At 32.0% G+C, this 72,089-nt stretch overlaps 1 protein-coding gene across 1 annotated transcript; it reads right to left on the reverse strand.

Annotated features, from left to right (window-relative positions):
• Positions 1–3,068: 3,068 nt before the first annotated feature.
• On the reverse strand, positions 3,069–51,372 carry LOC129804803 (uncharacterized). Its single transcript, XM_055852412.1, has 4 exons — positions 49,590–51,372; positions 14,298–14,303; positions 5,096–5,205; positions 3,069–4,056 (listed from the first exon to the last, which is right to left on the reverse strand). The coding sequence occupies exons 1-4, from the start codon at positions 50,665–50,667 to the stop codon at positions 3,808–3,810; spliced, it is 1,443 nt and encodes a 480-aa protein (XP_055708387.1). The 5' UTR covers positions 50,668–51,372; the 3' UTR covers positions 3,069–3,807.
• Positions 51,373–72,089: the final 20,717 nt, after the last annotated feature.

The following is a 72,089-nucleotide window of genomic DNA, read 5'->3' on the forward strand; positions in this document are numbered from 1 at the left end:
AGAAAGATGGTGAAAGAGAGAACTTTGAATCAGCAAAGAGATGAATTTGTATGCATTTACTCAAGAACTTTATGCTCTTCGCTTTTCTTTAACCACCCAAGATTCTCGATCATCTTCCTTGGGGCAAACTTCTCCGGTATAAAATATATGTTCTTTTGCACATTAACAAACACACTCGACGTAAAATCAAGCGAAAGACGACAAGTTGCCAATAAAAATTTAGTTTAATTGAAAATTATTCCCATGGACTTTACGAAGCTTTAAAGCTCCTCCGCATGTCCGAGAAATACGAGTAATTATGGACAAAAAGTCATTCATCGAGGCTCAAATTGATCGTCATCGCAGTAAAATGCATGAGAAATTTTAGATAAAATCCCCACATAGAGAGAATTTAATGCTAAAATAATTGCAAAGACAACACTTTGTTTAGTTTTAAAAGCATTCTACATCAGAGTTGATAACAAATCTAAATGAAGGATTAAGATACATAAATATTTTTTTTGATAAATAAAGTTGGATCGTAATTTTCATTCGATTTAACCAAGTTTTTAGTTAGGTGCTTGGAAATTAAACATTGAGAACAGTTGCCTTAAATTTTTAGGCAATTTTTGTCCCTATTGTCCATAGAGGTAAAAGTTACACCGAATTAGGTTCTATTGGATTTTCCCAGGTTAGCTGTAAGGGCAGAATCACATTGACAATAAAATGCTCGCCGTAGCCTCACCGTATTTCGTTAATTTACGCATTTTTATTGCAATTCTTACGCAAATTTTCCATTACCGTATTACCTTATCTCATACTCGGTGACTCTAGGTGAAAATAATATAAAAAAATGAAGAAATAAAACGAAAATTCGATAAACGGTGAGGAAAAAACTAAGAGAAATTAATCGTACAGTTTTTTTTGCTCAACGTTTATCGAATTTTCGTTTTATTTCTTCAATTTTCTTATATTATTTTCACCTAGTGCTACCGAGTATGACATAAGATAATACGGTAATCGAGAATTTACGTAAGAATTGCAATGAAAATGTGTAAATTAACGAAATACGGTGAGCATTTTACTGTCAATGTGGTTCTGCCCTAATACGTTTCATTGATTTTGTTAATCTGTTTCATTTTTATTGTTGATTTTCGGTCAGAAAAAACGTCTGGTCCTTATACGGTTAAAATTTAGCGTGAAGCAATTGGATTAAAAAAACATATATTTTTTTGAATAGTCATTTAACATTAGATAAATGGATATTCAAAATTTAACGAAGTGCTCCGTTACATAAAAAAATATTGCACATTCCTCTTAAAGAACGTTTTTGTATAAATTGTAAATGATCCAATTATCACAGTTTATTATGGTGACATCAAGAAAGTCTGAACTTGTTCAATATGGCCATAATGGGTGAAAAGATGGCCATATGTGAGATTTTGAACTAGAAGAAGGTTTTCATGCTTCGTACAGACTTTGGCTTCGAGCACTTCATATTTTTCCCATATTCTTTTAACCCTTTAACGACGAGACAGTTTTCGCGGACCGGAAATCAGCAATAAAAATGAAACCGACAAGCAAAATCAGTAAAAGGTCTTACATCTAGCCTTAGAAAGTCCAAAAGAGTCTGATTCGGTGTAATTTTTTTATCTCTATGAGCGATAGGGACAAAAATAGCCTAAAAATTTAAGTAATTTTTCTGCCAATACAAATGAACGATAATTTTTACTCTAATGAAAATTATTATCTTTGAGTATTGTAGTTTCTTTTTCCAAAACGGTTTTGCTTAAAAAAAATTGGAAATATAAAAAATAATTAAAATTAATTTCCATTATGAGAATTTAAAAATTCGTCATTTTTAGCTAAAAAATTTACTATATAACAAATAGCTGGAGACTTGCAAAAAATATCCTAGATTCCTTCAACCTTCTACTTTGCAAAAACGTACAAACATAAGGAAAAAATAATTTTAGGTAGTCAGGAAAAAATATTTTCTTTATGGGACACCGGTGTTCCAATTGTCCTTAAAGGGTTAATGAATCTCACCATTTTTTCAGGAAATGTATGACTCTAGACTATTCTGAAAGTTTAATTCTATTTCTGAGAGTTTTGTCGAATTAACAAGACAAGTTTGTAAAAAGGATGTTCTTCCATACAGAATATGGTAAAGTTTTGTCAAATCGGCGGCCAACTGGATCTTGTTAAAAGTTTGTCAAAAGGGTGTTTGTCCATGTAAAATGCAAGAATAAGATTTGTCAAATTGGTAAATAACATCCTTTTGACAAAATTTCATCAAAATCCATTTGTTCGTTTAACAAGACATTTTTTTCCAAAATAACTATTAAAATATATTGCCATAAGGCCAGATCCATTAAATTATGTGCGAAGTTTGAAAGCTTTCCCCTACGGTGATTAACATTTGAGAGCCATTTTTCAATAGGGAAGAGTTTTCCGTCGACAGACTTTAGCATTAAATGCTAATAAACCAGAATTTTAAATATTTTTTGCAAAGTTAATTTCAAGAACTTTATGTCTTCAACGAAAGACATTTAATATTTATTTCTTTATTACTTATGCAATGATCTTTGGAAAGTCAAGTACTGTAGCGACAGAGAGCAAAAAGCTATAAAACAATATGAAATTAAATATTGAATGAATGTGTAGCTAGTTAATTTTGCATTTTGCAATGTTTATCTTGCAAAATTATTTATTTAAAAAAATGCTGTTGAAAGAAGAAGTTGAGAAAATTAATTTATCTTAATCTTTGATCTACTATTTTATATCTCTAGTATGATCTCAACTCTTATGCATAAACATTGTCTGTGAAAATAATATTGTTTACTGTATTTAAAGTTTCTTTTAATGGATTATCTTGTGAGATAATCACAGAGGATTAATGTCTAATTCCGCCTTTAATAACAATTAAGAGTTTTCAAATGTAAATATTTACCTTTTGAGTCAATTTTCCTCCATTTGATGATTTTCACTGGGTTGGCTGTCAAGATGTCAATTCGAAGGATTTTTCCTCAGCTTTTGCAGAAGAGAATGGCTTTTGCACGAAGGAAATGAGTGAAAAACGCACATGATTCTTGGAATTCATTAATAAAATTAAATGTATTTTTTCTCTTTTTTCTCCTGGTTTTCTCTCTCACTATTGGAATTTTTTTCTTTATAATTTTGTTTTCTTTTAATTTTTTTTATACACATTATTTTTAAGAGATAATTTACTCTGAATTTCGACGATTTACAGAATTTCACGTTTAAATTTTGTTGTTTTAATTTAAAAGAAAAAAAAAATTAAATGATAATTTTGAAGAAATGAAGGGAAATTTTTTCTATTTTGTAAAATAATTTTTAAATATCAACATTTAGCATCTTGCGGGAAGAAATAAAATAAAATTTCTACTGCAAAGGAGTCATTTAAGTACAATTTCTAATATGCTTTTCTTTTTTTTCTTTAATATAAAATGTAATTATTTACAGAAGGAATATTTAACACTTATTCACAAATTGCTATCATTTTCATTCTTGCTTCAATAAATCTAAAATCTCACATTCGCTACATTAATCGTCGTTTTTGTTTTACTTTGAAATTTACTCTTTTAAACCGATATAGTTTAGCAATGGCACTGTTCAATATAATCTTTCTTTTTTCTTATTTTTTGTTTGTTTTTTTTTTAATTTAAGAATTTCACTCTATAGCTTTTATGGTAAAATAGTAAAATTTATTTATTTCTCATCAATTGCTATCTTCCGATTTTATTTCAATTCAATTGACACTCTCTGGTTTTTCTCCAGGTGTCCTGGACATTAGCCGGGAGTGCCTCAGACTTTTGCTTGTGCGTGCATCTCCTGCAGCTCCTCCTCTTCACGCGTGAGCGCCACTGTGGAGTGATTGTAGAGTCCTTGGGCCATCAGCTGCAGTGCTAGAGGATTCTTCTGACCAGACGCTTTCTTGATCTTGGCCCTTTTGTTCTGGAACCAGATCTTTATTTGCGCCTCATTCAGACCCAATTCTGCACTCAGCTGTTGCCGCCGTTTTTCCGTGAGGTAGCGATTTTCGCTGAATTCATGCTGCAAAGCAATTATCACAATTAGATATGGGTTATTCTCTGTGGAGAGACTCTTTAGGGGAAAGAAGGGGTAAGGCAGGGGCCTCTCGACATCTCATTTTTCCATACGTTTTTGCATAGAGGCACTGAAAACTCTTGGCAAGTTTTTTCCTAAAGAGAATTGATTTATCAGTCTGATATATTTCGAAATCGTGCATTAAAAGCTATTTAAAAATACATATTTCATAATGTTCGCCGAAATAATCCAAGAATTACGAGCAAATTTGTTGAAGTCACGGTGCAATATATGCAAAATTTTTACATGGAAAAGTGAAAATTAGCTTCACTTTTTATTAGGCTTGATAGGCCCCTGGGTATGGTAAAGGCTTGGTACTCTGCAAAAAAGTTTTGTTAAGGGCACAAATATTTTGTTAAAATTTTGTCAAAAGGATGTTACTTACCAATTTAACAAACTGAAAGGCATCCTTTTGACAAACTTTTAACAAGTTCCAGTTGGCCGTGTAATTTGAAATAACTTTGCCATACTCTGTATGCTCAGAAAAAAATATTTCGTAAAAGTGTTCGTAAATGTTCGTGAATACCTACTGGGAACTTACGAAGTACTCCTAAATCGTATAATCCACTAAGAAGTTCGTAATAATTTGTACTTTTTCCACCAACATTGTTCGTAACATGATCACTTAACGAGCAGTTTTTGTTTATTTACAAACATTTGCTCGTAAAGGTTCGTAATGACACAGAAGTGTGTTGGTAAAATCTTGTCATTTGTTCGTAAAATGCTTCCGGACAAACAAAAATGTAGGAACAAATGTTTGCAAAAGAACAAGAAATGCTCGTTAATTGATCATGTTACGAACAATGTTTGTAAAAAAATACAAACTTTTCCGAAATTTTTAAGTAGGAATTCACAAACATTTACAAATAATTTTTCGAAATATTTTTCCGTTTGGAAAAACATCCTTTTGACAAACTTTTTTTTAATTTGACAAAACTTTTTTCTTCAGAGTAGGAAGGGAAAAGTATCTAAGAAATGAAAGTACCTTCAGCCTAGCCAATTGAGAGCCACTAAATGCAGTTCGGGGTCGCTTCTCCTCGGCCACAGGACTTCCTTTCTCAGCTGCTGGCTTCTTCTGACGACGCGTCCGAGGACCTGTGCGGGTAAAGTCTGGTGAGTTTCTATCTCTGCGTTTTTGCGAATTTTTAGTAATCGATGATGAACCAAAAGCCCAATTTAGAATATAATTCTGGGACCATAATCTTAAGAGTTTTAGAATTTTGTTTTGTAATTTTAATATACTACGTATTTCTTACACTCAGAAAAATAATCGCGTAAAATGTACTCGAATCTATGTTGAATTAACTCTTTTTCATTGTGATTTTCGATTAACTATATTTTAAAGTTGATTTTACTTCTATTTAGTTATAATATTCGGAAGAGTTGTTTTAAATTTTTATTTCTAAAATTTACATGACAAAAGAATGTAAATAATTCTTTTTAATAATTTGTTTATTTTCATTGAAATATTTATCAGTCTGATTCAAACATATTTTTTACAAATTATAGGCAAAGAAAATTTTTATTTCCTGGTAAATTCTGCCCGGTTCCCCTATCCCTTTTGAGTGCAAAGTTGAAATAATTATAGTCAAGTGTGCTAATCCGGGCGCTTCGCTATCTGGATCGTTTATAACTAATCTACTTAAAATAATATTTTTATTTTTATTTCCGTAATATAGTCACTTCCGTAACATAATATAACTATTCAAGTTTGAGAAAAAGCAAAAATAATATTTTTATTCATAAAATAAGTGAGTGTAATCAATTCATTTCAAACTTGTGCCAGTTGGGTTTTTCACGAAAAATTTTCTAGCAGTGATATTTTCGCTAATGACAGCTGGTTAATTGAAAACATTTATTGTTTTTTTCCTTGTGAAAAAAGTATTTTAAATCCAAAGGTTTAATTAAAAGTGAATTAGCGAAAAGGCGACCCAGTTAGTGCATGCTGACTTATTTCAGTATTATCATTATTTTATAAATTTTCTTTTTGATTTGATGATTTTTTTTATATTAAGTTTCCGTATGAAACAATGAATAATTCTATGGATTTAGAAGAAGTAAAAAAGAATTTCATCAGTACAAAAACAAGCGTTTAAGTAGTACTATTCTGAAAACGATCCAATTACCCCACCTTACTATATGTACCAATTTGACTAGTATTTTTCTATCTACTGACTAGTCATCAGTGGAATCTTCCTTATTCCTAATCAGTCTTTAAAGATTGCCCAAAACAGCTGAGAAGCAAGAAAATTAACTACAGGTTCATTACCTATCCATAACCGATTGAAATTGGATCAGTCTTGTTAGAAATTTCAAGGGTTTCATAATGTGTCCAAAGAAGACCTCAGTTGGTTGATAAATATACTCTTTAGAGCCTCGTTAACCTTTGACCTTGAAAAATCGTCATCACACCACACCCTTACGATCGTATTAATGATGCGAAGGCTGACTTATGGAGGGTCCTCGAAGGTCCGAAGTCACTATCTCTAACCGTTTGGCATGTAGAGGTGGTATCGTACGAACGGAAACACTGATAGATCTGAATTGTTACATTACCAGACTTTTTGAAGTCATGCATGTCTAAAGCTACCCTGTTCTCCCCTCCCTGTGATACGAAATATCTTAGTGATGAAAGGTTTTCATTGAATGTTTCTTTCTTTTTTGCAGAGTTGAAATCGTTATCAAACAATTTTTTACTTATTATTTTGAGTCTTAATTATAAGTTAACTATTTATAAGTTAATCCTCAAGTTAGTAAATACAATAAAGAGCATAAGGGCATAAGATAAGAGCAAAATGTTTTACCAGCAATTTTTCTAACAGTTGTTAATATTTACTATTTGTGAACAATAAACCACATTTAAATACTTCCTCTCCACAAATGTAATTTTCAAAATTATTTTAATATATCCACATCCAGTGATAAAGCAAAAAATATCTTTCCAAAAAAAACTGTTAAATGCCATACGATTTGAGCTTCTAGTTATTGTCATTTAAATGTTAATAACTCTATCAACGATTGCGTCAAAAGTTAGTTTGACTATTTATAAAATTTTTTGGCCTCTTTTTCATCTCTTTATGGTTTTTCCTACATTTCTAACACCCAATAGTATTTCACACTGTATAAATTCCTCTCCATATGAATCACTTAAAGAGCTCAAATGAAGGAAAAACTGTATCGATTTATTAATCAAAGTTGCAGAAAAGGAAAAATTATGGTTTCAAAAATAAAAGCACGAAGGAATGCCATAACAAATCATTATTGGTGATGCAATTCACACGAGCTCATTCATATTTTCTTGGGTGACAATTGCTGGAAATATTCACATCATCAATTACTGATGTTTATCATGTGCGATCGACACCTTTTCAACAAGCCACTATAAAGGTCTCTCGTTGGTTGGGGAGAAAAGCCATGAATATGCGGGAAAAATCTCAATGATTTCCAAATCGGATTTGGAGTGATTCCAAGAGTGGTTTAGAGTGTCGGAAATCGCATTACAATTGGACCACTTTTCTGCTGGTCGTCTCAAAATGCTTTCTTATAGCTCTGAGGCATTAAGTTGTGAACACAATTGACTATATAATGAGGCCAAGAACTATCGTGTCTCTCCTAACACTTGAAACTTTAAGAGACAATCAATCAAATTCACGGACACGATTCTGATCAAATCTCCTCCAACAATTTGATGATCTGTTGAAAAGTCCAAGTTCTACTGTAAAATGTATAATTCAATTTGTACGACAATCACTCAGAAGTGGGATGGGATTAGGAGATCCAATGCGCAACATAATTCAAATTCTTCTTTGTGCGGGAAAATCATCATTAAGTGGATTTTTTGGACTATTATTATTGGTACACAAGCTATAACAAATTGTTTGTTGTGCAGAAAATTTCCCGCCTTCACACAGCACCAACACGTTCATAGCAGAAAATACACTTAATAGAAGATGGTGGTTGATTTTGAATAGATTGAATCAGAAGCAACCCCCTGCTGTTCCCTTATTTGCCCTCCAAAATAGGAATAGGGAGAGGATATTGAAATGTTTTTGCCATTGTCGTGGCCACAAGAAAAGCGCTTCTTTAGCGCACTTTGGGCGGCGATATTGAGTTGAACAGGCGGAGCTCAATGTATATAGCTAAATAGACAAAATTAACAATATCATGTTCCAAAGGGGGTTTGAGGGCGAGGTGGCAAAGATGAATTGCAACAAGAGGCCTTTTATGCAATAACAAATACACCAAATTCAATTTCTCCTCCATGATTTTTTTTTTCGAAAGGAGATTCTCTTTTCTATTTATCCTGGCGTGAGAATGAGCAGATGTTCCTGTCACATTTCTACCATTTGCTCTTTGGGCTGCCTTTTCTTCAGCCAAGCTTCCGAATACAAGAAAATTGCCCATGTTATCTTGACTTTTCTCCACCGGTGGGCAATTCTTTCGATTCATCCACACGACGATGCTTTCTTGGAGTGGAACACAAAAAAAAACAAATGGCTTTACATCAAGAAATGCCATTTTGTGATCATCCTCCAGAACAGGAAGCACTTTTTCTTACACGCTAATATTTGCACCGGTTGACAATGGATTAGGGGCTCAAAACTTGTAGCTATATTATACTGAGAGAAGTTCCCAAGAAGCATTTTTTTCTTAATATAGTCTTATAGAATCCCTTAAGTGACGCACTATAGAACCAGAAATCTTTTTATTTGCTTATAACGCTCTGGGTTCCATCTATGAGATTACTATAAGTAAAGTGGCGCACTCATAAGGATCTTAAGAGCTTCTGTAAGAATTTCAACAAAAAATTCTCACTTTAAGTCTCTTAAAAGTGCACTAAAAGACTTATTTAATACTTGGTTCTATAAGGCAGCTATTTTGCTTCTTGGGTTGTTAAAGTAAACAGTAAAAAAAGAACTTCACACAAATGCACATTTTTTGTATAAACTTTTTTAGTTCTTTTAATGTTTAAAATGTATGCGAATAAAATGTATCAAAGACAACACTGACTGAGAGAACCGAAAATGTTAAAATAACATTCCGGAAATGTTAATCAGAATTGATCCGAAATCGGTGTAAATATTATGCTTTTTAGGTGTATTAGGGGTTAAAGTTACCCTTTTTCGTGTTATTTTTACCCTTAAAAAGGTGTAAAATTAACATTAGAAAATGTTGATATATTTTTACACCTAAAAAGTGTTAAAGTTATGAGGAAAAAAAGTTAATTGCACCCTCGTTTTTTTCTCACACTGAAAAAAAAGAGGGCGCGATTAACATTTTTTCCTAAGAAATTTAACACTTTTTAGTTGTAAAAATATATGAACATTTTTTAATGTTAATTTTACACCTTATTGAGGATAAAATTAACATGAAAAAGGGTACCTTTAACCCGTAATACACCTAAAAAGGGTAATATTTACACCGATTTTGGATCAATACTGCAGGGTAAAATTATCATTTCTGGAATGTTATTTTTACTTTTTCGGATTTTTATCAGTGCAGTGAAGATAATATGGTTAAGACCTTGCATTCTACTTCCAGTACTTCCACAATTTATATAAAGATTGCTACACAAGGTAAAGTGCCCTCAAGTCGACAGGTTCCTCAAATCGACCGGTAGAGTTATTCAATTTATTTATTTTTGCACTAATATTTGGCGTGTATGATTAATAGGTCAATTATTCCATAAATAAATACGAATCAGTGACAATTTTATAGGAATTCACCATCAAACATTAAAATATTGACCACCGGTCGACTCGAGGAACCGATCGACTCGGAGGCACTTTACCTTATTTCCATCACTTCGGAAATGTTTTACAAATACACGCTTGGAGCACTTTTTCGACTTTTTCTATTGCGTAAACCTTTTTATATAAAAAAAAGGAAAATCTAGTTCGATTGAAATGATTAGTGATAATTATATATTGATCAATTGTGATTATTATTATTTTTATTATTATTTTACTGCGCGAACTCAAAGATGGAGCAGCATATTTATAATTCGCTAGTTTTTCAACATGTCACTGTTCTGGAGCTTAAGCGGTACCAGATATCAACTTCCTGTTTTCGGTGACCCCTATAAAAAAACATTATCTTGACATTGTTTTTATTTGAAAACCATGTTTTTTGGTTTTCTCAAAATTGGCCCAAGCTCTTTAATGATTTATGAAGTTGCTCAAATCTATTTTATTTAAAAATGTAAGTGGTAAATTGATTTCCATTCCTTTTTTTACAATATTATAAATTTATATCTAGAAATTTCTCAATATATTTTCAGTTAGCAAAAGCTCTAACCAGTGAAATTGCCTCACTCTCCCCTATTACTGTTCTTTGTAATATTTTTCTCATAACAGAAATATCATTTTAAAAATCAAAATCTCATCTATGGTCTTTTATGTCTAGAAACTTTTTTTTTAATTGCATAAAATTATTCCTAATTTTAAAATTGAAATATAAAAAATATATTTTCTTTCAAAAGTTAAATATTGCGCTCAATAATTCTATTTGATTAAGAAAAACAAATATTTTTACATATTTTTGCTAAAATTTGCATGATAATTATATTGATTCTAAAGTTATAAATTAAACTTGTTACTAAACAAGCTGAGATAGACCTATGTAGAGGAGGGTGCCATATTTTCAGACGACTCAAGCTTCGAATAACTCAATTTTGCAATATGTTTTTAAAGGATAATGCCCATAATAATTTTTAATTTTAATAGCTCTGAGTCATCGGTCAAATCCATTAAGAATATAGAAAAGAGTTCGAATTGTCAAAAGGTAACGCGCTTTTCCCTACGTGTCCGAATTAATCAACTTTCACCTCAATCATATAGGGCGAAGTGGGGCACTTTAAATTGCGGTACTTTTGAAATATGGCTTTTTTCCATTTTTAAATTAAACTGAGCTTTATCATAATGTTTCAAAGTTGATTTGAGGAGCTGAATTATATCAGAGGAAGGTTCAGATCCATTTACAAGCGAGAAAAAAACGTTTTCAAAAGTATATCAATTCAAAGGTGCCCCACTGCTCCCTAACAAATTTTGAGGCACTTTAAATATTTTTTTTCTTCTCTATTGTCTTCAAAGTAGGGGAGACAGGGGTACAATTAGCCAGGGGCAGAATTAGACAATGGATTTTTCTCCTTTCCCTTAAAATATATTGAGCAAAGTATTTTTTAATGAAAATGGGCACACATCCCTATATTCTCTGAAATATTTATAAGTTTGACACTATCATCCCACAATTTAGAAGTACTTTTATAAAATGAGTATAAAATTGTAATTTTCATATTTCAGTTTTTGGCCCAGCATTTGGTTTTCTGAGTTTCTAGTCAAGTTATCATAGTTTTACCTCCTTTCTGGTTTAATAATGTTAATAAAAAGATATTTTTCACTTGGATAATCATTATTTCTTTTTTAAGATGAGAATCACTGAAACAGCCCTTGGGGCAGTTGTAGACACTCTTCCATGGCAGGCTAAAACTACCAATGATTTTTCACTAATGCATGGATAACTGTTAGATGAAAAAGTACTATTGATATTCCTAGCAATATGGCTATTTGGATGTGCTAAGAAATAATTTTTTTCAGGATGTTTGCATCAATTTTGCCGCATTTAAAAGAATAGCTTGAAAAAGTCGCCTAAAGCCTTTTCATTTAGGTTTAAGTGACATACAGTGGCGGCCAAAAAAATAGAATCAGCTCCGCAAAGACCACTATTTTACCTTTAGCATTTTTGTTTATTCCAATTAGTTGAAACAATTTTAATATAGAAATGTTCAAATAATTATCTTACGTCAAATAAGTATTATTTTGGCCGCTAAAGATCTCTATTTTGCACAGAATACATCAATAGTGTAATTTGGTTTAAACAATACGATAGAACCATTTTCATTTAAATTAAAGAATGTGGTCTATAAATCGAATAAGTTTAAATAAAGCCATATTTAGAAACCATAAATGACAGTTTTACAATTTTTTTGGCTGAACTAAATTTCACTATTGACGTATTCTGTGTAAAATAGAGACCTCTGGCGGCCAAAACAACCCTTATTCTACGATTCTAGTAAGATTTGAAGATTTCTATTTCAGAATTATATCAACAAATTGTGGAAAAAATACAATAGTTAAAAAATATAAGCTTTGCAAAGTGATTCTATTATTTTGGCCGCCACTGTATTTAACATTAGTGGGATTCAGTCGATTCAGTGTATCAAATTAAACAATATTTGTTATCTCCCATTTGAAATTTCGTCTGGAAAACTGGTGGCTATTAATACCCCAAAAATGGCTATATTTACCTAGGCCGGGGTACTTGTAGCCAATATGTCATACTTTTTTCATTATCCTCTCTAGAAAAAGTCAAGGATTTTAGAGCTTTGAATTACACGATTTTATACAGCCAATATCCTAATCCTAATGCTACTTATGACATATAAAAACATTAGACAAACGTTATCATTTTCTCACAAATTATGCGCGAAGAAAAACCTTCTTTTGCTGGCTAAATCTGCCCCGCTCTCCCCTATATATTTTAAAGTGATTTTATAAAAGGATATTTAACTTGATATTTTAGGTAGGGCGAAGGTAGGGGTATTGGACTTTTTTCTTCTATTTTTAAATGAAACTAAATTACAAAAGAACTCAATTCAAAACTGCCCCAAGTCAAAGGTGCCCCACTGCTCCCTAGCTTGAAGAGGAAAGAGCTTAAAATTGAATTATTTTTAGCATAAATTAACATGTTAAAGAATATATTACTCTGTCTCATGGTTCCTTAGCATCTCGTAATATCACCCTTCTTAAACATCCCAAAACGTCTGATTTCCCTGGAGTCTTCTATTTTGTGTCTAAAATTCATTTTGCGATAAGATCACAAAATTCCTCGAGACACTCCATTTAATAGTGCATTTTTCTATTTCAAAAACGCCCCATTTCAGATGCATTTTTGTCGTTGTCTTTGGGCCAATTTAACCCAAAGCAAAGAGAAATTTAATGTATCACATTAATATTGAGTGAAAACAATAGGCAATCATGTGGCTGTCTCAATGGATGGATCGTCTCATTCACAATCGAGAAGATACAAATAGTTTTACTTAATTCTACTCTTGTCTTTTCCTGCTGGAGTGGCTCTTTTTTTGCTTATTTTGCTCTATACGTCTCTGTGGCGCAGATCAACTTGATATGATGATGAGTCTCATGATGATTTCACCCATGTTTTGAAATTTTAATTGAATTATTTGACTCAACAAACAGGAAAAAAATTTATGGGCATGTTGTGTCTATTATAATTTTTTTTCTGTCAAACATTTATCCAATTATTATGCAAAGTAGATCGATTTGAAATCATAGAACAACACTGAGAATTAGTAAAATGTCTCTTTTATGTCACAACAGATTCTGGGTTGTTGACAGAAAACTTTATCTCTCGGAGCATTTTAATTATTTAATCAATTAGAGCGGGAAAGAAAAAAGAGCCAAAAAAAAACATCAAATTAGACAGGATGATGGTTAATCTGATTTTTATTTGGGGACAAAATATGTGAGCTATTTTCCACTCGTGTAATTTTTGAGCTTCCGGTGAGATTTTCTTTGGATGATCAAATAGAGAAGCAAAAATGTAATTTTTTTTTAAAAGTTTAATTGTGTGCAAAAGAGAGAGATAAATCCAATTTAAAATTAATCAAAAAGATAATTATTCATCAAAATGTCTGTCATTGCTTAATTGATTTCCTTCAATATTTGATAAAGAGAGAAATAAAACACATTTCATGTTGTGTCTCATGTTAAAGCTCTTAAGGTGATTTCCCGTCGGAGATTGGAGCTTTCTGGTATATCATAAAAGTCCCCCATAATAAAACATGTGAAAGTCATTTAAGTCCACTCTTCACTCCATTTGATGCTTCTTCCATCAATAGGTTCTTTTTTGCAAAATAAATTAAAGATCTTATACGGGGTGTTTTCACTTGCTTGAAGAACATTTCAGGCCAAATAAAAAAAAGTTAATGTGTCGAAAAGCTGCAGCAAAAGTCTCGTTAAATTGTCCAAGTTAATTTTGTCCAAAAAAAAAGGTTTAAACTCTCGATAAAATGGGTGGTTCTTACTTAAAAAGTTGCATGAGGGATGGTTCATCATGTTGATTATTACTAAGGCATTGAGTAATAATTTTCAGTGTAGATTACTTACTTCGTCCTGCAATAGAAAAGAGAAAAAAAAACGTGAAATTAAGAAATTTCCATTTAAAGTTTCAAGATTTATTTATCTTGAGCACATAAATAATTTTATATCTTAATTAATTATCTCTCTTTGCGGCATTTGAGACAAGAGTGAGTGAGAGAGAAGCGAGAAAGTGAGATGGAGAGAAATCAATTTAAATTAATTTTAAAATTATACCCATTGAGCAAAGTAAAATGATAATAAAGTTTCAATGGACATGTGAATGGGAAAAGACTTGGTGGATTGATTTGATATGTAGACACAATAATGCAAACTCTATTAGCAGTGGTCATCAATCTGATGCCCACGGGCACATTTTCTGGCCTCAAAGAAATACTATGGCTGTAAGTTAAGTATTTTATTATTAATTGCTATTATTGTCTGGGCAATTTTCAATTTTTACTCTCCCTGCAGATCGTCAAATCAATTTTTTTTCTCACCCATCACGACGTTCTACCCCAATCATATTGCATATGTTGTTAATTGCAAAATTACAAGTTATGAATATCGAACAATTTATTTCGTTTGAACTTTTAGCACAAGATGAAAAACAATAATTTGGCCTAAAGCTGTGTCGAAAATTCTTGTGTGAAATTCCACACAACTCTGTGGAGATCTTTTTATTCAATATTTTATCCTCGCCAGGTGAAAAGTTAAAAAAAAAACTAAAAGTTAACTGAACAATTTGTCTTTTGTGAAGAATCATTTAAATTAATCATTCACGCAATTGTTGTAAAAAGGTGTCTCATTGAGTGGTTCTTCACGTTTTGTAGAATAATCAATCATTCAATTTGTCAGTTTATTTTAAATTTAAATGGCGCTCAAGCTTTAAGTAGCAAAGCCCAGTGAACACCAAATGCTAAGAGATGTTCAGTTAAAAAAGCTGAAATGTTTGCTTATTTCTGCTGAATATAAAGCTACACTTGCGATCAGGGGCATGCCATTTCCTATGTTTCCCATATGTTTCTAGCGAGCCGAAAAAACTTTTGTGTTTATTAGCTGTTTTCTGTCATTGTAGAACGAATTAGCAAAAAATACTAATACAAAATAAAAGACAATTTAATAACGAGGAGGCAACCGAAAACCCTAAATTGGCAACCTACGTAGTTTTGAAGATATCTCGTGAAATGTGTACGAAAACAGGGAAGAAAATACACTAAAATCGGTCGCATTTTTCAGAGCTAATGTCACTCCCCTGCTTACGATCGTAGCGGCGATTAATCGAAGCCTGTGCAATGTTTTCTTTTAGTTCTCAACGTGTCAGTTGATCCTTCTTAAAACAGTTTTAGCAAAACTTAAGGGGTTACGTGGGTCAAGCAGACTAAAAAACAACATATTTCCTTGACATCTTTTTTCAACACAATAAAAAATACTATTATTTAATTCGAACTTTCAAGCATATAAAGATACAACATTTTAAATATATAGGGTAAAGTGGTACAAGTTGGACCATGGGACAAGTTGAATAATGGTACAAGTTGGACAGGGCTTTTTTTCTTGATATTTAATTCTTTCATGAGCTCTGAGAAAACTTAAAGGTTTATAATGAGCATAATCTTATAGGAAATTTACTGCTCTACAACATTGCAGAAGACTAGTTTCCTCTATCTCGAAAGAATTGTGATTTCCGAATCATTTTCTAAAAGTCGATTTTGTGGAGATTCTCAAAATTTCTGGGGCAAATTATGTCAGTCTTCGGATAATTTGTGACGTTTTACTCTCACAAACGTTAAAAATATCAAATAAACATATTTTTATAGGAAATTTATTCCTCTACAACTTTGTCAAAGATATTTTTTCTCTATCTTAACGAGAAATGTGCTTAAATTGAGCTAATCAGTATTGATATTTTCTGTAAGCCAAATATTCCAAAAATAGGGCTCAAAATTTCATTATTTTTACTTTACATAATCCTTCCCAGAATCCCTTGAAACTTTGTAAGTTTAAGAAAGTTCATGAAGGCTAATCTATAATAAAAATTTCAAGCCTCAGTCTTTTTTTTATTTTAGAAAAAAAAAATGAATATTGAAATTTTCGTTTTGACAAATTTTGCCCCAGTCTCCCGTACTTCATTTTCATTTCGTCAGTTAAATCAGCATTTGTCGTAACTTCCTTTTGACAACTTTTCACGAGACGAAATTTTCAGTTCAGCATTATTTTTCTTAAAAATGAGCCCCGAATGCGATACTTTTGAGTCAAAATAATAAAAGTGGCACTAATAAACTGTAAATTAACTCGAGAAAATCTTTATAAAATGATATAAAATCTGAGATATTGAGATATATGTTAAAAAAAGTTTATAAAGCCGTAACTTCTAATGTATGGAGATCTTGGAAGTTACGACAATTTTCAAAAATACATTATATCAAGTTTAATTACTCTAGTGATAATGAGTGCCCTTATTTCACTAAATTAGTCAATTAAACTGTGGTCCTTGTCACTAAAAGCTATTATTTCATAAATTTTATTTAATAAATTTTGTGTGCCGCATCACTTGTTTTGTTTTGAAATAATGACAGATGGGCAGGGATTTTTCCTCACTTTTTTCTCACAAATATCGAATAAAAATGATTTAATGTTGCATTATTCGCACTGTCTTTGGATGTATATTTTTAATGCTTTAGTTTTATAATTTGGTTCCTTGTGCTTAAAAAAATTTAGTACTGTATTTATCAAAATAAAGTCCCTGTCCAACTTGTACCGGCGAATTGTCCAACTTGTAATACTATGTCCAAATTGTATCACTTTACCCTATACAAAAATTTTCATTTCAAAATTTTAAAAATTCAGTCGTTGGGACGTGACTTTTGAACACAGTTTTTGAAATAAAAAAACATACTTTGTGTTAGATAAGATTTCTTAGAGTATGTTCATTTGTTGTTAAAAGTGGAGAGAAAACTACTTTTTTCAAAAAGTTTTATCTTCAAGAACTACTTAACACGTGTCAGATGCATTTAAAAAAAAAATACTGTATTTTTTCTAGTAACGGTTTTGAAACTGTGTTTGGTCCCTGTCACGACAGTTAGTGCTTTTGGAATACGACGAACATAGACTCCAATTTGAGACAACTTTAAAACTATAAGCAGAAAAATAAATCGAATGCTACAACACTAACAAAAAAATACCGTTGAAAAATTCCTAATAAGAGTTTTCAAGGTCAAAATTTAAAAGGCTCTAGAATGCGTATTTCTCAATCGATTTAGTAAAGTTTAACGTCGTTTTAGAGGTCTTGGAATTCTTCATAAGCTTGAATCGGTTCCAACCGATTTCGAACAATGATTATGTGAAAAATGAAAAGAATAATTTTTTTTACAAAAGCCTTTTTAGAACATGACTGTAGTCAAGTGTTTTTACGTAATCGATTCTTTTTGTATTGGTTACTTTCACGACTGTTTGGTGGTTTTATAACAGAACGAGGACTGGGAATAACAGTCGAGACAGAAATCTAAGAATAGTCATAGTCAATAGTAGCCAATAATTTTTAAAAATTCATTTGAATTGGTGCAATAATATGGTAATAACCTGACGATCCGAGGAACACTGCCGATCGCTGGTGCTCTTCCCTTAGTTTCTTTATGAAGTTATTACACAGTTAATATTTAAAATTCTAAAATATTTAGAACATGTACTAAATAAGTTAGAAAAGAACTTTACAATTTTATAGCGAGTACAGTCAAGGAGAAACTAAATTAATGTCTTGACACAGACACAGATATTGAGCCTAGTAGTAGATATTTTTCAGGGACGCACAAAATCGCAATTATATGAGTACTAAATGGATCTTATAGATCCTTATTCACTTATGAAATGGTCTAGGGGAAACTGGGGCACCACCAAACACGGGGTAGCATCAAACACTGCAATTTTTTAATAGAATATTCGACTTAAGAGGACAAGACTTATAAAAACTTTTAGGAATTATAGGGATGCTTGTCCACTGAAGAAATGGTCGAGATAGTCCAAGTAGTTTCGATATAAAAATTAGTGTTTGGTGCTACCCCGTGTTTGGTAGTGCCCCAGTTTCCCCTACATGAGTCCGAGTTGTGTTGCTATAAATACCAGTGTTTATGCTACTCTATATTTACTACTGCCCCAGTCTCCCCTATAGTAATTTTCTCCAGCGATAATCAAGGCTAATTTTGAACCTTTCAAGACCCTTTTGGTTTGACCAAGTATGATCAACCATTACAAAAATTCACAGATGAACCATTTATTTTTACTAGTGCATTGCTCCTACAATATGTTGACCAACATGTCTTTTTAAACGACCTTCGAAAATTTGTCTGCTCTTTCCGTTCTGACATCGTAAAAAATTTACATTTGCTTGTAAACAGAGGCTCTAAGTCTAATTACAGTACTCTATTAAACATTATAATTACTAAAAGTCAATAGATTTCTTGCTGTCATAAGATACTTTTTTTTCAATCTATGTATCGTCTCAAGAAACAGCTGTGAAGTATTTTTGATAAAATAAAATGCAAATTTTGCCATAAATTGAAATCACTTGAAGGCCCAGATGTTGTCGCATCTATTTGATGTTGAAGTAAAAAAAAGGCCAGATAAAAAGTTTCTGCGATGGACATAAAATGTGCAATCCCTGCCCTTATTAGAATGATGATTGAGACTAATTTTCATGTTACAACATTTAACATTTTGGGTGGGGAGGAGGTGTGGTGAACATATGCTTGAGACGACGATGCATTTTTCAACGAGACAGTTAAAAAAAAAGGAGAAAATTACGCACTTTACCCACAATTAGTGGTTTTAAGACAAATTTGTAGCTGATATTTTTGGAAAATGAAAGAAAAAGACAAAGTTTGGCATCGGTACGGCCAAGAACTTCCACCAACTTGCAACATAGCCGAAATAGAGCATGTCTATCTTTTACCCCAAAACTTCTCAGCAAGATGTTCTCGAAATGCACGAAAATAATACACTCTCATAAGACAAGATAAATTATCTACTAGGACATTTAGACAGTTTCTAATTATTTCAGAGTGATTTGATTTTCGACAATATAATTAATTAATTTATTGCAACATAAATTACCACTTCAATCAATTCACTCTCCATTCACATTCATTATCATCCCACACACGCTTCTCGGAAAAAAAAGAAAAGAAATTGTTTATGTCACTTTTGGACTTAAATTGGGGAAAAATGCTGATGCAGTGAATGGTTCATTTTAATCTCAAAAAAAAAAAACATTTTTTTCATTCACATTATGGAGAGAAATTCTATTCGAGGGGAATAGCCATCCAATGAACATCCAAAAAAGAGCCATTTATTATTGAGATAGAGGACAAAGCATAACAACAAAAAACACAATGAAATATCTAATAAACGTAATTCAACTGCGGTTTTCATTCTCTCTCTCTCACAACATTCTAACGAGATTGTCGTCATGTGGTGTATTAGAGAGTATTCCAATGAAAGCGCCCAGGAAAAACCCTTTTGAAATGCAACCGAAAATGTGACACAAAAACGGCCTGAAAATGATTGCTCTCAATTGGACTGAAAGCGCAAGGGGGTGAAATTGAAATGGAATTAATTGAATTTACACAAGAGGAAATTTTGACAGTCTGGTTTTAAATTATAGCTAAATTGAAATTACAGCAAGAAATTTGAAATTTTCTGCAAAGCCCTTCTGTCCAAGTCAATAGTTTTTTTTCTGTGTTTAAATTGTAATTTTCAGTGATAAAAAAAGAAATAGTAACAATTGAATAGTCAAAAATGTTCACTGACAAAGAAAAAGAGATGACATTTAAATAGGTTTATAAAAAAATATGAAATATTATTTTTTAATAGTTCAATTTTGCATATTTTGTTTTTTTTAAAGGTGTAACAGGTACAATTTTCTTCCAAGCACAATGTATAGAGGCAGCACGCTACCTTCGGACGATTCAAGATTCAAACAACTCAATTTTTTTTTCATTGTTTTTAATGAATTTGACCGATTATAATATTATAATTTATAACCCAGTTCAAAGCCTTAAATTATCTAAAAAAAAGCCATGGGTCAAAAACATAAGGAACACAGAAAAAATTATTTGTCCGATGCTTGAGTCGTCCGAAGGCAGAGTACTTTTCTCTACGTGTCCGAATTGGTCAACTTTCCCCTAAACAATAGGGAAATTTGGGTACTTTAAATTGCGGCACATTTCAAATAGTTTTTCTTCTACTTTTTGAATCAAACTGAGCGTTATTACAATGTAATTTAGCTTGAATTACAGTGATGGCCAAAATAATAGGACAACCCCTGCAAAAACCATTACTTTTTCTTTTGTATTTTTTTTTATTCCAATTTGTTCAAATAATTTTGATGTACAAATGTTCAAATAATTATCTTACGTCGAATACGTATTGATTTGGCCGCAAGAGGTCTCTATTTTTTACAGAATACGTCAGTAGTGAAATTCTGTTTTAACAATGTAATAGGACCACTTTCATTTAAATAAATGAATGTGACCTATAAATCGAATAAGTAGAACTAAAGCTATATTTAGAAACTATCAATGACAATTTTCCTATTTTATTGTCCGAATTGAATTTCACTATTTATGTATTCTGCGTAATATAGAGACCTCTAGCGAACAAAACAACTTTTATTCTACGATGTTAATAATTTGAAGATTTCTACATTAAAGTTATGGCAACAAGTTGGGAAAAGACAAAAAAATAAGCTTTACAAAGTGGTCCTATTATTTTGGATATAATACCAGGGAAAGGCTCAGTTCTATTTACAAATAGGAGAAAAAATCGTTTTCAAAATTGCCCCACTTTCCCCTAACAAATTTTGAGGCAGTTCATATCATTTTTTCCTCTATCGTTTTCAAAGTATTTTAAAGTGATTTTATTTTATTTTAAATTGATTTATTTATATTTTAATTTTAAAGTGGAAATTGAGTAATTCGGACACATAGGGGAAATCACACTACGAATTCGGACAACTTAACTTTCGGACAACTAATTTTTTCTATGTTCCTCCTGACTCATAGATCTTTTCAAGAAATTTCAAGCATAGGCCTAGCCGGCCTAGCTATTAAAAATACAATCCTATAATGGGTCAAACCACGGATTGCTATATTCCTGGATAGTAGGTAGACATTTTTGTGTCCCATAGTAGTGCAAACAAAGTGAAAAAAATACGAATAAAGACGTCGTACCCTTGCTTCTTGATATTCTCGAGACTGAAAGTCACTTAAATCCTACATTTTCATTCCTCAGCCTCAAATCGCATAATTCCTGGGTGCACTTTTATATGGTTTGTTTGCCCTACTATGAGACACGAAAATCTCTACCTACTATCCAGGAATAGTAATCCGTGGTCAAACCCATCAAGAACAGACAAAATTTTAGTTGTCTGAATCTTGAGTAGTACAAAGATAGCGCGCTTTCCCTTATATGTTTTATGTTCAATTTTGAAACCAAAATCAAGTTCAAGGTCAAGAAATTTTCATATTGTTTAATATTTTAAAAACAAAAAAATAAGCAAATAAAAAGTTTCTCTTTGGAATTGTGATGTGTAACAAAGGTAACGAACTTTTAAAAATTCATTCAAAAAAAATTTAAAATTCTTCACCATTCTTATAGGGGAAAATACTCTCCCTTCGAATGTTCATGCCTTCGAATAATGTGAATTTTCTTTTATTTTACATAAGAGACTTACACATTACTAATAAATATTACTTAGCTTATTATCAATTATTGTTAATTTTGTGATAATAATGTGTAAGTTTCTTATGAAAAATTAAATAATTTCACATTATTCGACGGAATGAACATTCAAAGGGAGAGTACTTTCCCCTATCAAAATTTTATAGTTTTATAAAATCACATAGGAAAAGATTTATTAAACAAATGATAGATAGAAAAAAATCTATCCGAAATGTGAATTGGAAAATTAATTTTTCATTTTTCTAACTTCTTATCACAGAATTATTTTTTTTTAAACTCCAATAAATAAAAATACAGTTACAATGCAACAAGACTGTATTTTTGCTTTAATGAATTTCTATTTTTATTACTATTATTATTATACAAACTTTTGGAACCTAATTGATATTTATCTCAGTTCTGGAATCAAAATCAAGATAGAAATAAAAATATGAATTACTATTCCTTGGTTAAATCGGAAATATGATAATATTTTCACTAATTTTAAATTAAAAAATTTTAAAATGTATATTAGAAGGTTGGCCTACACTTATTTAATTAAGAAACAAAAAAATAACAAGACAGCAATTTATCCCTTAAGAGGATCGTCAAAGAAAAAAAAGCTCCAGATTCAAGCTCTCGCGGAGCTACTCAAAGCATCCGTAATGTCCCCTGGTGGTGAAAAGAGTCATCACCCGCCATCAGCTGTCTCGTTTTTTCTACTGTTTTTTGTTCACGCTCATCGTCTGTCTACCCTTCTCCGAAGCGCTCCCCAGAGCACACAAAAAACTCATTGAAAAGGTTGAAAAACCCAAAGGCAGATTTTTAGCCTTGCGATGCATTATGATATTTTGTGAAGGAAAGAAAAAATGAGACATGCATGTTTTACGTATATCTTTGTCTCTAAAAATTGATAAAAAAAATTAAATTTTCAAGTGACAAAATTTCTATTTTTATTTTCTTCATAGTCCAAAATTTCTATTTCTTCAAAGGACGTGCATTTGAAACATTTGAAAGATAGGGGGAAACAGGTTTATTTTTTGGCCTTTTTTGGTAGGGGAAAGTACTCTCCTTTCGAATGCTCATGCCTTGGAATAATGTGAATTTTCTTTTATTTTTCGTAAGAGACTTACATATTTCTATTAAATATTAGTTAGCTTATCATCAATATTTATGATTATGTGATAATTATTTATAAGTCTCTCAGGAAAAACAAAAGAAAAATCACGCTATTCGAAGGCATGAACGTTCGAAAGGAGAGTTCTTTCCCCTATCCCTTACGATTCGAAATTTAAAAACTTTACAATCTTGGTAGGTCAAACTAATAAATAATTAACATGACCTTTATTTTTCCTCCATTCTTTCCAAAAACCATGTTCTTCTTGGGAATCTTTAAAAACGCATCTTGCGATTTTTTTATTTTTAAATATGTTTTAGAGGCCGACTCGGTGATAATTTCATATAAGAAAATACTGTTGAATCAAAGATTTTTCAAGGTCAAAGGTTAAAAATGCTCTAGAGAGCGTATTTTTAAACCGAATAGGGTGACATTTGGTATAGTTCCAAAGGTCATGCAATTTCTTACAATTCTGAAAAGGGTATAATTTATTATGAATCCATATAATAAACCAGTTATGAAACTATAACTAATTTTTATCTGAAGTCCAATTGTAGTATTGTTAGCAAATTGCACAATCACAGTAAAAACTTTTGGACACTGACCAAAATATTGGTAAAAATTTTCTTTAGAACAATTTGTTACAGAACAAATATGTACCTAGAAAAGATATTTATTCGTTCCAATATTTTTTCTTTACGATTTTGTTAAGTATAGTGACAATTGTGTAAGTTTTCTTTTACAACCGTTTTGATACAGTGGAATACCTACAAATTTCAGTAGATTTCGTTTTATACAAATTTGATCTGTGAGTTGGAATAGAATTTTGTTACGCTCTACTGTTTTGTTCCCACTGTCAGGAACAAATTTGTAGATTTTTTTCATAAAAATACTATCCCTACATTTGTAACATATTCGTTTCAAAAATTTTCGGTGTCCGCGGACGATTTAATTTTTGGAACAAAAATCGTTACTATTATGGGGAATCCTTTTGTCTCTCTTAAAAAGTACAAATTTGTTGCTAAAAGTCGGAACCAAGTATAGACATTTTGTTCCAATTATCGGAAACAAATTAATGCAATTTAAAAGATCTCGTCAAAGAAAATTCAGCTTAACAGTGTTTTATACAGACTTGTGCATTACAAAATCAAATGCGAGTGCTGGTAGCAGGAGGGGAAAAAATCTTGGGAATCTCGAATTAAAAAAAAAGTGAAACCTTAAATATTATAGCTTGAAAAATGCCACAAATTTAACGTCCTCCTCGCTGCGATGGTGACTTTCGGAACTAATTAATTAATAATATTGAGTATCTTTTTGTTACTCCTTGAGGGTACAAATTTGTTCCGAAAATTTTCGGTGTCCATGGATGAGCCACGTTGCAGAAAAAAATCGTTTTCATATTAGGTATCTTATTGAGTCTCGTAGAAAGCACAATTTTTTTCCAAAAACTTGTGTGTCCGTGCGCGAGCTAATTTTTGGAACATTTTTTTTATTAATTATTTATTTTGATGTACCGGGTTTTCTTCGCCATTTTGTACATTTTTCAGTTTACAAGTTTTTAATACAGATTACATTGTGTATGAGAAATATGTCCATTCAGATGCTTCAGTCGTTTGCACCGGGCGGGACTCGAACTCACAACTGTGACAGTCGAGCCGGGGATCACACCGCCCAAGAGCCGAACGCTCTTACCAATTGCACCACGGAACCCCTATTTTTGGATCAAATACAGTCATTCGAGGAGAGATGGAACACGTTTTTTATATTCAATATTGCGGATGCGTTTTGAATGCGAGACAAAGACGAATCTCACTGGTTTATCATTTGAAGACTCTAAATTTAAAATATCAATATTAGAAAAGCCTAGATGAAAATAGTCAATTCGAAAAATAGAATTTAAAAAAAATTGCATTTTGAGGCACTCAAAAAAAAGTGCGGGTGAGATGGAACACCCCTAATTTTAGCAAAATATTTCTAGTTTATTTAATGAATTTAGAATAGGATGGAAGTGATTTTAGACATGAACACTATTTCATTGAATTTATTGGAGTTTATTTTATGTTTTCAATATAAATGATTTATTTTGTGCGATGGTAATTTCGCTGAGTGTATCAATTCAGTCTTACCAGAAATTTAGGGAAAATAATTTCTAAGATTTACTTGAAAAGATTTTGAAGAACATTGATCAAAATTCACATCGGAAGTGTTGCCAAAACTATTAGGGTAAGTGCTCATAATTTTGTCCAGTTTCTTATTTTGGACACTTTGAAGATAACATTGGACACTGAAAATAAATTGATTAAAATGATGGATTTTTATTCCAATATTTGATGAAAAATGAATTCTATCTAAATATTTGTTCTTTTTGGAAGATCTTGACACTAAATACGTTAAATTTTGAATATGATTTGAGTTGAAATTGCTTTGTTGAAAATTCAGTGTGAGCAATTGCTTACGAGAAATATGACAGAACTTCGTGGCTTACTTCAGTCTTATTTAGTTTTGGTGAAGTACTAACAAAGTTTGTTCGCTGTTTTTGAGTGATATTATTGAATATTCATTGAATATTGTGTTGATTCACGTTACTGATGATTTGTACATTTGACCTGAAGTGAGATTTGCCTTGTGAATTATATTTTTCGTGTGAAAAATGGGAAATTTTTTAAGACATTCACCAGTGAGGTGATGATTCTTATTTTGGACAGGTGTTTTTCTCACGAAATTTCGTGAAGTTTTAGCTTTTGTGATGACTAGGTTGGACAAATTCCTGGAGAAACAAAGGAGCATCATCTCTACGAAAGAGATGTAGCGAGAAATGCCTTGAAAGGCTCCCGGAAAGGCCAGGGAATGAGCGAATCCGCACGTACTTGGAGTATCGAAGTCAACTCACTTTAATGAATGATATAGAAAGTTTTTGGGCTTCTTGTGACATTCTACGTTTCCCTTACATGATCAGGAAGAGGACTTGGTAAGATTGGTGCATAAAATGAAGAACAATGGGCATCCTGTTGAGGCGGATTATCTGTCCAAATTTACAGACAAGTTGTAAAAATTAATAACCAAGTTGTCCAAAATAAGAGTCAAATTCACCTCTACATATCAATTCATTTTTAAACGTATTAAAACTAATTTTAGTAAAAATGAGATGATAAATAGCTTGCCAAGTTTCTAAACAATCCTTCTGAAAAGAGAGTAACAAAAAAAGTCAATTAGTATTGAAAATATCGCACTTCAAACTTGGGATATCGATGCTTATATGCAGACTGTCCAAAATTATAAGCACTTCCCCTAAGTTCCATCTCTCCTCAACCCCCAAATACACGTATTCTTATGGCGAAATAAAAATTTTTGGCCATTTTTCAGACTTATGAATGAGATGAGTTTAAAAAAAATTTAAATGACAGTATGGGGAGGTGGGGATACTTTGAGCAATAGGGTTACATTGTTATGCGATTTTTTTGCATATTTCTAAAGCAAACTGGCTTTTAATATATATTGTAATTTGGATAGACAAAACAGTTGTGGATATAAATAAAATAAAATAATTGTAGGAGCCAGCTTAATTTAAAAATAGGCAAAAAACATATAACAATGTAGACCAAACCCACAGCTCAAAGTAGCCCCATCTCCTCTTATATTAGTTCTCGAAATATTTCAGTTTTCGTAAAAACTGTATTTTTATAAATTTTGTTGTTTTTATCAGCTTTTCTCGAAGTCAATTTTGTTCTATTTACGATCATTTTTTAGAGCTAATTTCGTGGACCAATTAAAAAAAAAACTTTGAAAAAGATGCAATAATTCTCGAGACGTATTTTGAATAAAATGAACTGTGAAGAAAGTTCTATTTCAAAATCGAGTTTTCTATTTTAATCTCGAAATCATGTTATGCTTTTTCGCTACTTTTAGGTTTATTTTGTAACTTCGCGGATCGCGGTGTGTTCGTGGATTTTAGTGGGCAGCGGAATTTTTCGTGTATTTTCGTGGATCGCGGTGTTTCTCCCGGATTTTCTCGGATCACGGAATCGTTCACGAATTTTCGCGAACCGCGAAATTTCTCGCGGATCGCGGAATCTTTTGCGGACCGAAGAATTTCTCATGGATTTACGCAGCCGACAGAATTTATTGTGGATTTTCCCGGACCGTAGTTTTTTTCGCGGATTTTTGAAGATCGCAGTATTACTCGCGGATTGCGGAATAGTTTCTGAGCCATTTTGGCATTAAAGTTTTACATGTATTTTTGTGCATTTCTGACAATCGAATTTGCACTCTTCAATTTTCAACGACGAGGTTTCGAGGTTTCCTGTAATGAATCTCAGCTAGCATAAGGTTATCTGGACTTCGATTTTGCCCCCAATTCGAATTTGCAATGAAAGAATCACACATAGCATAAGCCCATTTAAACTTATCATTGACTTTTTTCTTCTCCGAGAAAAATTATATCCGCATATTATGTAGTCACCGATATTAGCTGGTTTTGTGAAATGCCCATGACGATTGACGATTCATAATTTTTACGATTTTCTACAATTTTTTGAAAGAACGAAACTGATCGTGAAAATCATAAAAATTGGCTCAGCTGTAATTCATAAGATTTCTCACACAGTGGATGAGTTTTGTTGTTTTGCATTTTTTTTCTCCTCCGCCTGATCGAAAAAAACTGCAGGCGTGCTGAAGGTCAGAGAGAAAAGGAAAGACATGGTGAAAAATGCGACCAAAAATCCACGCGTTATCTTGTGGCGAATTGCTGAACAGTTTTGAGTAGAATTTCTCGGAAGCTCGGAAAGCTATCAAAAGCTCATGAAAATTTCCAATTTGCAGCATGTTGTTTAAAATTTAATTGCAAAAAAACTGTTAGGAGTTTTTCCAATTCTAATGTACCATTTGAAAGCTAATGAAATGTAGATTGGTACAAAAATAATTATTTATTCGGAAAAAATGATATTCTCGGTACAAAGATGCAATGAAAACTGTCATTTTTTGGACAATTTTCAATTGAAAAATACTTGGAAAATTTGTATGAAAAGTGAAAGAAGTGAAACAGGCATTTTATAGAGCATGTCTTTACGAACAAAATTAAAAAAATATATACCTCTCTATCTTTCATATTCTAGGAGATAATGCAGCGTCTTTGTGGCATGTTTTAGGAGTATACGAATGTTTGGAAAATTATATTACGAAAGGAAAACAGTTTTTCAAAAAATTAAAACAGAGAATTTAAAGATAATATAAAAAACTACCCTCAGTTACATTTTCAAGGAAATATCTCAAAAATTGTAAGACTTGATACACTTTTAATTTTGGGTTTTTGTATGGAGACGCCATTTTCTGGCTTTTCGATCCTCTTAAAAAGATTTTAGGTTTCCTTCCAGATGAGACCGTTTTCTACGGGACTTAATTTAATTCACTTTATTTTACGTATTTTTTTGACCCCTTGATCATGCGGTCATCGTGTATTTATCATTGATTGCAAGCTCCCAAATCAAACGACAGAAAATCCCTTCACATTGGTTCCCATTGGTTCTCATTGGAGACACAAATTGTTGATTTTTTCATACTATCATACAGGAATTGTTAACAAGAAAAATGAACATGCTTTTTAGCACTTTACTGTGCTCATGTGCTTCTACATAATCGACTTTTCTGAGGCATTGGCTGGTTTTTGTGATGTTGGCTGTGACTGTTATTCTTAAACTTTTCTTTAATTTTTGCATGTAAGTTTGGTCTTGCTAGAAACAAAGAAAAGCTTATGTTCTATACACACTTATGACTTAAGCCGAGAGACGGCTTATCATAAATATAAGGTAAAGTGCCCTCAAGTCGACCGCTAGAGTTTTTATTCAATTTATTTATATTTGCTATAATTTTTAGCATATGATCTTACATTAATAGGTCAATTATTCCATAAATAATATAAATCAGAGATAATGTCATAGAAATTGACCATAAAACATTCTCAAATTGACCACCGGTCGAATTGAGCGAACTTTACCTTAATCGAAATGATGATCAGATTCCATTTTTATCAGTTTCTGATTAATCCGTCTCTCGACTTCAAACAAGAAACGGTTTAGTTATTTTGAAACTGATGGAAATTTAGTCAAATGATTATTTTGATTATAATTACGTTAAGCCGTCTCTCGACTTAAGTCATAAGTGTGTCTAGGGCATTACGTATAGGAGGAGGGCAGTCACCCGCATTTACAGTATTTATCTTTCAAAGATATTGTCACAGCTTTTATCGTAAGCTTTTTGTCGTTATCAATTTTCTAATAGCTTTTACAGCAACTTTTATAAAATCATTGAAACAAAGCTTTGCATATAGTGAAGCTCTTTTATAGACAAAGATGGACCCTCTTTCTGCCAGCTAATTTTCAAGTACCAAGCAGTGAATTGAGACAAGAATCATCTTGTATAAATTAAATTCAATGATCCGGAGTAATTTCCAGTGAATCCCTCCAACAAAAGCCAGAGAGGAAGCTCATGAAAATTTCATGAAAAGTCTCATGGGGGTTGTTTTGAGGGTTTTTCCTAGAAGAGGGTGGCAAATAAGCCAAATGGATTATTTAATAGACAAACATGCGTGAAGTAGATAAATTTTCCGATGATGTGCAATGAAATTAATTTGGCGGGCTATCAACGGCTGAACACCCTCTCACCATTTATTTACTCTCCAACTCTCGACACACCCCAAAAAAGGGATTCTGAGAGGGTGAAAATGCTTTCTGTCAGATGGATTGTGTGAGATTAAAATTGAGCTTGTACCCAAAAATCGAGAGGGTTTATTTTTCATTGAGAAAATCCCAATTGAGAAGGGGGTGGAAAATTGCTCGACAATTTTATCATCTCCTCCGCTGATACAACCAAAAGAAAAGAGACCAACTTACAGGCAAAATTGGTATTCAAAACACATTCTATTAAAAAAAAATGTTATGGGTGTGAGGTTTAGAAAAAAAGTCATGTTTACGCATGATTTCTCATATGTTTGCTCGGGAAAAACTGATGGTGAGATTGAGAAGAGAAGGATTTATTGAGTTTACACGCCCATGAAACAGTTTGTGGCTGAAAAGGCGATAAATGGGTTGAATGCAGAGATTTGATAGAGAAAATCGTGAAATTCAGACAATTATCACTCCACAAAATGTACACACTATCTTAAGTGTTTCCTCAACATTAGCACCCATCGATTTCACTCCCACCCAACATGGCGTGTGGAATTCAATTTAGACCACGGAGGAAGACACACAAAACCTAATCGATACACTTCTAAGTCTTATCAAGTCCTCAGCACCTCTGCCATGGTTAAAATTTATGTCCATGAAGTTTCCTGGCATTTGAAATCTTGGAGGTAAATTTACCACTTTTGAGGCATAACACCCAAGAAACAATTTTTATGAGCCAATTTTGTGATTTGATCTGGTGATAATTAATCCAATTTTAGAGGAAAATTAAACACAGTTGAAACAAATGGTGTCGAATTATTTGCTAAACCGTTAAACAAATTAACACCCAATAATCAGTGTAAATTATTTACACCTATAATGATCATACCAGCGGTATATGACTAAAAGACGATTATCGCATTAAAAAGCTATTTCAGCATTAAGGAGCTTTTCTTTTTGTAAAAATTAAAATTGATAATAAAAAGCTTTCTTTCGCCTTTTATGCAAAATGAGAAATTATGAGCCGCGCAAGAAAGTATTCTGTACTAAAATTTTATGTTGTACTAAAACGTTTAGTTTGAAAAAATGACTCAATGGGACATGATAGAATATTTTATATGAATAAATTTGGCAAATTGTTCATAAAAAAAATTATACAGACTTCTCCTTTTTCGTCATAGTACGTGAAAGTGAGAAAATATTTGTTTTCACATTAAATTTTTGTATCTATAAATATTAGGACCAGCGCACAATAACTTTTGTTTGTAAACATGTTTTCAAAATTTCCTATGAGAATGAGCGAGACGACTAGATCTAGATCTCACTTACTCCCATTGAAATGTCAAAAACATGTTTACTAAACAAAAGCTATTGTGCGTTGGGCATTATATTATAGTTTTCTTAGACTCTTTATGTCCAACGCACAACAACTTTTGTTTTGTAAACATGTTTTTGAGATTTCAGTGAGAGTAAATGAAATCTAGAACTAGCTATCTCGCTCACTGTCATAGGAAATTTTGGAAACATGTTTACAAACAAAAGTTATTGTGCGCTGGTCATTACACAGTTTATTTACAAAATAAATAATGTTAATATAATTATAGTTTATTATGCGTAACGCACATAAATTCTGTTTTTTAAACTTGTTTTTAGCATTTCGGTTAAGATGAGTGAAATCTAGATCTAGTTATCTCGCTCACGCTCATGGGCAGTTTAGAAAACATGTTTGCAAAACAAAAGATATTGTGCGTTGAGCATAATGGATAACGCACAATAATTTTTGTTTTGTAAACATGTTTTTGACATTTCAATGAGAGTGAGTGAGACCTATATCTAGTCATCTCTCTCACCCTCATAGGAAATTTTGAAAATATGTTTACAAACAAAAGATATTGTGCGATGGGCATAAGCGAAAAAGGAAAAAGGAAAGGAATATTCCTTTCCTTCTATGAATTTTCATTTTGTAAAATTTTTAATAACCGTAATAACAATGAATTAAAATTAGATAAATCAATAAAAAAACAAATAGTTAATGAAATAGGTCAATCTAACAGAAATTTTTAGCTTTAATCAAAAAATAAATAAAAAGAATGAAAAATCCATTAATTCCTGTTGTATCAAATAAAACGTTTTTATAATTTTGAGTGTCAATAGCAAGCAATTTTAAATAAAAATTTATACGATCAACATTAAAAAAAACTATTACAATTCTCTTCAAAATTTTTTGCAAAAATTCATTCATATTCTCAAAAATATTTAGTATTATCATATTATGCTTTTGTTGTAAATAAGATCGAACTTTTATTGTCTATTTCACATCAGTTTTTGATAAAAATATTACAAAAATTTGATATGGCCATAAGTGTATATTTCTTGGAAGCATTTTCAGGCTTATGGCCACACTTTCGAAGAAGTATTATCTTCATCGATACAGTTTTTCTAACGCACACAATTAATTTTATTCTTTACTAATATACAAAGTTTCAAGTAAAATTAACGATAAATTTAATTAGGATCGTAATATTTCTGGCTTAACAGCTTAATCAAAGTTTTAGTATATAATTTTTTTAAGTAATTTTATCAAAAACTAGAAAACATGCCCAATTTCAAAGCTGCCCGAATTCAAATGTGCCCCACTTCCCTCTATTTTATATCTACAACCCCCATCTCATCCTATTGATCTTTTGTTATTGAGACAAAAACGGTTACGGAACAGAATGAATTTTCCAAAAAAGTTTGTAGTCTGTTAACAATGAAAAACAATTTTGGAAAAAATAAAACCTTGTTTTTAAACGTGCTCTATTAGAAAGTTTAGTACTATAAACTGCGGTTCTTCGAAAGTTACAAATTTTCTTCTTACGAAAACTTTAATGAGATAAGATTTGGAGTTCCGGACAAGGCTGAATTCCGGATAAATCGATTTAGAAGTTGGCCAAAACTCCCCAAATTTTGAAAATAAAAATATTTATAAAGTAATATGAATTTCATATTAATTAAATTATAAATTATAACTACTGCATCGAAATCCTAAATTCCAAATCGGTTTGTCCGGAATTACAAGTTTTACTCTAAACTTTTACTTATATTTTTTTATTTTAAAATCTGCATTAATCATACTTTTTGTTAAATTAATTAACATACTTATTCAATTACTTAAGCTTTAGACTTGCCTTTAGCATTATTTCTTCATTAAAGGTACTTCAATTTTATTAATAAAAATGGTTTACGTTGTTTAAAATAATATCTTAATTGTTTAAATTAAATGTAAAGCTGCTTCAATTCATTTCGCACTATAGAATGATATATAATATAATACCAGAGCGCGATCATTAAGAATTCTTTTCTTGTTTTCCGCGTAAAACAATGAAGTGACACAATAAAAAAAGCTTTTTCCTAAGAATTTACACACTAGCTGTGGAAATAAATTGGCGGGAGAGAAAGAAAAGGCCAGTCGTGGAATGTGTGAAAGAACGAGAAAGATTTTTCCTCGATTGAAGCAGATGAAAGATTGTATGGAGCTATGTTGAAGAGTGTCATGAATCACTTGAAATCAAGTGAAGAGGTTTCACATACAATTACCATAAGTAATCAAGAGAGCAAATACGATCATCGTGTGGTTCACTATGCCAACATAATAAGCAGTTAACACATCCAAAAGAGGGAGATTGCTTGTTAAATACAAGAATATTTAGCATATTTTCTCTAATTTAACTCCTTATGCCACATCTCTGTACACATTTTACCAATTGTGTTACAAAATTCGACTTAACAATGTTAATGGTCGTCTTCCAGGGTACATCCAGGTGGAATTAGGGTGATAGTATCTGCGGAGATCTTGGGATAAAATATTCGATTAATTCTCCATTTTCCAGAAGGAGCTTTTTAGAAAATTGCCCATTGCCACATTTTAACTGGCTTTTAATTAAATTCTCTTTTTTTTTGTGCTTGCATCTCTGGTCTTTTAAACCTTTCCACTCTCTCGGAGCTATTTTAAATTATGATGAAAATATGTATAGAATCAAGATAATCGGGCAATTAAATTTATCTCACTTAAGCGTGCAACTTTCCAGAATCCGTTACATTTCAAAATTAACGTTCTTTTTTTTCATTTCGCGAAGAATTTTCTTGGCAACACAAAATTAATCCCCCCGCAAAACGCTTTTAATTCCATGCCAATTCCAATTATTGGGTGATTCTGTCACAAATTGACTAAAAGGTGATATGTGCAATTGAAAACGGTAATAACAAGATAAAAGAAGGAGTTAAGTGGCCAAATACAAACTGTTTGCTTAATGGTCTTTAATAAATAAAATTAAATGAGTCAATGTCATGCCAAATGATTTTTATATAATAATCTTCTCCCATCCCACCTGTCCCTCCTCCTATCAGCAACATCATGATCAAGATAAATTCACAAAATGACCAAGAATTTAAATATGCACTTCGGCAAAAGATAAAAAAGAATGTGTATCTTTTATTGAGCAACTTTTCTCCTTTTGCTGCAAACAATTGGCTAAGTCATCAAACATTGCCTCTTAATGAGGTGATAAAAGACTCAATATATGGTGAACATTTAAATAAGCTCGTGATTTTCCATATCAGTTGAATTGCAATCAATTCGCGTCAGAATTGATTCGTTGGAATTTAAATGAAAATAAATTTAAATTAAAAAAAAAAAAACATTCTCAGCATATTTGCAAAATTCGCATGGGTCATTGAAACATGGGTGTTACAATGTTTCATAAAGGTTTATCAGATATTTATTGCACATTTACAAATTCATAAGTATAAGTCAAAATTATAGGTAAACTTAGTGAAAACTGTGTTTATCTGATAAATTTTTAAATAGTGTCAGTTTAGGGAGAGAAATTCACAATAACTCGCATATTAATTGGTAGACATATTAGTTTAATAAATTTTTCAAGCAGACTTGGTAATTTGCTGAAGAATCTTTTGTTGAGTCAATAACAATGACCACCCACAGAGTTTTGATTTATAATTCAGGAATAGTTTTGAAGAAATTATTTAATAAGTCACCACATTTTCAATTTTGCAAATTATTTCCAATGAAGGTGGTATAAAATTTTTATTTGTTTGTGGTTGTAATTTGAATTTTTGAATATACATTCAACCAAGTAATTAAATGTTGAAGAATTTAATAAAGCCATTAAATGGAGCACATGAAATCGTAAAACAGCGGAGTAGTACATAAATGTTTTTTTTTATTAATAGCATTTTCAGATTTGTTACAAATAGTTTAGTTTATTTAGTATTCATTTATGCAATATATCTTTTGAAATTGAGCGTCTCCTAGAGGCAAATTTATAATGAAAAGTAAATTTAGGACTAAAGAAAGAGGCGTCCATCTCTGTCTTAGCGTAGGTGACCCATACCAAATTATGAAAGAGCTTCTTTTCAGGTTGTGTAAGACAGTCGTAAAATAATAAGAATGTAGAGCGAATATATGGTTTGTTGGTGCTGCAGAAATTAAGTAAAAAAAAGTCGCTAACTTCTTAAGAAAACGATATTGAAGTGACTTTTATTGAAGACATCTGTTCATGTCTAGTTACATGGAAAAAATATTGCGTAAAATCAGGGGCCCATCAAGCCCAATAAAGAGTGAAGCTATTTTTCACATTTCCTTGTAAAAATTTCGCAGATATTGCACCGCGAATTTGCTCGTAGTTCTTGTATTATATTGGCAAGCATTATGAAATATGTATTTTTAGATAGCTTTTCATGCACAATTTAGAAATATATCAGACTGATAAGTTAATTCTCTTTAGGAAAAAACTTGCCAAGAGTCTTCAGTGCCTCTATCCAAAAACATATGGAAAAATGAAATGTCGAGAGGCCCCTGCGTAAAATAGTTCGTATTTGTTTGTGAATTCCTATTGGGTATTTACGAAATGCTCGTAAATCGTATAACTCACTCAAAAGTTCGTAAAAGTTTGTACATTATTACATTGTTTGTTACATGATCACTTGACGAAGATTTTTTTGTTCTTATATAAATCCGAAAAAGTTAAAATAACATTCCGGAAATGTTTATTTTACTCTGCAGTATTGATCGGAAATCTGTGTAAATATTATGATTTTTAGGTGTATTAGGGGTTAAAGTTACCCTTTTTCATGTTAGTTTTACCCTTAAAAAGGTGTAAAATTAACGTTAGAAAATGTTGATATATTTTTACACCTAAAACGTGTTAAAGTTATGAGTAAAAAAGTTAATCGCACCCCCGTTTTTTCTCAGTAAGTGTATAAACATTTGTACAGAAAGATGTTCACAAAATTTTGTCATTTGTTTAGAAAATTTTTCCAGAAAATATTTCAAATGCTTAATCATTGGGTTTCTTATCAAATAATTAAATACAAATACAATTTTCTTTGCATTTCATATTCAGTCAAATTGTGGTCTACAAAAATATGTAAAATTGCCCATACACTTTTCAATTAGTATAATTACTACCTACTTTAGTTTGGAAAAAGAACTAATAACAATAAAACCCAATAAGTGAAAAATATGTGTTTGTCCACTTTAGTTAAGAGACTTCATTGTGAAAAATAGTAATAAAGCAATTGTATCTCCATTAGTGTGTATAAATTAAAAAAAAAATATCCTCTAAAGTTAGAGATGTTTTTCATTTACAAAGCTTAAACCGTTACAAAATTACTCTACGGAAAAGTCGTGTGGGATTCATTCATAATTTTATAATTTACAAGCACTTCTTACTTGCTCTTGATAATTACAATTCATTCTATACCTTTAAATCGATTGTGGGTGTTCTTTCACACATTTACTATACTTATCATTTAATCAATTACAATGTATTTCCAATAACATTTTATAAAAGCTACGATTGATTTTTTGTTAACGATTAAATGAATTAAACCTTCTTTATTATGTACTAATTATTTAAAAAAAAAGACTAAACATCTCTTAGCTTATACAATATGCAAAGAATTTTTCCACCATTTCGCGCTGGAGGTTAACAGAAACGTTAAGACGACAGTAGACGCATTAAGCAAACAGTATACATATAATTGCAAAATTTTGCAATAGAGTTTATCAATAGGAAATACCACAGGCCTAAATTTAAAATATTTGACTTAAACAAATAAATTTAAAATATTTTTATTTTTTTTGCAAATTGCAACCAATTTTGATGATTGCTTAATGGTTAATGGTTAATTTTGATTGATTAATGGTAGGACCAGACTAATCTGGTTTCTGGTTCATTTAATTTTGCGATTTTTTTTTTAAATTTTAAATATATAAAAGGGGTGGCAAAGTGTCTCAGGCTTTGCGAAAGTGCTCGAACTCGTGCCTTTAGATAATACACCTCAAAAGTACTTTCACATTCTTCACTGTTTACAGGTTCTCAAACTATTTCAACCGATTCACACAATTCTCAAAAGATCCCCCAAGATTATTTTAACCATTTAAGGACGATTGGGTCACCGGTGACCCAAAAATGATTTTTTTCCTACGATCTTCTAAAGTTATGCTTTGCTCTAAAAACTTAGAAAAAGTGATTTTTTCTGACCCCCGACTTTTTACCTTCTCGTCCTTAAAGGGTTAAGAGGAATAGAATTAATTTTCGGACAGAAATTACTTATCGGTTCATAACCGGTTCAGAAACGATTGAAACTGGTGCAATTTTATCGGAAATTCTAAGACCTTTCCAACGAGTTCTTATATGATGCCATTCGATTCAGAAATATGCTTTCTAGAGCCTCTCAAAAAACAAATTTTAAAAAACATATTTTGAAAGGTAAAAATATAAAAGTTTCGATGTTTATTAGTGCTCATACAAATAGAAAAGAAAGTCATTAAATTGAGATACAGTGGAATCTTTCATGCTGTCTCCTGAAAAATGGCCAAAAATTAGTTGGCCCCTGTAATTTCCAAGGAGCGATATATGTACTTCTCTCTCTATGGAGTTCGAGCAGTAAAATATGTTTATATCAGACTGATAAATATTTCAATGAATAGGAAGTGAGGTATTTGCTTTGAATAAATAGTGGTTTCCTTAAAATTCCTCTTAATGCAAACTATAGCACTCTGCTGCCTAATTTTATTCGTGACATATCTGCCCCAGTCTCCCCTATAGTTTTTACGAAAACCCTTAGCTTTTTTCCTAATTCCTTTTTTATTATTTTTTTTTATTTTTGTCATTATAGCGAATCAAAATTTATAATCAACCACGGATACGGAATAGCACCGAACACTGTGACTATTAATCAGATATTAGAGGACAAGATCTATAGGTATTTATAAGTCCTATAGTGTTCGGTACTACCCCATGTTCGTTGGTGCCCCAGTTTCCCCTACTTTCTTTATAACTGCTCGAGTTTCTTCTAAGTTATCTCCATTGATCACGTTCGAATTTGTACGACATATTATCGCTTGTAATAAGCAATTGCCGTAACTATATTTTTTACAACTCTTTTAAGCTGCAACCGATGTTGTTAATTATTGTTTAAGCCATATGCTTAAAGTGATCCTTATGACTCATGGCAAGATTGCCTTTAGGAATACAAATTTCCGCAAAATGCATAAAAATTCAAAAGTCACGATCATTCTTTTGAGTAAAGTCTCATAAAATAGGATTAAAAAATTCAATAAAAACTTATACTTGGTAGAAAAAATATAAATCATTCTTTTCAAATGACTTACAATGGATATTTTTTATTAGTTGATCAATCACAAGATTTATACTTTCGTCACTTTGGATTTCTTGTATTGCTTAGATATTGAATTCCAAAATATCGATTTATGTTGCTTGGGGGCGCTCCCTTAAATTCACGTGATGGGCAAAATGTGTGAAAAATGATTGGAGCAAGAAGTGTTATATGGAAATTCCATTGAGTACGTGCAAAAGATTTCCCCTCCTGGGTACGAGGAAATTCCACATTAGGAGGATTTGAGGAGCAGCATTTTGTGTGACTAAAACTCCTACAACTTCTGGGTGGAATGGCACATCAGAGCGAGAGAATTCTGCGGCAGTGAATTTTGTAACACTCGCGAATGGTGAATCAAATAAATCGTTAAGAAGTTTTTGGGGGGCCTCCACATCATTCTTCGTTTCCACGAGAGTGCGAGAAGAGATTGAAGAAGCTTTCACGGTTGTTTGTGTGAGGTCGATGTCGAATGAAAAATGGGCCTTTTTTCTATAAATAATACCAAAAAGAAAAATATTGAGCGAAAACGGAATTAGTTTTCTTGGGCGCAACAAAAGTTTTTCCCAAAAACGAAAAGACTTGTTAATCGACATTTTCAATTGTCACGTAAGCATTATGTGAAAAATCTTTTTGGGACTATATTTTTTTTTCTTACCACCCATTTACTTAGCGAAATGGAAATTGTTTCTCACTTTAATTGGATTGAGCATTTCTGAAGAGTCACCCACGAACCATTCCATAGTGCATTGTCGAAAGAAAATGAGCGCAAACATTTCATTAGTCGTAAAAGTTTTTCGGGCGATTTTCTGAGAGATGCCAGATGATGTGCTTATGGGGAAGTGAGAAAAGGAAGAAGACACAAAGTTTCTGGGGTGCAATTTAATTAAATTAAAATCCAAGCAGAAAAAAAAGAGCCAAGAACAGAGGAAAGAATAATGTCATTCCCTTTCAATTCAGACCACACACGACGATCTGTCCGTTTTTCAGCTAATTCGTAACCATTTAAATAATCGTGAAAATTATCTCAAACGAAGAAATTGAAGAGGCATCAATAAAGTCTTTTCTCTTTCCATCTCAAGACTCTATCAAAAAAAAAACCTCTTTTTCCCATACAATAACGGATATCCACTTTTTCGCGGAATGCCTCAAAGGAATTCTGCCTTGAATTCTATATTTCCCGCCATTCGTCTCTCAAATGCTCAAATTTAATAATTAACCGTTGTTCTCTTCATCTCACACATATAATACTATGAGATTTAAATTAATTATAATGTCTTTTATAGCTCATTTCGTCTCTCTGCCGGGATGGAAGAGAGAGGGAGATACAATTCTGTGGGATGTTAGGTTATATAATTCACCAGAGATGAAGTTCCACAAGACCAAAAAGACAAAAAGAAAAAAAAAAGAAAACAAATGGAAAAGAAGCTCCAGATGATTCTCACAGGAGATTGAAGTGCACAATAAAACGAAGAGCATCTCAATATCAAAAAGAATATTTATACAATTTTGGGCGCCACTGTTAATTTATATGCGAGCACATGCAAAAAAGGTAGTCTTGTGTGATTTAAATCCGTCACTGGGCGATTTAAGATCATCTCCGTGTGTTTTTATTCCTGTGTGGGGCTCACAGGGAAGAGCAGCATCACTCACATGTTTGGCACTTTTTCGAATGAGCCACACACGTCAAGAAAAAGAAATCAAAAGCAGGGCTCCACCAGACACTTTAGGCCACCTTTTTGCCATGGTAACGTTACAAGAAACCACTGATTGGGGTTTTAAGTCAATACCTGTTTTTGCCTAATTCGGCAGATTCGTGGGGAATTAATTTGATTAATATTCCCTGTGGCTTTTATTAGGTCTTATTCACATGAATTTAACAAAAAAATAAATCAATAAAAATTTTCAGGTAGCAAAAACAGAGATTTTATATTTATGAAAAACAATTAACGAAAATCGAGACATTCTAGTATAGCTTTTTAAGGAATAACGGGTAATTCAATTCGAATTAACGTAAGTCATAGTATAGGTTATGTTTCATGTTATTAATTTCCTTAATCTAATACCTAGGGTAAAGTGGTACAAGTAGGACAAAGGTACAATTTGGACAGGGCTTTTTTTCTTGATAAATTAATGCTTGTTTTATAATTTGGTTCCTTGTTTAAAAACAAATTTTGTACTGTATTTATCAAGAAAAAAGCCATGTCCAATTTGTACCGATTAATTGTCCAATTTGTAACACTATTTCCAACTTATATCACTTTACCCTAAAACACTATCATAGAGAAGTTAGTTCCAGATTCTGACATTTAAAACAAAATTTGGAACTTATCCTCATTTTCTTTGTCATTACCAACAAACCTAACCTAATTTTCAATCTTGGAAACTGATAAAACTGATAAACCCTATTTTCACTCAATATTTTTTTCAGAGACCTCTAACATCTCAAATAACTTCACAAAGATTAATCGGGGTTATGAAAATCATATAAATTTGCTTATTGAAAATACAATATGAAGTTGCATGTTTGTGTTTACGATTGACATGAATTATCACTCATTACAGAAAATTTTATGAAGAAAATTTTTATGGTATAAATATAAAGATTAATAAGTAGTATTACGCGGACTAATGGGTTTCAGAACATGTTTAAATCAAAAGGTACTTGTTAATCAAACACTGCTTAAAACAACATGTAGAGAAATTTGTAATTAATTTCGCATACATATCGCTCCTTGGAAATTACAAGGGGCCAACTAAATTTCGGCCATTTTTCAGGAGACAGCATGAAAAATTCCACTTTGTGTAAATAAGTATCTCAATTTAATGACTGAACTAAAACAATTTATTTCTTTTCTATTTGCATGAGCAATGAGCACTAATATAAACATCGAAACTTTTATATTTTTACATTTTAAAACATATTTTTTAATGAGTTAGCTCCTTGTCGTTCTAAATGATGTGCAAATTTTGCTGAAATTAGAATGACAAGGGATCAACTTGCTTGAGTTAGTCCCCTGTTTTACAAAAATTTGAACGATGAATATATTTTGTGCCCCTTCCCTTTACTTGAAACAAAATTATGCAAGTAATCAAAAAGATTAAAATTTTGAAAAACTTTTCTAATAACGAAATTTAATGGCTTATATCATCTGAAAATTTATTAAATTGTCTTTCTAAGTGCATTAGAATCTAAAAATCGCAAAAAAATGAGTTGACCCCTTGTAATTTCCAAGGAGCGATATTAAATTAAGGAATATAACGATATACTAATTATAAACATTATTGAAATAATTTGGAAACAATAAAAAATCCAATTGCTTTTTGGCTCCATTTCAAGATCCTTGCGAAATCTGTTATTGTGTCACAACACTTTAAATTCTTAAAAGTCAAATTTGTAAACGTGTCTCACAGTACAGGTTCAACCCAGATCCTGAAGGTTTCGAAAATATAAAAAAATAAACAATTTTAGTGTCATTTTTTTTTTCAAAATATAATATTGATCATTTGCGTCATTTACCCTTAATATCAAACAAAAAACTTATAAAACAAAAATTTTCACCTGTTTAAGGAGGAGCGAGTCAAAAAATATGGGACAAGAAAAATAATTTTTCACGGGTGACCCAATCGTCCTTAAAGGATTAAAACACAAATAGACTCAAGCTGATCTTCGAAAATATTTATTTTCAAAAATCTGGCAGTAAAGATTTATCCCAGACTGTCATACATTGAAAGCTTCTTAGGATCATCAATTAGAGGCCTTTTGTATAAATTGCTTTTATCTGATCCTTTACCCCCAAATTTTATGCGCTAAATATTCTCGAGGATCGGCCTGAGTCTATTTTAGCTTTTAAGGATCTTTCAAACTTTACTAAATATTGCTCATCTCGTCTTATGAGGTTAATAATTAATTATACTTATGTTGTGGCTAAAAATGACAAAGTAGGTCTTTGCAAACAAAGAGAAAATTCACATCTTTTGAAGGTTCACTGTGTGCGAACTATGTCTACATTCCCCTATAGTTTTTCTTAGGAAGAATATTGAGCAAATTACTATTTATTCGGGGTAATTAATAGGGGGAAGTGGGGCACCTTTAAATTGGGGCAGTTTTGAAATTGAGCTTTTTTCTCCTATTTTTAAATGGAATTGAACCTTATCATGATGTAATTTAGCTTCGCAATTGGTTTGTTGAGCTAAATTATATCATAATAAGGTCCAGTTTCATTTAAAAATAGGAGAAAAAAGCTTAATTTCAAAGCTGCCCCAATTTAAAGGTGCCCCACTTCCCCCTACCCTTGCTATTCATTGAAATATTAAATTTTATTGATTTCAACAAGCTTCCCGGTCTCTTCCACTACTGCTGTAAAGTTCCTTAAATATGAGGCCTTGAAATATCAAAGGCGGTTGATTTCAAAATGAAAATTTGAAGTTATGAAAGTTTTATGTAGATTTTGAATTTTCCTTCTCTATTGCTTCCTCAATATTTTCGTAATATATTAACTTCCTCGACAAATTCTATTTATTTAGAAATAAATAACATAGATCAATTCTCTAAACTTATTTTTCTTGAGAATAAGTTCATTTCGCATCAATTTCAATACGTTTTTTATAAAACGTTTGTGTCATTTGAGGATCAAAAATGTTATCTATATACCGCAAATGTTCATATTTGAAGTATTTGACTGTATAAACTAGAATCCTTCGAGACAATTTGAAGCAGAGTTGAGCAAGAACCGTTTGAAACCGAACAAACGTCAAATGAAAATTATAGGGGAAACTGGGGCACCACCAAACACTGATTTATTAATCAGATATTCGACTTCAAAGGATAAGAGTTATATAAATTTATATGCATTATAGGGAGACTTGTGCACTGAAGAAATAGTCGATATAATCCAAGTAGTTTAGAAATAAAAGTTAGTGTTTGGTGCTACCCCGTGTTTGGTGGTGCCCCGGTTTCCCCTAATGGTCAAAACGGTCAAAACGGTCAAAACGCTACCTAATCAAATTTATTTTGTCGATTTCAAACGGTTCTTGCTCACTCCTGATTTAAACACGACAGAAACAGAGGCTTTTGTTATTGTACAATTTGATAGATCGCAATGGTATTACAATAAGTCTTTTAGTTTTTAAAATTACAATCACATCTGATTTTTCCTCACTCCAATGCCGTGAAGAAAATACTTCTTGGGTGTTCACAGCAAAGTGTGAGGTTAAAATGTGAGGTTATAATAGGTTAAAAGTGAGGTTAGGATAACCAAAACTCATTCATATGTTGGCAATGCGTTTGGTGTGTCTCTTAGCTCATCCACAAGAGACTTTTGAGTGTGGCACTAGAAGAATTAATACACTTCTTCAATATCAAATAAATTTCAGACACGGAGGCGCCATAAAACAGTAAAGATTCCCAAAGTTAAACATCACAATAAATAATTGTAAATTCAACCTACTAGTTTCTCTCTCTCTTTTCTTCATCTTCATGAAAGTTGAGGAGTGATCTGTTTCTTTTTTTTTGTTAACCGGAATACCTTTGGACAATCTCCCGAAAAATTCCACGATGAAATAATTTTTCTATTTTAATTGAAATGTAATATCTCTGGTATGGCTGTATTTTGATGGTTAAATTAATTAAATGCGCGAAATGATATTTATCTCAATTTGGATAAATGGCAATAAAAAGAAAATCCCAGAAAAAAAGTTGAGTGAATTCCGCGAGGGAGATGGTAAAAAAAAATTGAGAGATAAATTGGAGAAGAGAAAGAGGAGAAAAAAAGAATTATTTGAATACCAATTGGTGTCATGTATTTCTTTTATATGCAGTTTAGGCGAGTTATTAATAAAGACCACACATCATCTAATATTTAGACCACCCAACACGATAGAAGAGTACACGAGAGAGAGAAATACAGTGGAGTCCCATAAAACTGCAGCGTAAAACATAAATACGTAACATGTAAATTAATGTTTTCGTATTTTATGTTTCTCTCCGCGATTTTTCGTCTCTCAGTGTACTTCTTTGGATCAGGCTTTTAGTGGTGTGTGCGTTTTCTTCTGTTGATTCTTGCATGGGATTTTACAGTTAAGGATGTCTTTTTTAAGCCCATTCTTCCATCTCTTCACTTCATATTGCGAATACATTGTTATTATTTTTAATAACTTTCATTTTTGCCAATTGCTATTTAGCCCCTAATTTCACTTTAATTGAAAGTGTTAGGGCAATATTGACCCCTCAGTTTTTTTCTTTATCCACAAAATTTGCTCAGACGAGCACATAGGTAATGGCCAAATTTGCAAATTTGCTATTGAGGTGTTTAATGGACAGGTAATTTCCTAAATGACTCTTTAATAGATTTCCTCATAACAAAAATTTTGGCGGGAAAATACCATTTTCCACTCTTTCTTCTGCCCAAAAGTGCAAAAAATCATCTCAAGACCTCCATGGTGGGCAATCTTCTGCCCAACGTCTCTCAGGTGTCCAACAAAAATCCCCATATTCGTATGTTAATGAAGAAATATAATATAAAGGTAACAAGACTCATATTGGGAGGTATTTGACCTCAAACTGTGTGATATTCGTCCATATGACTGATATATTGAATGTACCTGGCGCTAAGCTCTTTATTTGTTTTTCTTTTCATTTTTTTTCCTCCACAACTCTTCTGTAAACATTTTTTCCTTCCTTGGGCATCATCTCATCCATCGGAAAAAGACAACACATGGGTTATCGGATGAAAAGGAACAGAAGGAGCTTCAACCAGTTAGAGAATCACTGAGATTGTATTTTTTTAACAGTCCAACATCTCTTTTATTGACTGTTGGTTTTTTTCGGAGTTTTTTTTCTATCCCATTCTTCTTGAGGGATTCTCAAAATTTTTGGAGAAAAATCGAAAGTTTTCGGGAGTGATAGCTCCGTGTGTGGCTTCGAGAACGTGAATGAAGTGACCGAGAGTGGATTGAGAATCTTCGTATGGACAGCCATGGGTAGTCTTTTTTGTTGAGGCGCTTCTTCCACACTGTGCTCTGTGGATGGTGCCCAGGGGTTTACAGGATTTTCAAAAATTAGACCTTTTTTCTGGGATTAACCTTTTAAGAAGGCTTTTGAAGGATCTCATGAATTAACTCGCTAAAAGAAGCTGAAACTAATGAAATTTTCGGATCAGTTGCGAAGTACATAATCGCTTGTAATAATATTGTGACCTAGTACTGTATCTTACTGTGTTATCACACTTACACAATAAAATTTTAATATGATTCACATTAATTGCCGCTGGAGAGAGTCCAAATGTGTAATTTGTGTGTTTGAATCATTTTATATTCAAAATTTGATCTATTTGTTGATAAAAAGGTAGACTTGGCCCGCAAAATTTGATATAAATTGATTTATAGCATTAATGCGAAAAATTAATGCGATTTTCTCTTTAATTTTTTAATGTGAAAAATATTTATGCTTTAGGTAAATTTAAACTTATTTTTGCAGGCCAAATCCACTTCTTTATCAATAAATAGAAAAACCTCAAATATTAAGTGACTCAAAGACGCAAATAACATATCGTCGGTTCCGAAGAAGACTATTGTAAGTCCAAAATGTAAACTTTACAGGAAAAAGGTTTAAAGTTTGACAGCTAAAATTTATTTTCAATAATTTCACTGCAATTAGTATACTTTCAGCTTTTGAAACTATTTTATCATACTTACGCATTGAATATCTTCTAGTTAACTCTACTTTTAAATTAATTATAGCAAAATTGTGGGCAAAAAACTCAATAATTGGGCACGCTGATTTTAAGTTTTTTTCTTGTAACTTTTGCAGGAATATCTCAATCAACATAAAATTTTGTGGGGATATAGATCTAAGGTTTCTGCATCCAATGATACCATCTTTTTATACTATTGTAAGTAGACTTACAATAGTCTTCTTCGGAACCGACGATATTTGGACGCTCACAAGGGACAATTCATGTGAATCACATTAAAATTTGAATGTGCAAGTGTGATAACGCCGTAATCACAATATTAAAGCTTTAAGTTTAAATTTGCAGCACTACTTGTTATATAATTTGTTCAATTTCAAGATAAAGGTAGGACATTAAGTATTCCTGATCCTAAACTTTCAATGTGGAATAATCTGGGATGATCATTAGAAAAATGTAAAATTTAAGTCTTAGTATTATCGATTAATTATTCCTTGCATAAATTTCCTTTACAATAATCGAAAGATTCCCCAAAAAAAACTATGGAAGCCATTGTGAGAAGGCATAGATCTAGTCTAGAGGCACACCTAGGACAAGGTGGTTGAATAAAATTCAGGATCTTGCCTTGGAGGGCCTTTTGATTGACCGTGAACATCTTCCTAAAGTGGCACAGAATCGACAGAAGTGGGATATAAACCTTAATGTCATGGATAGACGATCCCAATAGGGATAATCTGTCCAAAATGACAATGATTCTCAAGAAACAGCCTGTGTCTATTTGGGTCCTAAGGATGCCGTTCCTATGATCTAGTGGCAATCAACACTGATTCAACAAACGTTCGTGGTAGGGTAAATTAAGCTAATTCAAAACCTGCTCCAAATGGAAACGTCATTTTTTGCATGATAAATACAGTACTAAATTAACATATTTATATATTTTCTATACCTCAATTCCATTATTCAGTTAATTTTGCTTCAAATAAAGCGAATATCCATTTATATTCACACATTTTAATTTGTTTATTTCTCAGAAAAAAATAAATCGATCGAATTTTTCATCGATCGACCATGTTTTCCAATGAAAAACACAGTAAGATGACTGTTGTTTATTTGTTTTGTTTAACATTTATGTCATATTTCTGGATAATTTTAGTTAAATTAAGTACTAATCTTTATTTTAACTGTACGTGAAGTTTTGAAATGAAATAATCACCTATTTCGTGAACAAAAAGGATTTTTCTGAAGTGTCTGCAAATGCTTCAATAGGAAACCCCGGAAATATGATTTTTTTTAAAGAAATTTTCCTAATGTTTTTGATGGGAAAGGAGAAAAGACCAGGAATAAGAACAAATCCTGCACTCAGGAGCAACTCAACAAGGTTTTGGAAGCCTTTCGTCTCGGTTTCACTTATACTGTTTGTCTCCAATTAGAAACTTTCCCTTGTCTCCATTTGGATTAATTTGTTTCCAATAGAAGCATTTTACACTCGCGTATTTTTCTTGTATTTAAGAAGTTTTCAAATTATATCTAAAGAATTTTCACTAAACAGTAACTTTCTAGAAGAATCGAGGAGCAAATTTATGTAATTCTCTTCAGAAAAAATATGAACTTAATGTGATGAATCTTCTGTCAACGTTAAAGCGTCTGGTAATGGTTTTGAATTAGGACATTTACCCTACCTTAATAATTTTGATACTTTAATTACGGATTTTTAATTAAGAGGTTTCAAACTTGTAGAAATTGATTTAGTGCATTTGGATAAATGTGTTTGAGGACTAAAGAACTAAGTATAACCTTGTATAGTTGTTATGTAAAGAAAAGTTGCTGAGAAAATTCTTTAATGATTGATTTCACATTAACAGTTTTAAATGGTGTTTAATGATTTATAGAGTAAAGAATATTGAACAAAGTGTTACTTTTTAATTCAGAAAGTACGCTGAAATATCCGATCACTTTCGAACCGGTAATTTCTAGTAGAAGTCTTCAAGGAATGACAGAAGAACAGCTACGTCACAGTTTTGGATTCTTTGCTAAAGCAATAAGAATATCTTCAGGATGAATATTCTGTTGAATTTATTTAGTTTCGAACGGATATTCCTTTAAGAATATTGCTACGGTTATGGGTGGTCAACTCCACTCTTTTGGGTAATTTTAGCGGACATTTCAATCATTAATTGCTGAACCAGTTAAGTCACAGTTTTGGATTCTTTGCTAAAGGAATAAGAATATCTTCAGGATGAATATTCTGTTGCATTTATTTAGTTGAGGAAGCAAGATACTTGCGAGAATTAGTTTTTTCGAACGGATATTCCTTCAAGAATATTGCTACGGGTATGAGTGGTCAAGTTCACTCTTTTGGGTAATTTTAGCGGACATTTCAATCATTAATTGCTAAAGCAGTTAAGTCACAGTTTTGTTTTCTTTGCTAAAGCAATAAGAATATCTTCCGGATGAATATTCTGTTGCATTTATTTAGTGGAGGAAGCAAGAAACTTATGAGAATTGGTTCTTTCGAACGGATATTCCTTCAAGAATATTGCTATGGCTATGGGTGGTCAACTCCTCTTTTTTGGGTGATCATTAATTGCTAAACCAGTTAAGTCTGTAAATTCATAAAAGAAATACTTTCAATTTTGTATTAGAGTTCTAGATTTGTCGTTACTGGAATAGTAAATCATACTTCTCAAAACATTTTAGATTACGACTCGATTAATTATCAAACTGTTTATATTAGACCATGTTCAGTGAAATCGTAAAACTTTTTTTAGTGAAACAACTTCTTGTATGAAATACGAGGCAGTTTAAAACCAGTCTCAGGAATGCTAATAGAATTTGCAATCTGGTTAAATACAATGTTTTATTTCCCGTTTTCAATCGGATCTTCTTTTAAAGCTTTTCTTTTAGAATGACAAATTCCTAGCTTGGACATAGAGTTCATAGAGGAGATCGGTAATTTTCGGACATCATCGGAGTAGGATATCAAATGTCAAATTTCAAGTTTGAATTCAACGACAAAGTGTATTCAAATTGGATTTTTGGTAACAGAGCCTCTGAAATGTAACTTTGAGAAACCCCTTGGCTTATCCAGCGGGGTATATAAATGGCTTTCATTGATGTTTACACACATCATAGATTTACAGTCGAGGGGTCACTTCTGGAGAGACACCCAGTGGCTGAAAGTTTGATTTGTGACGGGTGGGTTATTAATTTCGGGAATGTGTCCACAAAGGCGATTACCAGCAAGGACAGGGCATTAAGATGGACATTAGGATGTTTTAGTGGTTTCCCTGCTTCTCTCTCTCTTTCGTTCCTCTCTCATCTCGTGGGGTTCTTTTTTTTGGAAGAGTGTTATATGGGCAAAAGAAGACGATGGAAAGGAGGAACATCAGAAATGATGATTCATAGAGTGAGGTCAGCAGACAGCCGGTTTCTTTGCATATATGGTTTGGGGACTCACCTGAACTGGGTCTATCACTGTATCTGGTGCAGTACACCCAGGCGGGCCACACCATGGGTCCGTCCGAACTGGAGGAGCCCGTGGATGTGGATAGCTTGGCGGGCTGGGGTGTTGTGCCGCCACCGGAGAACTTCCTCTCCGCCGTGGCAGTCAAGTCTATGGCAGTGGACTCCTTGGCGCCGGCAAAACCGATGCCCTGGCCGAGTTTTCGAGACACAGCAGACCGGGCACTGGCCAGTGACTCGCTGATCCGACACCCAAAGTCCGCCTTGAGGATGTTGTCGATGCTGAATTTGAGGGTGGTCTCGTTGTCGAGGTTGTTAATGGTGCCATAGGACTTGAGCGGGGGCGACAGTGAATTGTCCCGTGACAGTGTGTTGCCCGGCGATATTGATTTAACACTGTGCGCCGTATGCCGGAAGCCGGGTGAGTGGGATTTTGTGCTGGCCGCATCATCATCCACTGGCGGCGGAGGTTTCCATTTGCCGCCGATGTGCGGACTAAAGGCCGATTCTGACCGTCCACCCTTGTCTGATACAGCATCTTCATCCATTGCTTGGACTGGTTCATGTTTCTGGCCTGCTAAGCTATTGCTATTGCTAGTGTTATCACAAATGCGGAATAGTCGCTTGATTGAGTGACTGTTATTGAGTTCGGGTGAGGAATTGTGGAAGCGGGACAGATCGCTATTCTTCTCTAGGATCCCCTCGAAACTCTTCAGGATTCTGTCCGTTGGTGCCTCCAGGTGACCCCTTAAGCTGTCCCTGGAGGACTCCTTGGGTGGTGTGTGGCGGTAGGTGGTGAAAGCAGTTCGAGTTGGTAGGTTCTCCTCTTCTGAGGCCATTTCTTTGCCCACGGACAATTCACTGTCTCCACTACAGCTTGACCTATCACTCTCCATATCGTCCACCTTCTTCACATCCATGCCAATACCACGATAGATATTCACTTTATTACTAGCGCTATCGAGATCTGGACATTTGTCCGGGAATGCCACACGTGGTGTCTTGAGATGATCCGTTAGGGGTTCATATGTATTTCGTGGTGACATTCTATCTCCTTTTGCACAATATTGCATCTCCCAGGACAATTCGCTTCAACTGCACATTTAGCATAATCTACCCCACGAAATCCTCAAGTCTGGCCTCTCTTTAGCCTCAGTCTCCAAGCGACGGCAATTCCGTTGTTAGTTGATTTGCCCTCAGGTTGATTGTGGTTTCTTGGATCAAAACCTTACAAGTACCCGTTACAACCACTAATTGAAGAGTTATATCTTAAAATATGTCTAAAAGCCACAAAACTAATCCGTCAAGTGCTCAAGGCGTACAAGTTATCAATTAACACTTCACTTTAGCATGGTTCTGAAGGTAAATTATGTCCTAAACTTGTTCTTGTCGCAGTCTCGACACAATTCAACAATTGTCGGTTGAAACACTTGACAAAAAAATTTGATATATTCCCATCATGTGGGTGGGCTTTTCAGTGCCTCATAGTCAAATAATATCCGGAACTCGTAAGGCTAGAACGCGCAAAATAGAAGATCGGATAGGTCGGTTTGGTTAAGGCTTGGGTAATATAAAGCCCTATAGGTTTAGGGGGTAAGTGATGTGTTGCTAAAGTAAGTCTTGACACTGCAACAACACGAGGAAGATTGAGTTGTTGTGTCTCTGGGGGCATCAACAAAATCCCGAGGAAAAAAGCGGGCACAAGAGATGATGAAAATGCCAAAAGACACACCGAACGAAGAGTACAAGAGAAAACTTGCGAGCGGTCGACTCCAGTCGGTACCATCCGTTTGACTGGCGTTGGGTGCTGTGTGAAGCAATTTTGAGAGAGAGGCGGGAAGTTGCTGAGCAGAAGTTGGGCGGGAAGTTCCCCGATTGGTGCCGAAATGGCCAGCCTCGAAATATAGATTTTTCCACCATCTAATTAGATTGGACTGTGGTATTTTTCTACCTGAACTGGTGGAGCCAATCCAGTGCATTGGTGGTCGCCAGAAAACTTATATGCACCCTGGGGATTTCCATGGACAAGGAGTTTCGGGACCAATCCCTCCGCATTCGGCTCAATCTATGCTAACCGAATTCACAATTCCAGCATATATTCAAGCACACCACTACAATCACCCATTTAGTGCTGCCAAACAGAACAAAATGAGCCCATGTTCAAATACACTGCACCTTGGGATAGCACACGAATGGACACTTTGTACACATTGTGAAGCCCCTAAATTATCAGTTTATTGCACACAACAACTGGGGTATAATTAAAAATTATTCATTTAATTAAAAATCAATGTCCACAGACGAATACAGTTTGTCCCTAGCACCAATACCCTTATATCACCTATATACCTCCAATATACCAAAGGCAAAGTCGCTGTAACGATGAGGCTATATCTTTGATTTTTTATTCATCCACCCAAAACGCCCTCCATTATTGAGAGCGCAGCTCAATTTGTGCAAAGGGGAACTCACATTCTAAATTAAATACACCATGACAAGCTACAATGATTAGAAAATTAGTTGGGTCAGAAATGAGAAATTTTTCATATGTCTTCTTTGACGACTTTTGAAGGATGGATGTATTAGTTCAGGGGTTTCAGAACTCATTTTCTAAGATGGAATTTACGTTTTTTTTCTTGCTTTTTGAATTCGCTGTCAGGGCTTGAATGAGATTATAGAAACGCTAGTTTCAAATTTAGATGTTTCTTCGGATTGAGCAATCGAAGGTATATTATTTTTTTGGATTTTGAATAGAGGTCTTGGGTTGGAATTTATGAATTAGGAATTCCGTTTTTAATGGCTCCGGCACATCTTTTATATCAGGAAAATTTCATGAAGTCGAAATTCGAAACTCTTTCTCTCTCACATGTTTTGCATATGACTATCTCATTCTTTCGTATACCAAATTCGATTGAGCTAAATTGAATTTGGATGATGTTTAAGAGAAGAAGAAGAGTGCGAGAGAATAAGATAGACATATACAAAACATGTGAGAAAGAAAGAAATCCGAAATTCGAATTCATGAAATTTTCTTGATCTAAAAGGTGTGCCGGAGCCATAATATTTTGATTTTATTTTAAATGAATTAGCAAATCGTAGGATTTTTCTTTAGTTTTTGAGTTTTTGATAGAGATCTTTAATTTAAGATCGTCCAAGTTCCTTAAGTGTTTGAGAAAAATCAAAACATTCTTGACAATAACTAAACCAAAATGGAAATATCAATTAAGATTCTTTTTAAGATTTTTTATAATTTTCCAAAATTTGAGGTTTATATTAAACTTCTTAAAGCTTATGATTAACGGACTTAAATTAAAGTTTGGAATACTTTTTACAACCCAAACCCAAATAGAAACTATTGCATTAAGGGGTTATATCTAGCTGAACGCTTGAAAATCAAGGACATTTCTGAAAATTTATTGTCATTTTGCTACAAAATGAATCAAAATAAAATTTTCAGAGGTTATTACATATGTCTTGAGAAATACAAAAATATTTTTTGATTTTAATATTGAATACAAAGCGTGTAGCATAGCACAGACGGAAATCTCGAGTATTTTTATCCGATTTATTTGAATTTTTCAGCGTAACTGTTTAGGGGAAACTGGGGCACCACCAAACACGGAGTACCACCAAACACTAATTTTTATTTCTAAACTACTTGGACTATCTCGACCATTCCTTCAGTGGACAAGCATCCCTATAGTGCCTTTAAATTCCTATAGGTCTTATCCTCTGATATCCAATATCCGATTAAAAAATCGCAGTGTTTGGTGGTACCCCGTGTTTGATGGTGCCCCAGTTTCCCCTAAACAGATTCCTGACAGAAGTACACACTACTATTAAGGTATTACATGGATCATGCAAAATAAAAAAAAACAGCATATTGCATTAATATGTTTTTTCAAATGTACAACATTTTAGCTATATTTCCAGAAATTTTCATTTTAAAATTTTTAAATATTCAGCCTTTGGGATCTAATTTTCGGAGACATTTTTTGAAAAAATATACTTTTCGGTGTAATGATTTTTTAAATTAATTAAAATAATTAGAGACTTTTTAGATTAATTTGAAATTTCTTAAATTAATTATAATTTAAAATAAAATAAAAATGTATTATATTGAAAAAGAATTAGAGAAAAAATATAGTGTTTTCCAGTTTTTTTTACCCACTTAACCATTTAAAAATGATAAACAATTCATTTTTTTTTTAATTAAAGGTAGGCCTTTTTAAGTCAAAATTTTTAAATCATTTTGCTATCAAAATCGGCACTGCTATTTTGTAATAAAATTGAATAAAATATCTCAAGATAAAACCCCTTAAAATTTCGTATTGATCGATTTATCAGTCAGGTCACAAAAACGTTAATTTTAGGCGTTCAACTAGGTATAACCCCTTAAAATGAAAACTAGAATATATTTGAAGAATTTTTACCTCTGAAATTCTAATTGATGACCAGAAAGGATTTTTAGCAACTTTTAGTTACTTTAGGGGGAGGTGGGGCTACTTTGAGTTGATGGGCTATATTGTTATACAATTTTTTCTCATATTTATAAAGGAAACTGGGTTTTAACTTGATCTAATTTGAATAAACGAAACATTTGTGGATCTAAATAAAATATTTATAAAGATCAGGGGCGGGGAATGATAACTTTTCGACACTATCAAATCGATAGTATCGATAAATTTCTGTTAGATTAAGTGAATGCCGACTTTTTAAGAATTGTTGGGCTATTCATTGCGACATTATTAAAAGAATGAGACCGTTGATAAATATCTATATTAGTTACAGAAAGTGCAGCTATCGTTTAAAGTTTTCAGAATCGACAGTCGATAGTATCGAAAATAAGTTATCATGCCACCCCAATTTCATTTAGAAATAGGCGAAAAATTGTATAACAATATAGCCCCACAGCTCAAAGTAGCCCCACGTCCCCCTACTTAATGACGTGATAAATATACCTCGACAGGGATGCAAATACTCTTTTTACTATTTTTCCTCTTCGTGGAGAGTTATGCAATATTTGTGCAGGAAGTTGCGCTCTGAAACTTTGACATTGCGTCATTTTTGATAATATTTTCCTACATTCTCCTTCCTAATTTGAATTCTAAGTAACAAATTCTATTCTTGGATAGATACACTATATAAATAATCGGGGGTTGTAATAGGTTAATGCGGTTAATGTAAATAATTATAATTTAGTGACCCTCTTAATAGATATTTTTTCTTTCCGTAATAATGATCTATTAATTTGTAAAACTGTAATTCCAAAATATGCATATTTTCTCTCTAATGCCATTCAAATGTGTTAATAATCATAATGATATTTTAATGCTATCAAATTAACCTTAAGTTGTAGGATTTTTGCCGAACACTTTTATAGTAATAATAAAGCAGGGATAAAAATTGTGAAATTAAAATTATGCAAATGCATTTCGAACTTACATCAACATAAGTTTCCAACATAGGTAGTTATTGATGCTTCTAGATTATTGGTTAGTAGATGTTCACTCAACCTCTTAATTACCAAGAGTTGTTGAAAACTTTAGTGTTTTTCCTGCAATTTTCACAATTTCACTATATTATTAACAAAAAAATGTGAATATTTTAAGTTTTTATTGTACGAGATAATTACCGCAGCGAAACTTCTAATGATTTGAATAGTATAAGAAAGTCGTAATCAGATCGTTAGACGAAATCAATTCTAAGCTAATCTATGTAATATATATTTTTAGAGACGCTTTAATGATAATCTCAAAGCAATTTTATGAACTCTCTGGTTTGATTTATCTCAAAATTCTTTCTTGACTAACGCGTATGCTTCCTATAGTTATTGTTGTTTTTTTCTGAGTGTATACAACAATTCCATACGTTCAACGATTCTACACCAAATTGAAAGGAATAAAGATCAAGAAAAAAGGCGGCAAAAAATTCCAGTAAATTGGTTTGTTCATTTAAAATTCAACTAATGCTGTGAATAAGTGTGGGAGAAGCATAAAGAGTGAGGGAGGGGATATCAAATTAAAAGCTTCATTCGTAAATTGATTACAATGTGCGCTAGGAAAGATGTTAAATGAGGTGTTTCTATTTGAAACACTCGGGCTTTTCTTAAAATAGTCATTTGGTCGTTTTGGCCTTTGCGATGGCTCAAAAGTGAGGCATTATAACTCAATATCGATATGTTTTTTTATTTGTTAAATGATGTCTTTATATATCTTCCATCTTGAGAGTTAAAAAAAAGAGCGTTTTGTTGATTGTGAAATTTTTGCCCGGTGGATGTTATTTACAAATGTGCAAGAATGAAAGAGAGAAAATAATTTCATGGTTTCCCGCTCGTTTTTCACACAACATTCCACCTTATTCAGCCATCCCAACACTTAAATTGGTAACATGAGAAATCCAACAAGCTGCCAACGCATCGGCGGCTTATTAAATTGATACTGAAAACCCTTACAAGATGATGATGATGAGGAAAAAAAGGTGCATCAACACGAAAAGTTAAAATCGCATTAAGACCCACGGACATTGCCTTTCCGACAAAACAAATTTAACCAGCATCAATCTTAAATGATTTTTTTTTTTGGCTTTTCAAGTGAAAAGTCTCATTTAGGTGAAAGATTTCATTTGCATATCTCTTCCTCTACAGAGAAGATTCTTTGAACGTCTTTTGTGCCAAAAAGACCGCACGTATTTATCGTCATTTAATATTCAGTGGCAACATTTCAATATTTTCATGCCTCATTCTCCAAAATCGCAGTTAAATTTTGTTAAGTGAATTCAGGAGATTTTTCTTGGTCAGAAATACGATAAGAATTATTGGTCTTCTTTTTAGTGTTTTCCGAAAAGAAAAATTACCCTGAAACGGTTAATTCTGTTTTAAGTTAAGGAATCAAAATCTAAAATTCTTCCTCATTAAAGTCAAACGTCAACCTTCAAGCAAATTTGTCTTTTATTGGTTAGACATTAATTTTTGCCAACAATCGTTAATTTATGACCAAATTAGATATTTAAGGAGAGGCCTCTCCCAATCTAATAAACACAAACCACTTAGTTTTTATATCATTAGGAAAATAGCACCATTAAGAAGAATCAAATTCAGATTCGAAATATTAATGTTTATTGGAATTTTAAAGTAATACCACCGGCACACCTATTAAATCACAGAATTGTCATGAAATCAAAATTCACATTTACGTCCCTTTCTTTATCAAATGTTTTGCTCATGCCTATTCCACTCTTTCGCACTCGAAATTGGATTAAACTAAATTAAGTTTGTTGTGAAGTCCAAAAGAAAAAGAAGAGTGCAAAAATTTTGATAAAGAGAAGTGCTGAATTTTGATTTCATGAAATTATCCTGATTTAAAAGGTATGAAGAAGCTATGAAAATATTGAAATGTAAATCGATTTTATAGGTTTGTATGTAGTTCTCAAGATATTGAAAATCAGATTTGATGGAAAATGTATTTTGGAACTGAGACAAGAAATTAATGGCTCAGGAATACCTTTTAGATCAGGAAAATTTCATCAAAACAAAATTCACATGCTTTTCCCTCTTAAACATTTTGAATATATCTTTTGACTCTTTTAAACTCTTCGTATTGTTTTAAACATCACGGCAAATTCAATTTTACTCAATCGAATTTGGAGTGCGAAAGAATGAGATAGACATTGTCAAAACCGTCAAAACGTTTATGAAAGAAAGAGATGTGAAATTTGATTTCATAAAATTTTCCTGATCTAAAAGATGTGCCGGAGCCATAAAGAAATTAATTCAGAAATTCAAGCTTTGATATACTATCAAAAATTCAATAATTATGCAATTTTAGACTACTTAAAATACTTTTAAAATTGTTTTAGTTTATCAAACTTTAAGTTTTGTCTTAATTTAAAAAAAATTTGTCTAAAATTCCACTTTATTTGAAATCCTTTAACAAATTCGGGTAACAAAATAAGAGCGCATTTAGAATAATTCCTTATCAAATTTTTAATTAATTTAATTTATTTTAATAGTGCTGACTGCTGATGGTGAAGTAGGATTGTTTGATATTGATCGGGTTTGCCTTTGGAGTAAATGCTGTATATTAGTTAATTTACAAAAAAAATTATATCTGAAATTTTTATTTTTCCAATCTTCTATTTATCTATCTTTACCGATAGATATTCTACCGATAAAGAAAATTTTATAACTTGACTAACATGGCTCTGGAACACCTTTTAGATCTAGAAAATTTCTTGTAATCGAAATTCAAATCCTTTTCTTCTTCAAATGTTTTTCACACCAATGTCTATCCCACTCTTTCGGACAAATTTGCGAAAAATTGGTATATACTTATCCAAAACATTTGAAAAAGAAGAGGATATTATATTAGATTTCATTGAAATTTTACCCATTTTGAAATTTTATTTTAAATTACTTTCTTAACTACATTGCACCCCATAGTCCTAATGCGGTACGCACATAGTTTTTAAATTGAAAAATGTTTTTATTTTGAGTTATAAAGATTGTTTTTAAAAGATAAATTTTGAGAAGAAAAACTTCTCAATTTGGTCCTAAAATAAATTTAACTTTTTGATTGGATTATACGTTTTTAGCACTAAAATAATAGAGCTGCTGCAGTGAATTCAATAACAAATTTTTGTAATACCAAATAATTATAGAAGAGATAATTTTCATCACAAACAATTTTATGCTGACTATTATTATTTCTTTAATATTAGATTGTCAGTCCGATGTCCTTGTTACTTATATGTACTAATTTATTGATCACAATTCAATCTAAAAGGGATTCGAGCTCACACACTTCACTAAAAAATTAGTACAGACATGTACTAAATCTCATTGTAATCTGTAAAAAGCGAAAGCCCTTGTTCTTCGATTCGCACATTGATAAAAAAAAATTGTTTTACTTCAAGAGCAACTGAAAATCTTATTGTACTAAATATTATTGTAATCTTTGAAAAGCGAGAACGCTAGTCCTTCGATTCGCACTCTGAGAAAAAATTATGCCTTACTTCAAGAGCAACTGAAAACAAATTAATTAGTACTATTTTAAATATAACTAAATGTTTATCGCATGTACTGAACTAAATTATAACACATTATAGTAAATATAGAAAATAAAACACAGCAAAGACGCTAAATTATAATAGGATAATTGGAATCAAATTAATTAGTACTTTGATGTACAAATGTTAAACATTATTAAATAAATAAAAATAACTAGGAATATTAAAGTTTAGATAACTTTATTGTTTGCGACATATAAATAATACGGGATTAAGTGTTTAGCACATGTACTAAACCTAATTGTAACACATTATTGGTGAAAAGAACAGAAACTAAAGCAAGAACGTTTGTTTAATGTAAAATTTTTACATTGTGAAATTTTTATCTCTATTTCAAATTAATTAATAGCGGAAAATGCCCATGCTTCGTACGATCCCAAGCATCGTAATGACTAATTTTATCTATATTTCTCAATAAATGTACCTTTAAAAAATTAGAGGAAAATCCTCAGTTTTTAAAATAAATTGCGGTGTTACATTTATTGGGAAACATAGGAAAAATTTAGTCATTTATTTAGTACACAGTGATATAGGGTAAGTGTGCCAAATTTCGACATAGTTGCATGCAAATGCCAAAGCCTCAAATTTGAAATGTAATATTTGTAATACAACTTGATTTTTTTGTTACTTCTTTTCAAGAAGTGTTGCTTAGAACTTTGTAGACAGTTTATCGTCTTTATTTTCTGTAAAATCATTGTTAATACATTTTAATATGAATAAAAATGTAGACATAACTTTGGTGGCTTATTTCGGTCACCTTCATTCTCATAGTTTCTTGCGCTTCCGGAATTCTTCCAATAATGTCTCTTTTACATCATCTCGTTTGTCGAAACGACATTTTTTGTTATTTTTTGCATTATAATAATTTCTAGAGTACGCAAAAACTAAAAACTCATGGAAATTCGAGGAACAAAAAAGTGGCCGGAATTGCAAGCTGGCCGAAATTTTTCACACTTACCCTACTTTACTAATGCTAAATTTTAATAAACAAATAAAAAAGCAAAACAACTAAAAATATTCAAGTTTAGCTTTTAGCTAACTTCATTGTTTAAAACCTTTAAATAATACGGAATTAAATGTTTAGCACATGTACTAAATCGTGTCGTATTATTGAAAAGCATTGAATTTTCATTAAAAACGCATTTTAGTTTTTTTTATTGTAAAAGAAATCATCACTAACCACTGAAAATGAATTAAAAAATCCACTGAGTGTAACGATGATTGACTTTTATGAATTAATAAAAGCAACATAAATATTATATTGGAGACATTTTAAATCTTTGACTCTATTAATCTTTAAATAACTTTGAAACAGTATATAATTTGGAAAGTTTTGCTTTAAATTTTACAGTCAATTTTCAACCTTAATACCTGCATTACTTATGCATAAGGCGGATAATGATTTAGTTAGAATTTCATGTTAAAATATTTATGATGGAAATTGCTGGTTTTCAAGCAAACTTCACCATGAATTTGGATGTTTGAAAGGATGTCTGTAGTATTTCTAGAAATACTTTTCATGCCATAAGAGCGACACCCAACAATTTGGGCAATTTGAGGAAAAAGTTCCTGCTGAAAGGCTGTGATTTCCTTTGTCAAGAGTGGCAGAGAGAAGCCTTGAAAATGAGCCCTTCATGGCATTTTTATGATCACCACCATATCCCAATTTTAATTTAATCATATTCCACATCCATAAACCTCAGAGTATTGTGCCTTGGCGTGAAAGACTCTGGAGGGTTTTTAGAATCAACAACCCCTTTTTTTCCTTTTATAACGAACTCTTTATCTCTCTTTTTCACTCACTGTCTCACTCAAAAATTCACCCCCTCCGGGAGGATCATTTTATGAGTAAACAACATACTCTCAGTCCAACCCACTTATTAACCCCTTTTATTACCAACTTTTCTGAGAACATCCACCACTGGTGGATGATTTTCCATGGAAAAATTCACCCTCACAGAATGTATCATCAGGGTAAATGAATGTAGTGATTTTATGCTCTGGCAGCATTATCAAAATGTTCAGTTGCAATAAAAATTAAATACCAAACACTCCTCGAGGAATCCCCTCTTGGTATTTCTCACCCTTTTCTCTGTGTTGTTCACTAAGGAACAGCCTAGTGCAAAGTAAATACATCCGGAAAGTGGATTATTCAATATAAAGCATGGGAGAATGTATTAATTTAAATGTGCGGGGAGAATTTTCAGGCAAATATGCTTAATTGAAATTTCCCCCTGGTCATTGACACTCTCTGCCTGATTATTGGCCTCTTCCTTGGCACCATCTCTCTCTCTTAAAACTCCATTTTGGCTGCTTATTGCCCCGACCAGGGGTTTAATTAATTTTTTTTCTCTTCTAACCCATCCACTTCATTCCGAAGAACGAATAACCCGGGATCAAGAAGTAAGACGATCTTAACCACAGCCGTTTGCATGATGGCTGAAGCTAAAAGGTGTAAAACGCCACTTTATCGCAATGAAAATGTCACATGGAAAAAGATATTAATAATTTTACACGACATTATGACTTTTCTGCAAGAGTGCCTACCTGGCGATGGCTCGGCTTTGACCATTGGTGACCTCTTGAGGCTAAGAAAGAGCCATAGAGCCATCCCTGGGGACTCCTAATGAAGATGGAGATTCGATGTAGGAATATGAATAAATGGAGGATCTTATTTGAATTTGTAATATTTCTCCCATAAAATGAACAAATTAATTTCTATATGAAACGCTCTGATGAAGATTATGAAAGAGATTGATGATAATCGAGGGAATTCTGGATATAAAAGACTACACTAATGTCTTATGATGTTCCAACTAAAGATTTTGGGTGCTATCCAAAAGATTTCCTTTCAAAATTGTATTTTTTCATGGGAAATTTATTTGATAATTAGCTAAGAAAGAATTAGTACTTATAGGGGAATGTTGGCATGGTTCGCACAGAGTGAACCTTCAAACAATGCAAATTTTTTCTTTGTTTGCAAAGAGCTAGTTCGTTATTTCTTAGCCATAAGATAGATAAATTATTAACCTCATGAGACGAGATGACAAATGGTAAACCAATTCTTTGCAAACAAAGAGAAAGTTTGTATCGTTTGAAGGTTCACTCTGTGCGAACCATGCCTACATTCCCCTAATTAGTTAAGAAGCAAATACAGCGTCGCATTTAAAATTCTAAAATTGTGGTAAATTTGAATATTCACCTAATAACTTTTAACTTGACTTAATTTTACAAATTTTATGGGAAACATTTTGTTTGAAAGAAGTAGGTAAATAGGGGGAATTGGGGCAGAGGTGTACAGGAGCAGTTACGAAATCTACTATGAGACCATTACGTATTCTAGATTCAATATATGAGGTGGTTATTCACGTAAGAAATAGTCATCACAGTCCAAGTATAGGGGAGACTTGGGCAGTAGTAACCATGGGGTAGCACGAAACACTGATATTTATATCTACACTACTTTTCTGCAGTGGACAAGGATCCAACAATGGATTACAACTCCCCTGTGTTTATTGTTGCTTAAGTTTCCCTAGTTAAAGAAAATTAAAAATCCTAAAATTACGAAAATTTGATTATTTTCGTCATCTTAAGTTCTACAAAAATTAAAAATTAAGTAAATTAAACAAAATGTAACAAAATTAGTTCTTTTTCATGTTTTAGGATAATAAGTATTCAATAGAGATATTAAAATTAATTTTTATTTTGTTTTGACGAATTCATCATTGATTAGACAACAATTTAGGACAGTATAATGCATAGGCAATTTTCTCACAGAAGTAGATGGCGCTCACATAGATTAAAAGGCAAAATATTTCTTCTTCTTCATTTTGTAATTGTCATTTTAAGTTGTGATTTTTTATTCACTTACAAAAATAATTGAAACATGTGTTTTATTTGCACTCTTTTAGGTTTTCTCTTTTTTTAGGTATTCATTTTAAATACTTTTGGTCGTTTTAAAGAAATATATACACTTTAATATATCTTATATGATTTAAAACAATGAAATTCGTCCAAATTATTTTTAAGGGTGAAAAAATGAGTATTCTCATCTGCCCCAGAAAGCGTACAACTGCTCCGGATATTTTATGGCAATAACAAAATGTGCAGAGACGCATTTTTTTATTTTCCTACAAAACTGAATTCTTTTCTAGTTCTCTGATAAGCTCGAGGGTAAAACAGAATCTAATGCAACATTATCTTAAAATTCATCGTGTTTTCGTAAAAGACAGTGCTTGTTCACTTACTATCCTAGTTTCCCCTGTTACGAATCACATCTTAAATTAGTCCTAATTTGAAATTTGGTTTACCACATTAGAATTCAATTTATATAAAAAAAATTCATAAAACTTCAAAACACAAACATATAATTTCCATATAAAGAAGACTAGGGTAGAATTTCTCAGGGGTAGAATTAGACAGTGGGGTGTCATAGTTTTCCTTAGAAAAAAATTGAGTAAACTACTATTTATTAATTATAATTAACTTACTCCGTATTCATTGAAATATTTATTAATTGGATTCACATTAACTAAGAAAAATTTCATATGCTGGCTAATCTGCTCTAATATTCCCTAATGCTCGTAAATTGCTATATTTTGATAATAATTTTAATTAATGTGAAATGTTGTTTATACCTTGCGTATCTGAGGAAGGAGCCAACAAGTTTTGAAACGTTCTATTAGTAATAAAGGAGGAGAACAATCTAGCTCTAAATCCATGTCATTTTATTTAATACTGTTATTATACAAATAAAAGATCTTTAGAAGTGCAAAAACATTTCTGAACATTGACAATTCATTATATCGTCATAAAACTCATTTTAAAATTTATCAAGAACACTTTCAAATATATAATTTTAAAAATGTTTAAAGAAGTTCATATTTTTGGACTTGATTCATTTTGAAAAATTATAATTTGAATTATTTTTTCATTTTTTTGTAAATGCTCATAAAAATTATTAAAAAAAAGTTAAACTTTATAGTTTTATTTCACAAAAATCTTTTAAAATCTTGCTAAATATTCTCACTGAATATTCTTGATTGTTTTAAATGGAAATAATTATTTTAGAACATGTAAAACTGTCCGTCATGAACTTTCATAGAGGGTAGTGAGGCTATTTTGAGTTGTACGACTACATGGATATACGATTTTTCGCACATTTCTAATGGAATTGTGAAACTAAGAAAAATAATTGTAAGGCCTAGCTGCCTTTAGAACTACGTCAGAAAAATTGTATATCATGTAGCCTCACAGATCAAAATAGCCCCAATTTCCCCTATTTGAATCCCAATTTTCAAAACCATTTTAGAACATTTTCATGTGCCAGACATTTTATTATTGTCATGAATCGTCTGTTCCATTTTTGTTAATTGGATAAATAATTTTAATGATTCAGAAAGCCTGCCACAGATTAAGAAGTATTTTGATAAAATTTGGAAGTAAGAATTAAATTTGGTCAGTAATACTTAAAACTGAAATCGTAAATTGTAAATGCGTAAAAATTGTGATATAGTCTTGGAAGAGTGTAAATTAAGTTGTTTTGATTCATTTTGAAATTGATAGTTTGATTTGAAGGTGTTGACTTATCACTTTACATTTCTTTTATTGACCAAAATTGATTTTTCTACTGGCCAAAATTGAATTATGTACTGAATAGTTTGAAAAAGGTACAGTACCCGCTTTGTAATCCGGATGATTGGGAGACAATATGACAGATGTCCGCTTCGTAATCCGGATGGATTTTTTAAATTTGTTCAACGTCTCGAAAATATAATACAAGGTTTTTTAGTAGAATTAGAATAAAAGTTTTAAAGGAGATTAAAAAGACATAATTAGAGAATTCTATGCTATTATACTTCATTTATTAAACAAAAACATCACAGGATAATTCATTTTCATTGGTGAAGACACATGCATACATGACCTCAAAATTATTTTAAATGAAACCGTCAATAACTCGTCCGGATTACGCCGATCCGGATTAGAGAGCGGGCACTGTAATAATTCTGATTTTTTTACTAACTAAATTGTGAAAACCAGTGATCCTTGTAAGTTTCGTTTTCATACAGTAAAATTAACTAAAAAATGAAATTAAAGTAATATCAATTACAGAACTGAAATTATGTGAGCTATATTTTTATAATTGGTTTTTTACTGCTTCAAAGTTTTAGTACAATCCTCTTAAAATTAGAAAATAGTTGCAAAAGTTGAAATTACATCTACTTAAAGCAACCCCAACTTCCCCTATGATGTCATTAATAATGTTAATTTGCCTTAAATCAATTTATCAGTCTCCATGAGAGAAGACATATAAGAAATCATATTTTAATCCTTTTAATCAGTATAATTTGATGGTAATGAGGTCCTGCGATAATAAAGTACATTAGGAGCTTTTTAGTAGTCTTTTAGTAGTAGGGCAAGACTTAAAGCTTCGGATGAGGAAATTTTAGCACCGCTCCATTTTTCGTATGTTCTTCAATAATTTTGTCCCATTGTAATATATAATTTGTTAGCCAGCTCTATATCTTACATTTCCTGAAAAGGATCATGAGTGAAAAAAATCTAATAGTACAGAACGTACAGAACTTCCGTCATCCGAAGCTTCCAAGCCTTGCTCCAATTATTGGTATTGATGCTTGAATAATAAATCATATTTTTGTAAACCATTATTACCTGAATCCGAGAATTGATCAATTATAAGCAATTTAAATACACATTTAATAATTTAAATTTGAATTTGATGTATTTTTTTATTCTTAAACATACTTGAATCGGTATAGCAGAGTTATTCAAGACAACCGAACACGTATCCTTATTAAATTCGTATTGAGTCACAACTGTCATTTAGTAAGCCCTGCAACAAAGGGTAACCACCACAGAAGAGAAGTGCCTTTCAATTTGAATTTGGAAGAAGAGAAAAAACCACTGAAATAATTACAAAAACGTGACGAATTGAAGAAAACCTCTCAAATAGAGATCTTTTTTCGGTATTCGCTCTGTTGATCACTTAAATGAATAAGAATTTTTATTGTAAGTATATAAATGGACTTTTCTTTGATCATTTCACTACCTGAATTTATTTATACCACAATCTCAACGGCAAAAATGGAAATTGTGGTAGCAAGGAATTTGAATGGATATCATTGTGTGACATGAAAGAGCATAAATTTGATATCCAGAAGCTTTGAGATAAGAATTCTTAAAATGCTCTTAAAAGAAATGGTTTTTTTCTGCGTTGATGCTGCATAACTTTTTCTTTTGAAAGTTCGATAAGAGCTAATTTCTTTTGGGAGTTCCTATCATTTGAATTAATGCGGTATATCTTGAGAAAAAGAGAAGGCCTTATTGGTGAAATGAAGATAGCAAAAGCTCAGGTTAAAGGGTAAAAGTCTTGCATCTGAATACATAAATCACAATTGTAAATGAAATAATTCAATAACAAATTGTAAGAAATGATCATTATTGTAAATTCATAATGAAATTGGTTGAAGCAATTTATATTCCACAGTGCCATCATTATCGATTTGTCTTCCATTTGGTGCTGCAACATTTGCAAAAAGCAAATTGAAATGATTCCTTGCATGTTGGTTTCATCCAGTAAACCACGCGTAAATTTGAGATGACGAAGTAATAATGTTGTTATATTTATTAAATGTATAAATATAAGTGCGATTTGTATTATTTGTGATATTCTCCGCCTCTTCTACTCGGATAAACACACAACTTTCGTTGTATGAAGTGGAAGAGAATGGAGCAAAAATAGAAGAGTTGTGCGGTGTATGAAAAGCGATTATGAAGTACATCATACATTTTAATGTACAAAGCAAATCGTTTTGTGAAAAAGCTATAATCAAAAACATTTCTACTCCCCCCTTTTTCCCTTCGTGCCACCTTCTTTCCCAGCCAATTCCCCAACAAAACCATCGTGCAACATTTATAGATCATTATTTGTTTGGCGCGTTATTCCTCCCTGGTTGGGTGTTGTATTTTCTTCAAATACAGCATTCGAAGAGAAGGTGAAGGCTTCATATATACACCAAGAAAAAACAGGACAAATGCGGTGAAGATGAGGAGAAGGACGGAGGAAAGAGAGAGAATAAAGAAGTAATAAATTGCAAAACAAGAAAGGAATTTACTAACAATGCTTTTTCCCTTCTCAATTGGTTCTTCTTTTTTTTCCTTCATCTCTACGCGCAGAAAAGACACCAAATTACCCTCAGCAAGTTCTTTAGGTCGCACATCTTGGAAAAAGCCCAACTTTATTCTCGTTTGGCCCAAATTGAAAAATCGAACCAATTTTTGTCCAATCGACCGTACAACTCACGTTCAGTTCTTTTTCTTCAAAATGAGATTTTTTTTTTGGATTTGATTCCAATAGCAGACTGTTTGTTCTTCTGTAATAAAGCTTTTTTGCATTTAAAAGAAGCTCATGGACAGCAGATGCAGATTTCGTGATGATTTGTAGCCAGACCAATAGAGTTTTTTGTTGAATGTAGTTTTGTAAAAGAGATTTTGAGTATTTTCGTGGAATTTTGGGGTTCACTAACTTTTCAGAGCAGTTGGACACTTTACAAAAACTTGAAGAAAACATTTGTTAGAATTTTTATAAGAACAAGCAATTTATTCAGAAAGCTTTCAATTTTTGATTCAGTACACTAAAGGAAATTTTTCAGTAGGGATATTCAAGAACAATGAGATTGAAATCAGTTGTAAAATGTACTAAAGTCAATGCTAAAATAACCAAAAATCAATTTGAAAATTATATAAAATGACCTAAATTAAATACCATAACGTTCTCAAAATTATTGCCAAAATTCTTTAAGATTAATACCAAAATATTGTAAAATCAATGTAATAATATTTTGGAAATCAATAACAAAAATATCTAAAACAAATTAATGATCTAAAATCTATACCAAAATTATTAAAATCAATACCAAAACGATTTAATAAAATCAGTGCTAAAATTATCTAAAGTCAATGCTAAAAATATCTAAAATGACTGCCATGATATTCTAAAATTAAATGACAAAACGATTAAAGATTAATACCATAATGATCTAAAATCAATTCCAGAATGTTTAAAATTCAATGCTAATGGCTCCGGAAGTAAGGGGGAAGTGGGGCACCTTTAAAATTGAGATTTTTCACCTATTTTTAAAAAAATTAAATTTTATTTTTTTTATTTTTAAAAAAATTAACCTTATCGTGATATAATTTAGCTGCACAAACAGATTTAAAAGCTAAATTACGATATGATATGACTCAATGCAATTTAAAAATAGAAGAAAAATCCAAATTTCAAAAGTGCCCCACTTGCCCCTACAGCTTTTCGATCAAGAAAATTTCATAAAGTCAAAATTTACTTTACATTCTTTTCTTTCTTAAAAGCTTTAGATATGTCGATTCCTACTCTTTCGCAGTCGTCTCCTCTTTCGAACATCGCATAAAATTAAATTTAGTTCAATCCAATTTTAAAACCGAAAGGGATGCGAATTTAAAAAAATAAAAAATGTGTGCTGGAGGCATAAATGATCTAAAATAAATACCAAAAAATGAATGACCTAATGTACTAGAAGACTCAGAAAAGTAATAAAAAATTATGATATTTATGCGGTATTTATTAATGCCCTTAATGCCATAGAATTACTTGAATTCAATACCAAAACTGAGATGTAAAAGTGTTCTAGCCTTGCAGTTTGCTCGAACCCAGAAGATAGAGCTCCCCATGAATTATATTTTTTGCAAAATTTCTATGTCTATGGCGGTGAACTATCGATTTAATCCGCTTCACAAATTGCCAGAAAATCTTCTCAGAACTTACAATTGTTAATAAAGTGCAAATTTTTAAGAATTTGACCTTTAAATTTCGTGCAACTTTAATCCATAGTAAGTTCTAAAAATAATTTTTAAGTATTTATAGATGTAACCTTTGAAAATTCGATGTAGAAAATTTTTCGGTTATAGTTATGTATGGATAAAACGATCACCTAGATTTTCTCCAAAATATTCGAAATTTAGAAAAATCAGTTTTCGGAATAAACCGAAAAATAATGATTTTGTGAAGAAGAGGATGAATTGTGGAAAAGAGGATAAACGTCTTGAGATAATATCGACCTAAGAGGGGTGTTACCGAAGACCATAAGTCGATATCTCTTAAAGTTCCATAGAAGGGGAATTCTGTAACCGCCATTGCAAGGTACTCTATGTAGCTTTTAGTAATTGAGTAATTTAAGTTATCCTAAATTTACTATATAAAAAGTTTTAAATTTGTCATATGACATAGTCATACTGTTAGAGAATTCCCCTACAGGTCGATGACAAATTCGAAAAAAACAGATTGCGTATATTGCCGTCTCTTAAAGCTCGAGCAGTAAAATGCTCTAAGATCAGTACGTATAACATTGAGAAGCCTTTCAAATCCAATAAACAGCTAAAAGTAATGCTCATAAATAATTCTTTCATCTTTAACGACTAAAACTTAAAAGCTGCTGAAACAATATGTGAGTCCCATGTCATTTAAACTTTCATTATTAGTATTATTGATAGTTATAGATTTTAGAGAGGCTAGTAGAATAGTCTCATATTAAAAAAAGTTTTAATTAGAAATAAATTAACTTTAAATATTCAGATAAGCTTTTACATATTAAAAGAGATTTTAAATATTTGCAATCAAATAAATTAAACTTCTGGAATGAGACCCTTATTTTTTGATCCCCCCCTTACCCGTGATATAAGTGTGAAGCCTATCGGCTTATTGTGACCAAGATCCCATTACAAACAAAACACTTCTCAATTAAATAAATATCCTTATTAAAAATCTATCAGTATCAGTTATATTCTAACGTCGTCGTTACTATTTAGGAACGCCACAATCTTTTTCAAGGGTACTGGAAGCTTGTGCTCCATACACAGCCCTAAAATGCCTCTAACACAAAGATTAGGGGATATACGGCTGCAGTAGTTCAATGAAGTCAATACCTTTAATCCCTTAACGACGAGACAGTTTTCGCTGATCGAAAATCAGCAATAAAAATTAAACCGATAAACAGAATTTGTAAAACGTTATACATCTAAACTTCGAAAAGCAAACAGAGTCTGATTTGGTGTATTTTTTGTCTCTATGAACGATAGGGACAAAAATAGCCCAAAAATTTAAGTACTTTTTCTCACGATACCAACCAATGACTGATAATTTTCACTCTAACGAAAAATTTTATGTTTGAGTATTGTAGTTTCCTATTCCAAAACGGTTTTGCTAAAAAAAAATAGAAGTATAAAAAATAATCAAAATTAATTTTCAATATAAGAATTTAAAAATTCGTCATTTTTTAGCTTAAATATTTATCATATATCAAATAGGTGGAGACTTGCAAAAAATATCCTATATTCCTTCAACCTTCTACTTTGCAATTACATATAAATACAAGAAAAAATTACTTAAGGTAGTCAGGAAAAATTATTTTCTTTACGGGACACCGGTATTCTTATCTAATTATTATCTAATCGATTAAGTTAATTTTCGTTCTTAAAACTCATTTTTGAACTGAAAACTACTGGTTTGTATGAGTCGCATGTACAAACTTTTGAACCAGGGTTTCTGCTGATTATCTGGGGATGCCAGTGATGGTAAGTCTACGGCAGACGTAACCGAGTTTATAGATTGGGAATTAAATCCATATATAGATAATCCATATTACCTTTTCAGGCGTGAAACATAAAATTGAAAATTTGTTAGAAAATTGTTAATTAAAATACGAGAGTTTAGAAATCTTTTTGTATATTTTTAATTTATTTCCAGAACCTTTTGACTAAATGTTTCAGAATTCAAAATTGAGAACAGTTTCCAGCGTCACTCGCGGGAGAAAACAGTGCCCTCATGTGGATAATATTGATGCATTCTTGACAATATCTTTTCCTTTGACGGAGATTCATGTGAGACAATATCCAAGATTTTTTTAAACAAGATTTCAGTTTAATGGATACGTCTTAAAGCACACGTCATATTTAAGTAAGCAAGTGCATTATTTGAGGTACAGGATAATTAATACTGTTTTGACTGTATTACTCAAAGTCAAGTGAATTTATAATTTGTCTGCGTACATTTTGAAAGCTTTTGTAATTTGCGGTAAACGTGGGATCACTTTAACATAATTTTTTATTCAAAAAAATATACTCGAGTTTGAAGCAGATCCTTTCATAAAAAACATCTCACTGAGTATCTTTTTTTTCACATAAAAAAATGGAAAATTCAGACATGCAATTTAGTGAGTTTAAAATTGGTTGTTTCCTTATTGGTTTTCAAGTTTTACGTGGAGAATAATCTACAAGAAATTGAGCAAGATTTCAAGAGGACGCTCCCAATAGATTGCTACCTTGTTGACCAAAGATGGGCAAAAAGGAAACACAAACATATCTGGCAACAATGATAATTTGTATTGTAGTTTCCAATGTCGAGAGTCATCTTCAAACTAATTTATTTGCCATCTCAACACTGCAACATTAACACTATGTCCAAATGACTTCTACAATTCCAAATACAAGATTTCCCACTCTAGGAAATCAACCCAGAGAGGATCCTATGGCCATTTCTGGTGAGAAATTGAAGAAACAAAAGCTCCTTGTTCTGCACAATAAAAATTAATTATTTCGGTTCTTAACTCTAGCCGAGTTTGATGTAAATTTCTGTTAGGAAAAAACCGTGACGATTTTTGAGGTCTTTGTCTTGCTTGCTATTCTCGCAGGCGGATCATTTTCATCTTCCAGAGGATGTTTCTTAATTTGACCAAATGTTCTCTTGATTATGCACGCTCCAAAAAAACGGCCAGAGTTGAGTGTCAAGAACCAAATGTTTTGACCTCTCTTGTGTGAAGGATTAAAAGTCCAAGTAATTAATCAAAAACCAATTAGTTTGTCACGTCTTTCTCATTTCCTGGACAGCTTTTGCTCGTTTTTCCCAACACCCAATATTCACTACAAGTCTTTTGCTTGCCCCCCAGGAAATCACCCGCAGATATTGTTGATGGGTGAGAAAAATCGTGGAAATTTTATCACTTGTCTAGATTGAATTTCGTGAAGATGTAACAATAAATGTTGAACATGTTTCCCTAGGGGTTCAAAGCTAAAACACTGAGGGAAAAAATCCAATGAATTTAAACCCTTTTAATTAAAAAAGCTTCTATAAAGATATTCCAAAACGTACTATATCTCTTGCAAGATGAAAGTTAGTTGAATCTACCAAATCTACAAAATTTATCTACAAAGTTTCAGGGAGAAATCATCAGTATCAACAGCAATCGATATTTCCCACATTTTATAACACAATCGATTTTAAATTGATCAAAATGTCAAATGATAAAAATTCTAAATTTTATTTTAACACAAGAGCGTCCTATTTATAATTTTTATCATTTATACTACCTCTTAA

This window comes from Phlebotomus papatasi, chromosome 2 (assembly GCF_024763615.1).
Source record: "Phlebotomus papatasi isolate M1 chromosome 2, Ppap_2.1, whole genome shotgun sequence".
Taxonomy (NCBI): Eukaryota; Metazoa; Arthropoda; class Insecta; order Diptera; family Psychodidae; genus Phlebotomus; species Phlebotomus papatasi.

Excerpts from the sequence above, each read along its gene's own strand:
- LOC129804803 (XM_055852412.1), bottom strand. The coding sequence starts at position 50,667 with ATGCAATATTGTGCAAAAGGAGATAGAATGTCACCACGAAATACATAT. Across the intron at positions 4,057-5,095 it reads CTCAATTGGCTAGGCTGAAG|CATGAATTCAGCGAAAATCG; the intron begins GTACTTTCATTT and ends ATTGCTTTGCAG.